This window comes from Phalaenopsis equestris, unplaced genomic scaffold (assembly GCF_001263595.1).
Source record: "Phalaenopsis equestris unplaced genomic scaffold, ASM126359v1 Scaffold199584, whole genome shotgun sequence".
NCBI lineage: Eukaryota > Viridiplantae > Streptophyta > Magnoliopsida > Asparagales > Orchidaceae > Phalaenopsis > Phalaenopsis equestris.
Window position 1 is genome coordinate 181,949 of NW_018219449.1, and position 54,460 is coordinate 236,408.

The following is a 54,460-nucleotide window of genomic DNA, read 5'->3' on the forward strand; positions in this document are numbered from 1 at the left end:
TATATATATTTGAAAAATTATTTTTTTTATTTCAAAAAATAAAATTAAAAGAACTTATTCATTTTAATAGCTTAAGTAACTGAGCACAACACTACAAGCAATGCACCAATCCCGAAAAATTGGAACATTACTTGACAGCAGGCTCGATTAAAAAAACTAAATAATTTATGACATATGTTTTGTTTGCAGATCTTTTTTGTGTGATCAACAAGTTCCCCTATCTAATATAAAGATTAAATAGGATTTATATTACATGGGTTCCAAGTTCCCTATAAGGGAAAGCCCCTATAGTTAATTATATCCTAAATGATCGAAATCACTTAAGAAAACTCCCGATGATGATCAGAGGTCTTTGTCTTAATGAATTTAATGTTTGGGTTTTCAAGTTTAGACATGATAAAGTTAAACGAAAGTGGCTCGAGTAGGAATAATTATTTTTATGAGTCAAAGGAGAGAAAGATAACGGATGTCACTAATCTGAGGAAAACCTAAATGACTTCCTAAACTAACCTATTATTTGGATGCACATTTAAAGATGATATTATTTGATGTTTCAATCCTAACAATTATATTATTTAAGGCTTACACTTGCATGATACCCAATCATGCAAATATCATATAAATCTAAGAGGATTTACGTTGTACCGAATGACAACCTTAGCACCTAAAGAAAGTTAGGGCTTATGCTGCACAACATGGTTATCTAAGAGCCTAAAGACAGAGTGTGATGATTTAAGTCATGTTAGATGAACAACCTTAAAATTCTATGGGTTATGTTATTTTAAATTAAGGAAATTTTAGTTGAAGTAGATCTTGTTTCATGTCAGGTCTTGATTCATCGGTGGAAGTCCTTTGCCGTCACTTGCATCCTCATCGTGTTACCTAAAAGCTTGCTTCAAGCTCCATATCGTAGCAATTATGGGTTTAAAGTATATGTGAACATGCACATTGTTGAGTCATGGCCTACTACAGAGTATCACCTAGCATATGTTCTATTGTTCTCTACCCTAGGGGCTTCACAAGTGTTATAAATAAATGCAGAGATAAAAAAAAGGAGTAAAAAGGTGCAGTAAAAATGCAGTAAAGTGTGGTAAATATAAAATACACATGCATATCTGAGATTTCTGCCTCTATCACTGCTGCAAGTTTAGTACAACATAATATAGTAATGTTTAAAAAATTTAAACAAATCTTAATAATATCTATGGAAAACTTAAACAAGTCATAAGAAAACTCGAGCAAATAAAACAAAATGTGATATCACATATAGATTATCGAGGTTGGGTGTAAGAATTTATGTTATAAGGGAGCTCAGAACCAAAACCGAAGCCCTAGAAATTCTTTTTGTAGGAACTTTTTAAGCAACTTGTAAGTATCATGTATTTGAGACTCAACACAGGGTAAAAGGCTACTGACCAAGCACTCATAGGAGAACATTTCTTAACCCGATGTGTATGACTGACACAAAAATTTGTCTAAAATAACATGTTAAAAGTTGAATTTTAATTTATCATGCAAAAGTAATTTAAATTTTGTACAAATTTAACAAATAAAATATAATTTTTCATTCAAAAAGTACGTTTTTATTTTATTTTTGAAAAATCAAACATTTATGAGTCAGTCACACCGACGAACTAGGACTACCAATCACCCATGAGAAAGAAGGGTAACTCCTTACTAAATGTTAGGGGGTAGCAATGCTAATCCCTAGCCCACTCACGAGTTTATGTGATACATTACTCCTCACATACCTAGATATCATTCTCATCATCTCTCTTACTACTAAGACCGCCAATTTACATCAACCCAATGATCAATATGTGGCATTTAAAAATATCCCCAGTTGCTAGGAGGATCTGAGTGTAATGTTCAAGCTTAGATTCTAGAGTATTGGGTTTCATTGTATGCTAATTTAGAATGAGGATTTTCGTTAGTTGATTTAATTAAAAGAGTCTCAAATCATGTCTTGGCGGGTTCTATAAGATTTCATTTTGTTTAACTTGTCTTTTAAGGATCATTTTCCCCCCTAAAAAATTGTAATAAGTTGAAATGTAATCTTAAATATCCAAAACCTTACAAGGATGTCTGGAGAATGACTCTGGACTACCTGGAATTTCCTGGACTATCTCAAGTTCATTAGGTCTTATCACATGCTTAGGTCAATTACCCCATATTGAATTAAGATTGCATTTGTTATGTTTGGGGTTGTGCTCTATGCTTTAACTAACCCATGGATTGAGGATAAATGATTAATTTCAACATCCAATTGAAAGTTGAGTGGGCAAACTCATCTGGGGTGTGCTTGTGCTTGAAATATTTACACTCTAACTTGGGCTTGAAAATTTTTATGGTGTTTTATTTTCAATTGAGTGTTTTCCAACTAATCCTTAAGTGTCTTTAGGTTAAACCTAACTCAATATCAAGCTCTTGACTTAGGGGCAAATTTGTAATTTTTACAAAAAATTTATGAAGTGTGCTTTAATCTTAATTAAAAGAATTGGACTTTAATTTAATTGATGATTAGTGGTCCAAATTGATAGTCTACTGTTCTTTCAATTCATGCCCCTTACTCTTCAATCATCTAAGTGCTTATTTTCTTCCCATTCTCAATAATTCCCACAATTGCAATTTTACCCTTTTGTAGGAATTATTGCAAATTAGTTACTACCCAATTTCTCTTTAACTTGCAATCATTTCAGTGGACTAATTATCATTTTTTTAGTTCCCTCCCCTTTGATTAATTTTAAAAATTAGGGTTTAAGTGTAAAATTCTAAAATTACAATTCTACCACGATGGTTTACACCTCTTAACTTTCAATTCTTAAGTTAAATAAACAAGAGACTTCGTTTACCTCCTATTCACGGATTAATTAAGTCAATAGAGAAAAATTACTTTTCTTAATATTTATTTATTTATTATTTATACTCAAAAATAGTGAATTTTACAAAATAATTAAATAAACTAATCAAAATAGGTTATCTGTCCTTCAAAAAATGTTATAAATGTTGCTCATAGTCAAGGAATTAATCAAAGCCAATTTTGTGATTTTTCAAAATATAATTTTATTTTTATAATTATTAGATGATTTTTCTAAAAGAAAATAAAATAGAAATTACATTTTCATTTTTTTAAAAAAAATTATTTTTCTCTGACTCTCTGACCACAAAAAACTCACCAAATTTAGTTTTGTAATTATGTGATTAATAGCTTATTTTTAATAATTATTTTTTACAAAAATAGAAACATTCCATTAAAAAAAGTAGGGTTTCAAAGTTAGGGGCATTCTCTGACTTTCAAAAATTCAGGGAACACTCCTAATATCATGATGAACATACCCTCAAAATTTTAAGTCGAAGTGATTAATAGTTGATTTTTATTACTAAAATAAGTTTTGGAAGAATTAATTAGTTTATAGAGAAATATTAAGTAAATATTTTAAATTTTTAAATCAGTAATTTCTCCTCTATTCACTGAGGACCAGGATATTTTTAATTTATTTTTATGATTTTTCTACACCAAGATAAGATTTTTTAAAAGTTTAAATCAATTTATGGAATTAGTTAAATAAAAAATCCCATTTTTAACTTTACTTTAGGAAAACTAAAATAAAACCACAATGTAATACTACGCAAATAAAACGGCATAGTAGTGCAAATAACACATGAATTCTACTAAAAATACAAAGCAAATAAAATGACAAATAAAATGGTGAAATAATGCAAATAACACCAGAACACTACTAAATTACAACACAAATAACATGGATATTGTTCATCATCCCAAATGCACCATAACACATGAACTGTCCAACTTCAAACCTTAAGGTCTCTCTCGATTCGCAATGAAATTAAGTGTGGTTCATTCTTACATTTCATCTAAGTGTGTAGACCATATTCATACAGCTACTTTATCATGAAATACAAATTTTCTTCACCAAAGTCCAAACGAGGCGAAAAAAATGGAGCTTTGATCCAATACTTTGATACAAGAGGTGAGACCTCAATTAGATGGTTGTAGAAGCTTCACTTGGGTTCCAAGAACTTGCTCCAAGTGTTGGTTTCCTCCAATAACACTTAGATGGAACTCAACCAAAAGATAACACGATTTTTGTCTAGGGATGGTTTGAAGGGCTCACGAAGGATGGTTTTTGATGTAGGAATATTTTTTAATGTCTGATGAAGTTTTTGAGATGGTTGAATTGAAGTTTTGGTGGGGTTTATGAAGAGGCTGAAAAAAACTCCTGATTTTATATTTCAAAATCGAAGCTTGATAGTGAGGATGAGTGGTTGAGGTTGTAAGGCATGGGTTTCTAAGGCTTACAAGAGGTTCTGGGAGAATTTCGGCAAGGCTTCACCAAGGTGTTGATCAAGTGCCTTCCTCGGCCATGGATGGGGTCCCCTTTTATAGGCAAAACTAAGGGGGAGGAGGCACAATAATCCCTACTAAAGCACACAAGTCAACAGGGACTAAATTGGTCTAAATGATTAGTGAAAATTTAAAGAAAATGAAGAGCATTTTTATCCATTAAATGCTTTGGCCAAGCAAGCTATAAATATGGGTTTTGCCCAATGTGGGAAGTCCACTCTTGATGTCCCAAGGAATGGAGCGGACGGGGCTTCAGAAAGGAGAAGCTTTGGACAGAGAGTGAGGAACAAGGTCAACTTGTCCTTTATCGTGTGCGTATGAGTTAAGTTAAGCAAAGAAATTATTTGTCTTGGTGCTATTCAGGTTGTAATTTAGATTTATTGGCGTTCTAGTGCGGTTCCACAGGTTAGTGGTTATTATGAGTGTAATGAGGTATTACTACGGTTCTGCTCAAAGGGTGTTATCCCCGGGGTTAGTTAAGTTTTACCGCAGTGTTATTGCCACAAAATTGATGAAATGTGGGTGTATTGTCGTGTTTTCCTCGGCGATCTAGTTTTATGCAGTGGTTTACCATGGAGGCTGGGGAATGGTGTTATTTGTGAAGGTATTTTGGTGTTATTTGTGGTTTTGGCTCACTTCGGAGCTAGTATTGTGGCGTATTGAGCGGTGAGGCAGTTTTGCAGAGATTATGATTGTATTGTGGTATTATTTGGAGTTTTGGTGGTGTTATTTGCTTGGGTTTCACCCAAATCAAAGACAAACATGACCTAAACTCATTTGCTACTTTAATTTAACTTGCATTCACACGATAAAGGACAATTGGTGAGTTGGTGAACTTTCAGGGATTTTCAATTTGGCTAAGTTGGATTTAAACTTGGGATTTAATGAAATTATATTGGGTTCAAGATGGATTTGGGTTTGAATATGAAAACTTTGGATTTGTACTTGAAATTGGATAAGATTGGGCTTGAATTTGGATTTTTTGTGGGATTGAGGAGATTTTGGTCATTTCAATCAATTTTGGGTGTAATTTGATGGTTTTATCAAAAACTGTGGTAAATGGATATAGTTGAGTTAAATTTTGAATTTGGGTGGGTTCATTGTAGATTTGAGGTGGACTTGGATAACTTTGGTGGAAATGGGGATAATTTGATAGTTTTTCGAGAATTTTGGGTAGTTTGGGTGAAGCATTGATATGAAATTGATGTGTCTTTGAATTTTGGATTCATGGGGCCAGGTTAGGTCTGATTTGGTGATTTTGGGGAATTTTGCATAGGTTTAAGTTTGTAAAGGTGGTGAGGATGAATGAAGTGTGAACAAGGCCACCTTAAGGCTTAATGGTCCTATGGGGACTCTTATTGAGTTCCCTTATGTTGGCCTCAACTTCTTAAGTGTTGGAGGTCGAAAACCACTCATGTGAAACTCTAAAAGTGTTGGGAAGTGGTTTGAATTTCTAAATGAGGTGGGTCCCATCACTAAAGTTCTAAGATAGTAACCCGACCTATAATTACGTAGATTTTTAAGCTCTGAAAGATGTCCAAAAACTTGACCCAATTTATATTTAAGCGGCTAATGTGCAAAATAATGTTTAATAAAATTTAGAATTTGATTTATATTTCACACACTAGGGGCTCTACGCAAGTATATGTATCATTTCAAGTAAAATAGGGTTTTCTTTTAACACCCCAAATATCGATCCCACAGATAAGTGAGGTAAGAAATCCCTTAGACTAATTCTAGTATACTACTATCAAGCCTTAGTTTAGAATATCGATTAAAGTGGTTTTTCTAATAACTTTTCCTAAATGAAAATATAAATCTAAAGATAAATTTTCTAGATATAAAGATAACTTTTCTGGATAAATTGGTTCGGAGAACTTTGAGATATTAAGGACTACCTTTCGCGTGAAATGACATAGATAATATTTAGAAATGAAATACTAAAAATATAATATTGTCAGTGACAAATAGGAGCATACCTTATTTGTTACCCCTTTCCAGTGCTAGCATAGAACATTAGCTAACTTAAGACAATTCCTTAACATCTCAATTTCACATCAGTGTTATGTACCCTCTCACCTCTAGATGCCCCGAGCCTATGCCACCATGATTGCTGAACCCCAGCGTTAAGCCAAATTGGTAAGAATATAGTCTGTCACTATAGATATAACCAACTTTATGCCCATCAAAACTTATCTCCATACTTATTTGCACTCCCACTTAGGTGATGGCAATGGCTCTGCCTACAATGAAGTGTGGTATCCACTAGTTGGGTGAAATCATAGCCCTCCCGGGTCATTATATTTCTCAATGGATTTTAACTTCACAACTGATCAATTTGCAAAGTCAATTAAGAGTCGGTGAAAATACCATCACATTAATAAAATAAGAGAATATCTAGGCAAATCTAAATTCCTGAACATGCATCTATTTCATTGCAAAAGAAAAATAAAATTAAGATGATGAAAAAAGTAGTAAAAGGATTGATAGAATTAAGTAATAAATTATGTGCCAATAAGGAACATATGTCTACCTACCCTCTTTTGAGAATATACGTATGTTTAGTATTCTATTAGTCTTATGCAACCATCTGTCACCTAGAAGTATCTAATAAATCATTAAATAATATTTTCTTAAAAGTTACATTGCCGCTTAAACTATTTTACTAACCAACCGAACAATGTGAGTGCACTCAAGTTGTGAGATCACCGCTCTCCTGAGTCTTAGTTTCACTTACAATAAATTTTAACATAACTTATTAACACTTAAGTTATGTCAATAAAGCAAAGGAGATATTACTCATCACATGAAAATAAAAAGAATTCTATCATAAAACAAATTTTCCTACATAAGTCATTACTTCATATTAAAAGAAAAGAGAAAAGAAAACTACTTACGAACATGGATAAAACACAATAGAAAACCTCATTTAAATCAAAGAAAATCCACTAAAATGTGTTTACAGCAATTACAAGGAATTGAAGAACATAATACTTAAATTTTTCCCTCTAAAAGAAAGAAGAAAAATCTCTCCAACAAAGTCTCTTGTCGATTATTGCGCGGCTCATACTTCCTTACTCATATCTCTCAAAATCCCTCACCAATCTCTCAAAAAAATGGAAAAAACTAAATCTCCATAAACTCAAGCCAAACTCCTCTTAAAACACTTCATAATTTCTTCTTTAGACTCCTCTAATTACTTCTTAATTACCCTTTTATGAGAGGCACCAGCCCCCTATTTAAAAAGAAATAAAAACCCCTCCTTTCTACAAGAGACACTTCTCTTCATCCAAGAGACGCATCCTTTCATTCAAAGAGACACTTCTCTACATCAAAGAGCCTTTCTAAGTGTCTAGATTCATTGAATCACACCATTGGGCATGCAAGTTGTCCAAAAGCTTCCATAACATCCCGTAATGGCCCAGAATCGCCCAAAAGTCATCCAATAACCATCCTGAGTGTTATAGCACCATCCTTCCCGTAGCTACACCATTTTGTCCCGTTTCACTCAATTTTAGCTCCATTTTGTCCCTCTTTAGCTCTGTTGTGCTTCAAATAGGTATGCCTACAAGATAGACATGCAAATAACCTTCATTTAAAGAGTAATTTCATTCAAAAATATGGAATAAATATGAAGGATATTAAGCATGAAAAGTCATATTGAAATGTGCTAGATCAGAATTTTCTTCTTTGCTCCATTTGGCTTCAAATTGCACCATTTTTGCTTCATTTTCACTAAAAGTTCATTTCTTTTACCTGAAGACAAAAATAAGCAAAATATCTTCCTTTAAAGTGTAATATCATTAAAAATGTACATAATATGAGCATGAAATGGACACTAAAAATAAGTAATTTTAGGTGGATCAATTACCCCAAACTTAAACGTTAATTGTCCTCAAGTAACACCTATAAATTTAAAGACCCAATTTGTTGATTCGAGGTAGTGGGTTTTAGTAGAGTTTTCTATAATTTATTCTCTTAAATGTTATAGTGTAACTTAAGAGAAATTATAGTAAATCAACTTTAGACTAGGGTGTAAGAATGTCTCATATTCAACTTAAAAATCCTGATTTTCTATTTACTTAAAGTTATTGATTTTTTCAAACTAAAGATTCAAAGAAACTATAAAAACAGAATTTAAGCACCTTATCTTTATCAATTTAACCAATACATTTTTAAAATCAGAATAAGCTTAGGATTATTTCTAAGTCTTTTCATTTAAAAAGATTCAAGTGAAACCAAATTTTCATTTTACTTCTCCTCAAGCTTCTCCTCACTTTTTTTTTTATTTTTACTTTTCTTTTCTTTTCTTTTCTTTTTTTTATTTCATGATTTTCTTAATCCCTGCTTCTTTTTATGTGAGGATTACTATATCTGGATAGGGCTTTAATAGTTTTAAATTTCACTATCCTCTTTCTAAAATTGAAATCTCAAAACTTTCGCTCACCTTTTAAAAGTGTAAGTATTAGTTTGAAAAAGGTTTCAATAAAAGCTCAGTTCTCATTAAGTATAAATCTAAGAATCTTAGCTTTTCAAAAATTCAACTCCTTTCTACCATAAATAGCAAAATCATTTTCTTAATGTTTCCTACAAAATATCTTAACTTTAGAAAAGTTTCATCACATAGGATCCCAACTAAGTTTTGTTTCTAACATTCCTAAAATCAAAGTTATAGTAACCTAAAGTTAACACCACATACCACAAGTCATTTTAAAAGTGATATCAAAATAAATAAAGGTTATTGAGGACAAATAAAGTTAAGTTTGAAAGATTTTTCTTCCTCCCCCCAAACTTGAATTTTTAAATATTTTGCAATTAATTCCATAAAATGTGGAAAGAAGAAAAATTAAAAGCCAAATCTACCATCTACTACAACATCCTATCAAATTCATATACATGAAAAATCAGGATAGAATAAATATGGGAGAAAGAAAATTTAGCCGGAAACATGCTTGTAATAATATTAAACTAAAAAGGAAGTATAATACTTTAAAATTTATTTTTCTTCCTACCCTCAAACTTGATTTTTAACATGTATAACATCCAGTATAGAAAATATAAGCAGGAAGAAAAATAGTTCACAAATTTTATCTACCACAAATTTCTTTCAGAAACATATACAAGTATTCATCAAGATAGAACAATATGCAATAGAAAATAAATATAAACTAAACATGCTAGATTAAAATTGAAATAAAGAAAGGTTCAACAAGTAGGACAAGTATCGACATAGGAATATAGGTCAATTCTTCTTTTAACTCAACACGTCTCACTACATTACTTCCAATTTATAACAAAATCAATACACTTATATATTGGGTACTTATAAATGATTTTATAAAGTCTAATCCCATGGACACGATTATTCCAGATACATTGGCTCTCGAGCACCAACCCAAGACATCATTATATCACATTAATTAAGCACCTCTAATAGTTATAACGATAGTGTAAAATCATCCACATGTTACTCACCAAATATATTCGCGACCCTAACAAATGAGAACAAGGTCAGAGAAAGAAAGTAAAAAAAATTGAGATGGATTTGTCACTGTTGAAATTCAAGATGTCTCTTGTAAAAATCAAATCCGATTGAGACCTAAGTCATAGTGGACTCGTCAATCCAACCACTACAAGAAAACATATGCAAGTCTAGTCATAAGAAAATAAGGAATCACCTCCCTCATGACACACAAAGATCAACTCAAACCTCAAACAATCCAAACATCCACAAATATCAATCAAACTAATAAATCCACAATGACCCATATAGATCAAATCAATTCACTAGCAATCCAAACATCCACCAACATTAATCAAATTGATTAATCCACACTAAAACAAACATATCAAACCTTGAACATTTACATCTCACAAACACACTGAAAAAAGATAACCATGGGTTGCCTCCCATGAAGCGCTAGGTTTAACGCCGCCAGCCCAACGAAGGGTTCCTCCTGGATCAAAATTTCATTTAAATAATCCTTGGTCAATCGCCCAATCTTTTGCAAATCCTGGGATTTCTACAAAATCCTCGAATTTTAATTTTTCATTCAGCTTTTCCTTTTCATATTGATTCATATCATTGTCCCTCAAGTTTCTTTTTAGATCCAATTTCTTCCAATGATTTTCTTAATTTTCATATTAATATCATCCTTAAAATTTATAAGAAATTGATCTCTATAAAAAACTCAAGATCTCCTAAATTTTGGATCTGATTCTTTTATATGATTCATATTTTGGATCAAATTCTACTAAATTACTCTTCTATCTCATGTGATCTTCTAATTCTTGCCCTTGGGATACTACTATAGAATATATCATTGGCTCAATTACCTCGTTCATAAAGCTAGATAATGTATGATCCTTAAACTTCCTTTTTTCATCAAGAACATCCTCCTTAAACTTCACATAACTGGGCATTTGTTTTAATGCTTCAGCAAATGGAATATTTATAGTTAATTTCCTGAATTATTCAATAAATTTGTAGCATTGTTGGTCTAATATTTGTATCAATATTCTCTGACGAAATAGTGGTGGTGAACTCTCTATATTTTTCGTGGTTAACAAAATAGGTTTTTCTAATTCCATAGAAATTTCTTTCATTGGTCTTTCAATCTCTTTTTCCTCTTTTCTCAACTTAACATTATTTGAACCATATCCTCCAATTCTCTTTCACCTCTTAATTGGGTAGCTTTATCTTGTTCACCATTCTTCTCCTCATGTTTTATCTCAGGGGTGGGGTTTAACAGTTAATTGAATTAATAATCTGCCCCTATTAGTTTTCTATATTTCTCATTGCATCCCCTTGACATTCTAACTGACTAACTTGGGTTGTGACTTCTTATTACAACCTCTTCCAACTGAATCGCCATTATAATAATCACAACCTCTTCTAATAAGAATGGCCAACTTTCTATATTCCCCGGTGCTAGCATAGAACATTTACTAACTTAAGGCAGATTCCTTAACATCTCAATTCCACATCAGTGTTATCTAGCCTCTCACCTCTAGATGCCTCTAGCCTATGCCACCATGATGGCTGAATACCAGCGTCAGGGTACTAAACATTAAGCCAAATTGGTGAGAATATATTTTGTCACTCTAGATCAAACCAACTCCGCGCCCATCAAAACCTATCTCCTAATTTATTTACACTCCCCCTTAAATGATCCCAATGGCTCTTCCTAGAATGAAGTGTGGTATCCACCAGTTAGGTTAAATCATAGCCCTCCAGGGTTTCTCAATAGATTTTAACTTCATAAGTGATCAGTTTGCAAAGTCAATTAAGAGCCGGGGAAAATATCATCACATTAATAACATAAGAAAATATCTAAGCAAATCCAAATTCATGAACATGATCTTTTTCATTGCAAAAGAAAACTAAAATGAAGATAATGGCGAAAGCAGTAAAAAGATTGATAGAATTAAGTAATAAATTATGCGCCAACAAAGAACATCATATGTCTACCTACCCTCTTTCGAGTGAATAGGTATGCTTAGTATACTTTTAGTCTTATACAACTATTTGTCACCTAGAAGCATCTAATAAATCATTAAATTATATTTTCTTAAAAGTTGCATTGCCGCCTAAATTATTTTACTATCCAATCAGAAAATGTGAGTGCACTCAAGTTGCAAGATCACTGCTCTCTCGAGTCTTAGTTTCACTTACAACAAATTTAAACATAACTTATTGTCACTTAAGTTATGTCAATGAATTAAAGGAATTTTTACTCATCACATGAAAATAAAAAGAATTCTATCACAAAACAAATTTTCCTACACAAGCCAGTACTTCATATTAAAAGAAAATAGTAAAGAAAACTACTTACAAATCATAGATAAAACACAATAGGAAACCTCTAAAAAGTGTTTACAAGTAAATGAAGAACACAATATTTAGTTTTTTCCCTCTAAAAGAAAGAAGAAAAATCTCTCCAATAAAGTTTTCTGCTGATCCATGTGCCGCTCATACTTCCTCACTCATATCTCTCAAAATCCCTCACCAAAATCTCCAAAAAATGGAGAAATCTACAGCGCCATAAACTCACACCAAAATCCTCCTAAAACACTTCCTAATTTCCTCTCTATACTCCTCTAATTACTTCCTAATTACCCTTTTATGAGAGGTGACAGCCCCCATTTAAAAAGAAATAAAAACCCCTCATTTCTCCAAGAAACACATCTCTTCATCTAAGAGACACATCCTTTCATTCCAAGAGACACTTCTCTTCATCAAAGAGCTATTTCAAGTGTAAAGATTCATCGAATCACTCCATGAGGCATGCAAGTTGTCCAGAAGCTTCCAGAACATCTTGGAATGGCACAAAATCACCCAAAAGTCATCCAATAACCAACCTGGGTGCTATAGCATCAGTCTGGGGAGAAATAGCGCATGTGTCTGGCACTGTGGCACCATTCTGGGCGTTATAGTGCCACCCTATGAGCAGCTCCACCGGTTTGTCCTATTTTCCTCCGTTTCAGTTCCGTTTCACCCCGTTTCAGCTCCATTGCGCTCTAGATTAGTATACCTACAAGATAGATATGAAAACAACATTTCTTTAAAGTGAAATTTCATTCAAAAATATGGAATTAATGTGAATTAAATTAACAAGAAAATTCATATCAAAATGCACCATATCAAAATTTTTTTCTTTACTCAATTTGGCTCCAAATTGCACCATTTTTTCTTCATTTTCACCAAAAATCCATTTCTTGTACATGAAGACAAAAATATGCAAAATAGATTCCTTAAAAGTGTAATATCATTAAATATATTCATAAATTGAGCATGAAATATACACTAAAAATAAGTAATTTTTAGGTGAATCAGATAATCAATAGAAAAGTCCTATGGCTAAATCTTAAATACAAAGAAGAATACTATACCTCATCAAAAATGAGGTCAACACTTGTCAACATTCATTAAGATGTACAATGAACATTTGTAATCAGTTTTTCCAAAATCTAGATCTTCATTTTTTAATGTGACCTTTGAGTATACCTTTAACTAACAAACCTTGTCCGAGGAAGTGCCAACTAATTGAGGCAAGTAGATCTCAAGATCTAGTATGATTTTTTACTTATAACTCTCTCATCTTCTTTGAAATGATCAGGGCATTATAAATTCTTAATATAGGTAGTTTTTTAAGCTGGGTTAGAACATTATTGTTCATTTCATTATACAATTCCTTATGTTCTTCCTGAACTGGTGCTTCTTCCATGGGTAGAATTGGCTCTTCATGTATGATCACTTATTTTTCTATATCTTATAGGACTATCCTCATAGGTACAAATCTTCCGCTCTGCATTACTTCAATTTTTTTCTTCTATTTCTTGAATTGGACCCAAAGCTTCTTTTGAAGAGACACTAATAAGTCCTTCCAAAGGCTTCTGAATCTGAAGACTCTCACTTTATTATCAGTAGTGACTCTTCAAGCTTGATGATGACAATATCATCATCTCGATCATTGAATTCGTATTCATTATCACTGTTGTTATTGTTATCATACCCATCAGGATCAAGCTTGATTTGAGAATTATCATTAGGGTTGAAATCATATTTATTGTTTTCGAGAACATCGTCGTTAGAAAGAAATAAAACATAGCTAAACTCATGACTCCAAGTATTATATGACCACACAGGGATGATGAAGAAATCATACATAGTCGGTGGAGTGTGGGATTTCTCCCCAATTTTGAGATAAAAAATCTTGATTGAAAACTAGAACTAGCAGCTCCTACTCTACTTAAGTTTTTGTTGTGCTTAGTGGGGTTTTGATACCTTAGTTAGCCCATGAGTAAAGCAACTGATTGTTGACTTAATGTCATATTTAGAGTTGTACAAGTAAGCACCCGCTAGGGGTATGTTGGACTATTAGGGAGTTTTACACTTTTTCCCCTCAAATGGGTTTGAGCTTGTAGTGAGTCAATGTTTTTTTTATTATTATTTGCTCATATTCACTTCTTTAACTATTCCTCAAATGATATTAGATTGAACCTAACTCGCTGATAAGCTCTTGGGGCTTTAAGGGTAAAATTGTAATTTTTTTTTGAAAAATTATTATAAAGTGTGCTTAATTATTATTGAATGGACTGGACCTTGTCTAAAAACCAATAAAGGAGTTCAAATTAATTGCTTAATAATCTTCCAATTCATACCCTTTACTTTGAATCATTCAAATTTCCATTTCTTCTTATTCACAATAATTCAAGTAATTATAATTTTATCCTTTATAGAAAGTACCAGAATGAGTTGATACCCTAATTAACCTTTTCATTTCAATCACTTCAGTGGGTTAATCATCATAATTTGATACCATCCCCTCTAGTTTAATCCTAAAAATTAGGGTTAAAGTGTAAAATTCCAAAATTAAAATTATAACCGTAGGGTTTATACATAGCTTTTTCATTTTAATTCATATGACCAAGAATCTTTGTTGACCTCTTACTCATGGATTAATTAAGACATCAGAGGATAAATTATATATATACCAATAATATGGAAAAATAGATTTAAATACTCAAAATTCATTTTTATATCTTTAAAAATTATAGAAGCACTCTAAATTTGCTATCCTTGACTAAGGAATATTTTGTGACATTTTTTAATATATTTATATTCTTACAATATTTTTATTATTTTAATTATAAAAAATACTTAAAAATACTAGTTTTATTTTAACTTCAATTTTATTTATTTCAAGTGCCTTTGTTTTTAAGGAGTTTACCTAACTTGATTTCACATTTTTCTAATTTATATTTTATTTTTTACAATTATTTTAAGCATAAATCACCATTTTCTTAGAAAATACATTTTTGTATCAAAGTAGGATTTCTGACAATGAAATTTTAATGGGACATTTCTAAAGTAATTATCTTGAATTAGAGGTTATTTTATGGCATTTTAACTTTTTTCTGTATTTTCATATTTTTCTTAATTATTTAAATAAATAAATATTAGGAAAAATATAGTTTTACTAAAATAATGCCTTTTTATTTTTCATTTATGCCTCTAACTTTAGTAAACTCAACAAACTTAATTTTATAATTTTCTAATGTATATTTTATTTTAATAATTTTTAATTAAAATAAAGATGATTATTCTAAATAATTAAAGCTTTTAGGTTTAGAGGTGTTCTCTAGTTTTAGAAAAGTCAGAAGATCTCCCTAATCATATAAGGAACAAGCCAACAAAATTTGATGTCATGGTGAGCAATATTTTATTTTTTTTATAATTTAATTAAGTTATGGGGTATTTAATTAAATAATAACTAAATATTAAATAAATATTTTTAAATTTTGGTCCATAATATTCTCCTTGGTTCACTAAGCACAAGGGTATTTTTATTATTTTTCTATTTTAAGATATGATTTTTTAAATTTATAGGTATTTAATCAAATCAAAAAATACCCTAATTTCGTAATTAACCACGTCGATGTTGCGTCAACCTTAACATCCTCGAAGCCCCATGCATTCTCCCGTGATTCGTCATGCTTTCCATCTAGATGTTGACTCAGCCCGCGGTTACAACTCCATCTCTTCATCTGACCCGATCCGAGCCGCTCGTTCTAAATACACGCAAATGCACGTCATCCTTTTATCATTCTAAATGAGCCCTAACATGAGAACCGTTCAAACTTTAATCTTAAGTTCTCTCTCAATATTTAACCAAATTGCATGGGGTTTGTTTACATAGCTTCATCAAAGTGAGGCAAACATATCTACACAACTAGGTGGACATAAATTGTTCATTCTCTTCATAAGAGACCAAACTGAAGCCAAAAATAGGAGTTTTTGAGCTATACCTTTGTTCAGTCCATTCAATGGGTTGAGAAGTTTCACATTAAGTCCACAAACCTCCTCCAAGCTTCACTTTGCACTGAGGCTGAACCCAAATGGTGAGTCGGGTTTGGTCTAAGATTATGGTAGAGGCCTCAGGAGAGAGGGGTTTAGATTGAGGAAATGATTTTAGGCTATGGGTAAGCTTTTGAAAGAGTCAATTTGGGGTTTTGTTGAGCTTGGTGAAATGGCCAAAAAGTTCCTGATTTTGAGCTTTAAATTTAGGGTTTCTCAATGGGGAAGAATGGCTAAAAAAGAATGGGATGAGCTTTCTATGAGTGCAATGAAAGTTTGGAATGATTTTGCCAGAGTTTCCCCAAGGTTGATGTGATTCTTCTCATTGGCTGTGAGAGGGTGGTGTATTTATAGGGCCAGCCATGGTGGCTAATTGGACAAGTCAAGGGATTCAAGGTGGCGCTTAGGTGGAGAGAAGACTGGGGCAAGTGTTTAAATTGAGTGAGCCACATTGGATGGGTGAAATTTAAAATTTTTTTACCATGGTGGTCTCCTTGGCGTTGGGTTTTCCAGTGGCTAAGGTGGCCAACCAGACCATGGGAGGTCACCATCTTGTTGAAAGAACTCAATAGTGAGGGAAGGTGAAGTGAATTGGTTTGTGTCATGTGTACATAGGTTGAATTTAAGTGGAATGGCTTTGAGCTACTTTTGGTCAACCCATGGGTTTGGTTCATGGGAGTGGGTTTGGGTCACTTCCAAGGTGACTTGGGCTGATGAGGATTAGCTTGATTAGTGTGATTAAGTCCCCATCATGTGGATTTAGATTAACTTTCAGTTTAAGTGTGTCATAGGTATGGTTAATCATTATTTAGGGTATCTTAAAAGCGGCTCCTCATTTTTCCATTTACGACACGGTGGCTCACATGTGGCTTGTACATGGCTTCCATGGCTTCCATGTGGCTTGGATGAAGCCACATGGCTTGTCCATGGCTCATGTATAACCTACATGGCTTACATCAAAGAATGAGGGGGGAATTCCAAGTGTAGAGCCAAATTTCATGAATTTCATATGGAGTTGATTATTCATGAAGTGTTTGGACTATGTAATGATTAAATTGATATGGGGGCTGAATTTTGTCATGTGGATTTGAGTTAGAGAAGATTTGGATATGGGCTTGGATTATGGGCATTTAAAATTATGCATGAAGGGGTTAATTTTGGACTTGAAGTTGGGCTTTAGAATTGTAGATGGGTTTGATGTAGTTTTTGGATTGATTAAGAGTTTAGAGAAATTTCAAATTTTTCATGGTGGGATATGGGACTTAAGCTTGATGAAATTAAATTTGGCATGTAGGTTCAATTTTGGTGAAGATTGGATTTAGGGTTAACTTGGGATGAATTTAGACAATTTTGAATTTGGGCATTGAATTGAGTGGGATTGGATTTAATTATGGCTTTTGGTAAATTTGAGGTGGATCTAGGAAATTCTGGTAGAAATTAGGGCATTTGGGTAATTTTGGTGGAAATTGGGTAATTTTGGTATTTTGGGTAATATTGGGGATTTTTGTCAATCTTGGAAAATTTTGGGGAAAATGGGTAATTTAGAGGGGTGGTGGAAAATTGGGTATTTGGACAATTTTAGACTTTTTTTTTAGAATTTAGGAGTATTTTGACTGGTTTTGGCAAATTTTGAAATTAGGGTAGATTTGGGGTTGACTTTGGGTGGATTTAGGTATATTAGGGTTATGGTGCGTGAATGGGGTGTAAAGTGGTGAGAAAGAGCATCCTTAAGTTTTGGTGGAGTGAAGTGATGGATGTAGTGAACATGTAGAGTAGCGTATGTGAATTGTGTATAGGTTGTGCATGTGAATGTGTTTGTGGTGAGAGGTGAAAGCCCAAGCCATAAAGGGTTTCCTTAAGGCCTTATGATCTTATGAGAACTCATTTTTGAGTCTCCGTATGTTGGTTCTAGTCATCACAACTAAGAGCTGGGGACTTGGGACCACCCATCTAAGGCTTCAAAAAGAGTTATGAAGTATCTAAAATTTTTAGGTGGGTGGGTATCCTCACTAGTTTTCTAGGATAGCCAACAGGAAAGTCCTATGCTAGATCTAAGTTCTAGGAGAAATAACTTAGACCTCACCAAAAATGAGGTCAACAAAGGCTTATAAGGAGAGGAAGCTAGAGGATTTTGAAAAAAAGAAAGAAGAAGTCGACCGACTAGAGGAAGCAGACCATCGAGCATTGATGGGGTAGAAAGAGGAAAGGAATGGGAGGAGTGTCAAAGCATGTGTGAGGGGAGAATAGAGGAGGCATATATTAAGTGGAGAGGTTAATGGACAAAGAGACATGTCCGCTGGCCAACCAAAAATGAGTAGGATTCTCATGGACTGCCAGCAACATAGGTGCTCCTCGTAGTGGCAGGGGCTCCTCCAGAAAGAAGGGAGTGTGGGGTGCCTAGGTGTTGTTTGGGTGGTGCCAAGGTCCTATCTAAAGCTTCGGCACTACTTTGAGTGGTGTCAAGTTGCCACCTTAGGTGGCACCAAAGTACAAACAACACCTTCTCTCTTGTCTGATTGGGGGGAGAGCTTCTCTCTTGTCTGATTGGGGGGAGAGCTTAGAGCTTGCATTGACTTAATGTTTGGTTCATTTAGATCAGCAAGCTTAGGAGAACACAATGACAAGATTGATATTAGACAAATTAGGCCACATATCAAAAAATTGAGGTCAAAGTGTGTGCCTAGGAGAAAGAAAATTGAGATTTTTTATGAAACTTCAAATAAGCTTCAAACTAGTCAATTTTAATGTTTAAATCTCAATTTGACTATATTCTGAGTTTAGATTTAATTTGAGTTCATTTTGAGGGCAGAATTGTAATTTTCATACAAATAATCCTAATTATCATTGTCTGATAAGCCACAAAAATGATTCCAATCTAGGAACAAAAGAACTCATTTGGAATGTTTCAACAATCTAGAAGGATTCACTAAGTTCATTCTTTAAAGCACTTTAATAAAAAAAAAATATGTGAGACCAACTTTCGTGTATTTTCATTCATGAAAACTCGTCACACAAAATTTCGCGTATGTTTGATAGAGATCAATACTTAGCACATGTTATTCATAAAGTAACAATGAACCAAATGTAGCTCATAAGAGATTATTATGGACAACTAGTGAGGGCGGAGATGAAGTTTTCCGGGATTCTTTCTTGGAGACATCTTATTTGATTTTTTAGATTCTTTCTATTTATTCCTCTCTCGTCATTGATTGCTCTTTATTATGATGGGAGATTTCCTTAATCAACCATCTTTTAAAGAGGCCTTGGGGGTTAATATTTCCTCCACTCCATTGGTTGCTAATATTTGTTTGTTTCTTGTGGAATTTAAGGATAAACTGGTCAAAGGGGTGAATAATGGATTTATCGAGAAAGCAGCGAGGAAAATCGGGAAACCATCCTTATTCTATTGTGAAGAAGAAACTATGGCTCTTGTAGATCCTCTGAAATATACATTAGTCGGAAATTCACCTTTGCCAATCCAAGATTAAGGGTAATCCGGAAATTTTTTGCTGATCTAAAATTTATTGGTAGTTGGAGTGTAGGGCTGATAAATGGGAGGCATCTGATGATTTGATTGGAGAGAGAACTTTATTATACAATACTATTGGAGAGGAAAGTCTTACAAATGAAAAAGTTAACATGAAGATCCTTAAAATGTCTACTGATTTTAATCCAAATGAAGAACCTCCTATTGTTCCCTTTTGATTCAGATTTCCGGGTTTGAAACTTCTCCTCTTTAATATAGAAGTTCTTTACTCTTTAAGTGCTATCTTTGGTTATCCCATGAAAATAGACCAAGCAACTATTAATTGTTTGAGGCCCTCGGTTGCTACAATTGTGGTGGAAAGGGATGTTACTCTCCCTTTATGTGGAAAGGGATGTTACTCTCCCTTTTTTTATTTTTATAATAGATTAGATTTTAATGTGGGTGAATGATAAATGTAGAAACTAACTAAGCATAAAAATAAGAAAAGTAAATATTTAGTTCAAGTAAACTATATTAAGGATGAAAATAAAAAAAACATTTTTCATAGATAAAGATATTCAACAAAAGTGGGTAAAATATTTTGATAAACTTTTAAATAAAAATTTTGAAAACATAACCGACTTTAGTGAACTTAATATCATAAATAATAACAATTTTTTTTTATTTCTGTCATCACATTAGTAAAACAAAAGTTGAGGTGGTTTTAAAGAAAATATAGTGTAAAAAAGGAATAAAATATGATAATATTCCAATAGAAGTGTCAAAATATTTATGAGATCTGAGAATTTCTTAGCTAGCTAAACTTTTAAATATTACTTTGAAAACTAAAAAGATTTCTCATAAGTGGAGACTTAGTATATTAATTCTATTTTTAAAAATAAAGATGATGCACTAGATTGTGCAATAAGATATTATGTTATTGTGTCGTCCATTAAAATTATGGGAGAGGGTAATTGAATATATTTTGCGATGTGATAGAAAAATCATCAAAGTCAATTTGGATTCATTCCATTCAAGTTTGTTATGGATGTTCTTGCTAGACATTTACAGAAGAATGTGCCTTGAAATATATTTTTCACTTATTATTTTCTTCTTGTGGATATGACAAGAAAGAATTCATGAGAGACTTGAATTATACGGGTCAATTTTAGAGTCTAAAGGCTTTTGTTTGAGTAAATCTAAAATTGAATATACGGGCTATAATTTAAATAGTAGGAGATCTAATAGCGTGGTTGTCACTATGGGGGATAAAGTCATTAAAAGGAGTAAACATTTTAGATGTTTTGGGTCTATTGTTCAAAGTGATGATGATGATGATGTGGATGTGGATGTTATTACTAGAATTTAAGTTGGATGGTTGAAGTGCAAGAATCCATCTTACCTATTTTGTGATAGAAAAGTATTGCTTAGAATTTAAAGGAAAATTATGTAAGATGGTGTTGAGTGCAATGTTTTATGACCTAGAATGTTGGTTTGCAAAAGAGAAGCATAAAATTAAGTTAAGTATTGCTGAGATGAGAATGCTCGGGTGGATAAATGCTTCTTCACTTTGAGACAAAATGTGATACAAAAATATCCATGAAAGGGATGGAGTTGCTACAGTGGTAGACATGATTGAGAGTTGCCTTAGATGATTGGTCATCATAAATGTGGACTATCTGATGACCCACTTAAAAGAGTAGGTGTTTTAGATTTGATTTATGTTAAGAAAGGTAAAAGGTACACCTAGAAAGAATTGGGCATGTTGTATAAATAACAATCTTAATTTATTTAAATTAAATGAATATTTGACACTCTATAGGTGATAATGAAAAAAAAAAAAAAAAAAAAGTGATCCCATTTAGTAGGATAAAGGCATGTTGCCGTTGTTGTTGTTGTTGTATTATTGCTTGTCTTGTTTATTTATTGTAGTTATTATATTTTTTGAACTTGATAGGTGTTAATGAACTACTTGATTTTTACTTATTTTGCTTCAAGCAAATTTTTTAGACAACATAAGATTAAGAAATTACTTAATTTCTGAATGGTTAGCAGCTTTCAATTATTCCATCTGTAATCATTCTAAATTCCTCTAAACTGTAGGTTCATTTAAAGTTACAAGTTGTTATAGTATTATAACTAGATTCAAACTGTATTTTACTTGAAGAAAAAAAAAATTCAGGGTATTTATAAAATGGCAGGAACTATTTAAAACTGTGAAGATTTAATATAGCTTTCCCTTGTCAGAAAGATATATTTTATAAATCCCATAACAAAGCACATGTATGCTTCTCATTTTCTCTACACTAAAATCAAACTTTATAGCAAATAAGCATGCTAGATGTACAGATCATACAATTAGAGCAACAGATCAACAGAATGCAGCACAACACCACTAGCATTAGCAACAGTATCATCATCAAATAATTTTTGTTCAAAAATTTGAACAGGTTGATAAATGTAATACTATTCAAACATTTCGAAGTCAAAGTTTGGATTAGCTCACCATTTAGTCTTCAAAAAATTTATATCTAGACTTTTAATCAAAGACATTAAACTTAAAAAACATAATGAAAGCTACATTTTATGATAATTGGGATAGCAACACCACAGGTTATGGAACGAGTCTTGAGCTGAGTTTTCAGTTGTGGAAAATTCCTAGTATTTTTTATTGTTTTCAGCAATGCTTATCACCGCTAGATTCATATGGATGCCATAAGAAGCCATAATCATTAATATAGTTATAGTGTGTTGAAGGATTATGACACGAAGTACATGACAAGTGTTGATATGAATCATTATAGGCAACTCATACAGGTTATTTCACTCCAAATGTCATTATGTTTGATTATTTTAGGGCTTCATTTATATTTATTTTAATTATATCATCTGTATTTATTTATAAATAATTTAAAATTTCAATTCCGGATGATCAAAAATGCAAATATAAATTTTAATTGTAGGTGAAAATTTGGATTCACTTTCAGATTTTGAAAGTGATTATGATGAGGAATTTGAGCCAGCAATTGTTCTATACGTGTTGATGATTACAACAAATGTTATTTGATCAAAGAACTATGTAAAACTTCAAGTTATCAAAATCAAGAGCAGTTGAGATACTTCAAGGTCATCCAACTCCTTGTTATGAAAACTACAAAATGGAACTTCAAGTTTTTCAAAAATGTGCATTTGATGAAAAGTAAAGATCTTATGGGACTCGAAAATTATTTGGAGACAATCTCACGTCATTTTTTAACATCATTGAAGACAATTTATCATGCACTTAGAAACTGACATAATTATTCCTTCATAATTTAAGATTAATTTTCCTCAGATCGAAAGTATAATTCAAAATATTATCTTTTTTAATATATATTGAATTTTATATATTTTTTCATCTGGTGATCTGAAGTATTGAAGTCTAAAGGCCTTCATTTAAGTAGAACTAAAACTGAATACATGGAATGTAATTTTAGTAGTAGTAACTCTAGTGACAGAAGTGTAACTTTGGATGATCAAATTATTAAAAGGTGTGAACAATTTAGATATCTCGGGTTTGTTGTTCAATGCGATGGTGGTATAGATGGGGATGTTAAAAGTAGAATTCAAGTTGGTTGGTTGAAATGGAGGAATGCTTCGGGCCTTTTGTGTGATGGAAAAGTACCGCTTAGACTGAAAGGAAAATTTTATAAGACGATGGTGGGACCTGCAATGCTCTATGGCGTTGAATGTTGGCCTTTAAAAGAGAAGCACAATACTAAGTTAAGTGTTGCCAAGATGAGAACAATTAGGTGGATGAGTGGCTTTACACTAGGGGCAAAATGTAAAATGATTATGTCCGTGATAGGGTTGGTGTAGCTCCCGTGACGGAAAAAATTTGAGAAAGTCGCCTTAGATGGATTGGTCACATTAAGCGTCGACCATCTGATGATTTGATTAGGAGAGTAGATGTTTTAGATTCAACTTATGTTAAGAAAGGCAGAGGTAGACCTTGGAAGACTTGGGCTTATTGTATAAAAAAATGATCTTAATTTATTAGAATTAAATGAAAATATGACACTAAATAGGACACAATAGAGAAAAAGGATTCATGTAGCCGACCCCACATAGTAGGATTAAGGCTTTGTTGTTGCTGTTGTTGCTGTTGTTGTTGTTGTTGTTGTAGATTTCAAGTATGATTCTTTACTCATAAGTTATATGAATAGGATTGTGTTTGTACAATTGATTGAACGCATATAATTACATTTATATCTATGAAAGAGTAAAGTATACATCGAACAATACATAAGAAGCTAATTCAAAATATAATATGTGCATATGCATTTGATATGATATTTACTTAGGTATCATCTTGTTGGGAAGAACAATAAATAATACTAAAACATTTTTAGAATGTGAATTAAATTTCTTATGTCATAATACTAATTTTATTTTTATCAAGCAATTTTTAAATCACAGAATGAAAAGTTTGATTTTAGTAAGCTATATATATATATTCAGATGGTGAGAATAAAACAAAAATTACCTAGTTAATTCAAGATATGCCAACATGCCAGCTTTCTTATCACCATACAAAGGATTAAAATATCACCTACATAATTATCAATAGGGCACTCAACCTCAAATGGAAGAAGTCTTCAACTATATTCATTCTTTTTCAATAAACATTATTGACCGATGTTTTGAAATTCTCAAAGCAAGATTTTTAATTATTCACAAGGACATATTATAATTGTTTTTTTTTTACTCTATATAATTTTATAAGATCATATACTATAGAAAATAGATTATTTAAAATATATGAAAATGAGAATTTTATAATTGCTAAAGAAAGAACATCTACATCAACTCGTATATCACACAGTATCGTTAAGATTAAAGTTAATCTCGATTGTAGTAGATGGCTCTCACTCCTGATCAGGTTGCAAGAGCTTTTTGGAGTCACCCATATCATTGAGCTTACTCATTAACTGTCATTCATCAATTGTTTGGAGGATTAGATTTTCCAAGCATTATAACCATGCAAATGTTGGATTCTTATCATATTGATTGTGTAAAAACACATCTTTTTTATTCTTTATCTTATATTTCTATAAGAGCATAATTATTTTTGTTTAGATGCTTCAAATTATTTGTTATATTTTTTAAAATCATGCGTAAGACATCTTTAATGAAATATTAGAGTAGTTGAATTACAACATTTGAAAATTGAAGAAAGAAAATTGTTTTATAATTAATAATATACTTTTAAAAATATGGACAAATATTTATAAACGAATCCATAATATATATATATTTTTGTTTCTGCCTTCTGAAAATAAAAAATTAAAATGAATACCAAATATGTTTTCATTTAACGTTTAAAAAAACAAAAAAAAATTCCTAAAACAAAATAAAAACTAAAAAACAGAAAGTGACCTTTGAATATTTTTAAAAACAAGTTACTTTATTTTTTAAAATAAAAAATAAAACATGTGAAAATTATATTAAGCAAAATAAACAAAGATTTAAAAATCAAAGATAAAATATAAAATATAAATTAAAAAAAAAAAGAAAGAAAGTGATCGCAAATAGGGTCTAAGCAAATATCAAACCGTGAAAAGCTAACTTAAATTTCTTTACCTATATGCAGCCAACAAATGCTACCAGTGAGTTCCGTCGTTATCCCCTCCCAGCACATTCCCATTTATACAGAGAAAAATGATTATGCTCATCTAATCAAACGTTTTAACTGATTCAAGATACATAAAGAACAAGGTTAAACTAAATACCACTTATTATAAAGCATACTCCTCAATAATATTGTACATTTTAGAAAAAAAAAAAATTCCCCAATAATATTGTACATTATAGAAAACAAAAAAAAAACTACATTTTTTAAGTGAAAACAGCATTCTTGCTTATGCATGCTAAACATAGATATCAATGCCTACCGCAGGCGAGAGTACGTACTTCTACAAATGCAAGAACAAAGATGCGTACCTGAATCACTTCCCAATCTCATACTGGCTCAGAATCTCTGCTGAATACACTATATTCAGGAGTACAACTCAGTTGAGAAGCTGAATAATAGATCTGACATTAAACAACAAGTTCAAATGATTGCAAACTCAAGCTAAACTTATTGCTTATCTTACACTTCCGATGTTTTAAAAGTTCCAAAAAGTTGCTTTTGTACAGTACAGCACTACAGACTGCAAATATCAACCCTGCTCTTGTGTAGTTGAAATGCGGGAGTAATCCAACTGCCGCAGCTGCACTGAATACCTGACCAATTGAAATATCCCAAGCGTGCTTCACAGTGTATGCATGATAATTTTCCTTCCAGAGCACCCTCTTCAACTGCAGACCACAAATAAAAACCAGTATGATAAGACTTTGATTTAGTTCAGGGTAAATCTTCCATTGAATAAGGGGCATTTATATATATACCACCTAATTCCTATCTATTTACATATATGTCACTCCTAAACTTTCATTTTTTTTCATTAATGTCACCCAAATCTTTCATATTACTTCAAAAATACCACTTTTGAGTTTTAAAAAGTGAAATACACCTTTTCATGCATAGTTAAGGTGGCATATAAGTAAAAATTGAAGTTTAGGTGTTAGATATGTAATTACATAGGAATTGAGTGGTATGCACCTAAATCTTCCAAAGAATAAATAATAATATACCTGTTGTCATCCACCTCAAGGGCTCAATAAAAATAGAGGAGCACTCAACCTCATCAAACCTCTTAAATGGGTTTCCACCTTTCCTCTTATGCCATTCAAAACATGTCTCACCTTCTCCTGGCGTGTGACTAACAACATTTTCATGTAATGCAACAATTCTTCTGCACTTTTTACAACGATAAATAGTTTTTCGCTGATTTTCTTTAGCAGACTCGGAAGTAGAGCTAGAACTGGATTCTGGCAGTGATCCTGGATCTTCTTCAAATATGGAGCTGTCTACCTTCTCTCCAAGCTTATAAGAATGGCCTGACCAAAATTCAACTTAATTAAGGCGCAATTGGAATGAAAGACTTTAGAGCTTATTGGATTATTTTAGATGCAATTATGTCACGGCCATGCAATTGGTGAAGTAACCAGAAAATAAAAATGATGGAAAATGATAGAATAACAAAGTTTTATATTGACATTTTCAGTTAGGTTTTATGACATGGGACTTCATATCATTGCATTAAAATACTTTTTAGCTGATTATAATTATGATTACCAAATTTGAACTGCCGCAATTAGTGACTTTAATAACTCTAATAGTCTAATGAGCGTTATCCACAATTAATTCATCTTGAAGGTATCATCGTTCCTATGTAACTATTAGTGTATTTTGTCATTGTGAAAACTAATCCAATTTTAAGATTTAGGAAAACATAATCGTAAACTAAATGTATGATAAAGTCATCACTACTTCCATGAATCGTTACTTTTCTAAGATTATATTACCTGATTGTTTAAGGTGAGTTCTATAATGCATAACAAACAAGAAGATAAGGAAGTTCAGTCCAAGAAGATAAGGAAGCTCAGTCCATGCTAAGTTTCAACATAACACCACTCGCTGAAGGAGATAGAATAACTCTCTAAGCTGCGAATATAGTGCCGCCCCATCCCACCAACACCACCCACTATCCAAACTACTCATATGACTTTTATGGTTTTTTGAGCTATATCAAGGGCAGGAGACAGAATAAAACAATATTGACTCTATGATATGTCACAAATCAAGATAAGCAGGGCTCCACATGAGAACATTCACAGGCCTAATCAAACGCAGCTTGCCGATAGCAAGATATGAGCTTAACTAAGATGGCTTCCACATATACTTATCCACAGACCTAATCGAATGCAGCTTGTCAATAACAAAGACATGAACTTCCAAGTTAAGCCATTCATCAGAGTAAAATAAGAGACTACAGAACGCCAAGATTTCTCAATGAAGTTGCTTATTTGGCAATGACGAAGCGAAAAAAAGCATTGGAGTCGATCATTTATCCAAAAAAGCTCGGGTCATTTTAATTTTTAGCCATTCTTATTAGGTGATGCATTAGGTGTTAACTTTTTTTCACAACAAAAAATATATATATTTTTCTGTGTGATTGATCAGCCTAGTACACTTCTCATAAGCTCCAATTTAAATTGTGACAAACCTAAGTCAATGTATAGTTAACAAGGACAAAAAAGAGCAGATTTTTGGACAAAGCACGTGAAATGCACCCAAGAACATGTAAAAATAAGAAAATGTAACAAAATAAACACAGAAATAAATCAGCTTATTTGGTTGTGTAGAAAGGAGTGCTCATTAAGAAATAGGATAAAATAATAAGGTTAAGATACAACAAGGTAGAGCAAGACATCTCCTCTCACAATACAAAATACAAACCCAAAATCTATGGTGTTCAGAATGACCTATAATTTTGTATTCATATATTTATCAACCAATTCCATATTAGGCTCATGCATGTGACCATGTCACACTCACCTGAAAGGTTGATAGGGCCATATAGCCTTTGGTTGATTTGACAGAAAAACAAGATGGAATTATGTGATATTTTGATTTAAAATGTGGTCCGGTTGTAATAAATGTTTGGCCATGCGGAACAAATTCTCATCCCATTAATAAGGTGCTACTAAATCACATGTACCCAATCAATGAGCATCGCATTGTGCACTCAATTAAAAGAGGTATTTAACAAAACATTTGTTCTTTTTTAAAGTACAATAAGTGAAAAAAATATTCTATGAAATTACAAGATATGATAGAAAATTCAAAATATCAACAAGAATATCAAAAAATTTAAAATTTTAGGTAGACGCAATAAATAAGTTCAATATAATATATTCAAGTGACCTCAATTCTCAATCTATTTAGAACCATTTAGTCCCAACTTACTCATGCAAAATAAAGCATGCATACACTATAACTGATGGAAAATCTATAAAAAAATGGGTGTGTGTAACGATGAAGCACGATTTATTTGCATTATACGAGCTTGCCTGCCGAAGGAAAAGTTGACACAAACCATGGCCCAAAAACAATTCAAAGCAAGAAAATCAAACCTCCCCAAAAACTGGTCGATCTAGCTATTATACGAGAAACGGTACCACAACATTTGATTATAGTCGATCAAGTGATGGAGGTATAGCAAGGTGGTTATGTTCAATCATTCAAGAGGTACCATATATGATCTAAATCAAACAAAAAAAAAACTTACAAAAAAACAGATAAATGATTTTGATGGTTGAATCGATGTAGTGAATTTGTTACCTCAATTGGCATGCCAGCATAATAATTTCACTAGGATCACAAGAAATGAGGTGATATAGATCTTGAGTTTTAATCTTATAAATAAAAGCACAACCCAAACATTATGAGCTAGAATTTATGAATTAAACAAACACAAATCCTATCTTGACTTCCAACTTTAATCCCACATCAATGCTCTCACTCTGCAACACCCGATGAAATCTGAAAGTAATCTGGAACTTCTAAATATGAATTGTATAGAAATCACCAAAATGATGGACACAATTAACAGAAATCATAATAAAGGTCGCAGTCCACACTTCCACAAAAGACAAAGAAATGTTTTCCAATTCAAAGATACTGCTCCCAGGCTCCAGCACTAAATGATAGTAGTTATCAAAAAATAGAAGTCAAAGAGGCCAATAATGTCTTCTCCGTCCAAAAATTAAAAGGAGGATACTCTACAAGGATCAACTCCCCCAATGATCACATTTATTAAAAGTCAAGTCCATTTGAATAAAAATTTGGACCAAAATTAAAAATAAAAATACTCTTCAGGGCTTACTGACCCCAAAGATCAATAAAATTATTGAAATCTATAGCCGAATGATTCATCAAAATCATTTATACAACCACTCCCCCAATAAATTCAAATGAATAATATACAAAAATGAACACCCTCACTCTCAGATCAGATTATAAATCCTCAAAAGCTCAATTCATGATGATGGGGGTGGGTAAAGATCAATCTCAATTAGATTAACCAACATTACAGTCTCTACATCCCTTATGAAGAAGACAACACTAAATTCCAAACTCAAATATGAGTTCTCATTATCATACGAGGCTCTCAAGTTTCAATCACTTGTTGGGATGATAGAAAACTCCCTATACTTCTACTAGGACTTCAATCCAATTAGAATAAAAAAAAATCGTGGAATAGGATCACACTGATTTGAAGAATTCGGAACAAATTATTTGAACAAAAAGACAACAAAACAATTGCGAAGAAAGCACACCAAAATTTAACGTGAAAAAATCAGAGAAATGAAAAAAACCATGGAGCCACACCAAAAATTTCCACTATGAAGAAAAAGAAATGCACAGAACACTCCCTCAGATCTCCATTCTACAATGAACTGATTTGCAGTACTTTGCTCCAGACCTTCCTCTTGATCTCAAAAGAAAAAATGCAGGTCGAAATCCTCCTCTTTGACACTTTTTTTCTTCACAGGAAACTTGTCAAGAGAAACACACATGAGAGTCTTTCTTTCATCTCTCAAAATTGTGAATTTAAATCAAAAGAAAGAGGAACCGTACTGCAGGCACAGTTGCACTATCCAAGTGCTGGTGCGCCACGTCAGAAATTATTTTCTGCTACAATGTGCGGCTAACTGTCATGGGTGGTTGGGGGTGGGCGCCACAAAATAACATCTCTAGCTTGTCAAAAGATTCAATCATTAAGCAATGAGGACTTACAAGTTCACAAAACCCTAGTAAATTGAGAACACTGATGCGCAAAAATTCTTGTTCACATGGACAAATGGTGAACATTCTTAGGATGGACTCAAGATTCTATATGAACGGTTTTATCCCTAACAACCATCTTGTTCAATAAGTCATAAGACAGTCATCCAAGAAACACCCATTAAACAAACTAAATAGCACTTCTCCAATTTGACGAGCTCCAGTAGAGCATGCTTAAGATTAAAAAAAAGACTCCCCAACAATATAAGAAGCTTATTCTAAGATAAAAAAAAAATCAATTGAACAAAGGACTTCCACAAAGTACCAAAATTATCAAAAATAAAAAGATATGGCTTTGCACGAAACTAGGTAAAATAATTTGAGTTTCCAAACTTGAGGGACCAATCTTTATTGAAGCTTCTCAAATCCAACAAAAAACTTGGAGACTTTGGTCTAAAAGGCCCGACAAATTCCCAAAAAGCTAATGAGAAATCTCAACTCTAAGAATCAATCACACTAAATCTTCACCGGTCTCACATATAAGTAGGTATATACGTACGTGTGTGTGTGTGTACATATATATGTATATGTATATGTACATATACATACCTACACGAACGGTACATATATATGTATATGTACATATACATACCTACACGAACATATATATATGTAATGTGTGTGTGTGTGTGTGTGTATTAATAAATTTATAACAGTAGTTCCCACTCATTATTACTTATCATTAATTTTATTTCCTCATATATATTTCCTGCTTGTTTTATTCTCTCTTATTTCTTTCATATTCATTTTATTATGTTTTTATTTCTTTCCTTAATTGTGTCAATCGTAATTGGGTTTAAATACCCCTCCTGCTATCAATAATATCATCCTACTCTATTCCCAAATCTCTCATGGCATCAGAGACAGGTTCTAACCCTAGTCGTCGACTACTCCTGCAAATTTCACTGCAGTCGGTTCCTTCTCCTGTCTTTGTTCCTTCTCCCAATCGCTCCCGTGAAAACTCTTCTGTAAGACTCCCGCTCTCCCAACTATCCTAGCCCGTAAGACTCCTGCTCCTGTAAGACTCTCCCATGTAGCTGTCTCCCTTAAGCAGTAACCCGCATAGCTGTCACTTGTGAAGATTTCCTGCAATTTTCACTGAAGCAGTCTCCCATGAGGATTATTCAATGTGGTTGTCTCCTCCAGAAGTCTGTCGTGAGGGCTATCCAGCATCGCTGCAAAAAAAAATATTTTCCTGCAAAGTTTTGTCATGTTTTTTCCCTGCCACCGAGATTTTGTCTCGACAACCCACCATCTCCTATAGCTCTGTCAGAATCAAAACGAACTCCACTACCGAGCCTCCTTCTGAAGGTATACTTGAGTCCACTAGAGAATCGACACCGATCCCAATCACTCCACAGACAGGAGGACTGGAAAACCACATGAACTTCTTAATCACTACCTATAAACTGAAATCTAATTCTTCAATGGTCCCAAGAAGTGTCTCTATTCGTCAAGTGACGCAGGAAATTCAGTTATCTCACAGGAATGAATCGTGAACCTCTTAGAACTGATCTGGCGTATAAACAATGAGAAGTGGAGAACTTCATGGTCATGTCGTGGATGATTAACTCCATGGACATGCAGTTGGTTGTCCGCATATGTTTCTTCCTTCTATCAGTGGCCTCTGGACTACAGTTCGAGGCACATACTCAAATGTAGGGAATTCCAACAAGTTTTATGACGTTTCCAATAAGATCCGTGAAGCAAAACAAGGATCGAGGACAATGACCCAGAACTACAATGATTTGGTGTCCTTATAGATGGAATGAGATCTCTATTATAACTACACGTCCAAAAGTATGTAGAAAATGATTGTATTTTTCAATTAATGTTTGGCCTTAACAAAGACCTTGACAATGTCTGGGGTCGTATTCTTGGTCGGGACCCTCTTCCGTCCCTTCGCATTGCTTTCACCGAGATTTGCCAAGAAGAGAGTCGGATACTCGTCATGCTCGGCACTTCTACTCCTTCAGCTAAATCATCCGTCTTGATCTCAAATAGTACTCAACCATAGTCCATGCCAACTCAGACCTGTCACCGCATTTGTGATTACTGTAACAAAGACCTTGACAATGTCCGGGGCCGTATTCTTGGTCGGGACCCTCTTCCATCCCTTCGCACTGCTTTCACCGAGATTTGCCAAGAAGAGAGTCGGAGACTTGTCATGCTCGGCACTTCTACTCCAGCTAAATCATCCGTCTTGATCTCAAACAGTACTCACCATTGTCCATGCCAACTCAGACCCGTCACCGCACTTGTGATTACTGTCACAAACCCAACCACACCGGACAAATGTTGGAAACTTCACGGTAAACCGGCATGCAAACTTTTAATGAAATCCTCTGCTACAAAGGGTCTCACAGCGACGTCCGACTATATAATGACTCATACTCGGAACATCCCGGAATCCTCTGAATCTCTGAAAAACCAGATGGAGTAATCAATCAAGCTTTTTGGAGCCAATCAATTTTTTGCGGGACTGTCGACCTCCCACATCTGAGAAGGTACTTTTCCAATGGCTCTCACAGTGTATTCCTCCTCTAGTCCGTGGATTATAAATTCAAGTATCACGAATCACATGACTGGATGCTCGCAATTTTTCTTGAATTATTATCTGCGCTGTGGAAAAGATACTACAGAATTGTCGATGACTCATTTAGTTTCACTGTTGGTAAGGGTTGATTGTACTAACGACCGGTCTAACTCTGGAGTCAATCTTACATATTTTACTATTGCAATGTAAATTATTATCTGTCAACAAGTTGATGAATGGTATTGATTGTGTTGCTAATTTCTCTTCTGATGATTGTGTTTTTCTGTATTGTCATTCATGGAGGATAATTAGAACTGCTAAGAGGGTAACTGAACTCTACTACTTCTAAAAGAAGCGTAAGGAGTAAGAACACGCCACTCAGATGTTATAATTTATCTTAAGTCATTGAATGACTCATTATGTTATTGCATTATTGTTTGTGTTATCTTAGTTTCCAATATTAAAAAAATTTATATCCTCCTATGTTTTCTTATAAAAATTTTTCAAACCTCAATTGTGAGACGGTCAGTTAGCCAAGCATCATCGGGTCTATTACACAATCCCACACTTACACATCTTTCGTTCCTTTCACACATTCACAGTGAAATATTGGGACCTCTCGCACTCCCATCTACAATAAATGATGGTTCTGAACTTTAATAGATAACCGCACTCGAATGACGTGGGTCTACATTTAAAAGACAAATCGGAAGTTATTATCACTTTTCAAAATTTCTACACCTTCATTTTAACTAAATTCAAAACTCCAATTCGGGTCTTTCAGACCGACAATAATCGTGAGTTTTTCAACTTTATTTTGGGTGAACTCTTGATGAGCAAGGGCATCCTCCACCATAGTTCGTGTAAGGAAACTCAACAAAATGGGATAGTCGAGAGAGAAAACTGTCATCTCCTTGACGCTGCTCACTCCATTACGTTTCAATCCAATATCCCCAAATGGTTTTCGAACGATGCAATTCCGACTGCCATCTAAAGCCCCTCCAAAATTCACGAGTTCTAAATCCCCTTAGTTGTCTTCCCCACCAATCAGGTCTTCTCCACATTAACTCACAAGAGAAAACTGTCATCTCCTTGACGTTGCTCGCTCCATTACGTTTCAATCCAATATCCCGAAATGGTTTTCAAACGATGTAATTCTGACTGACACATATCTCATAAATAGAGTCCCCTCCAAAATTTACAAACTCTGAATCCCCTTAGTTGTCCTGATGTCATGCTTCTCTGTCAATCGAGTCTTCTCCACATTAGCTCACAAGATTTTTGGGTTGCCCCCATTAGGAATAAACTTGATGTCAAATTCATAAAATATATCTTCTTAGAATACTCTGCAAGTCAAAAGGGGTATCAATGTCTTGATCATACCACAAACAAAATATATGTAAGTGTTATTGTCTTCCTAATTCAACGCCAAGTGAGGGGGAGCTTGAGTTTTTAGACACGGTCCCTTATCATACTCCTATGGATGTTTCCCCCATTGTTCCCAACATTGAGTTCTCTGTTCCGTTGAGTGCACCACCTCCTCCTCCCATTGTTCGTGTCAACACTCAGTGCACCTGTCCCATTGCTCCTACTTTGGAGCCTGTTACCTCCTTACAGAACCTAAACTCCACTCCAGGCGACATCCTCAGCACGATCCCTCCTCCAAATGAGGAGGTGAGTTTTCCGAGTAAGGTACTCAATCTAGCATGCTCCCTTTAGTCTAGGCAAACTATGTCACTTTCTGCAGTTTATCACCGACCCACAGAGCATTTGCTACTGCCCTGACAGACCATTAGATCTAAGCTATTACTGAGGTTGCTCTTGTTGAACTAGCCTGAACAACAACAGTAATGGAGGAGATAAATGCCCTTCGATGGAACGTCGTTGATCTCTAGGGGTAAGAAAGTTGTGGGCTGTCAATAGATTTTTAGCACCAAATTCAACTCTGATTGATCCTTTGAATACATTAATGCACGATTGGTCACCAAATGGTACTCACATACCTATGAAGTTAATTATGAGAAGACATTTGCTCTAACTGATATGTTAAACATTATTCGAATCTTGTTGTCTCATGCGGTGAAACTGGATTGGTCTTTATTCCAGCCAGATGTCAAAAATATGTTCTTAAATGGAAAGCTTACAAAATAGGTGTACATGTCTCTCCCTCCTAGCTTTTGACTCCACTGCCCCAAGAAAGCAAGTGTGCATGCTGCAAAAGTCCCTCTATGGGCTAAAGCAGTCCCCAAGGGCCTAGTCCGACAAGTTCACAAAGGTCGTCGTGGACCATGGCTTTACTCAGGCTCAATCAGATCACTGATTCTTCTTCTGAAAATCCTCCAGTGGTCAGGTAGCAATCCTTATTGTCCATGTTGACAATATTGTTCTTATAGGTAACAATGTACCAGCATTGGAATCCTTGAAAGATGTTCTTGCTAAGTCCTTTGAAATGAAGGACTTGGGATCTCTCTGACACTTCTTAAGCATGAAAGTAGATTGGTCGTCTCAGGGAATCTGTCTGTCTCAGCGCAAATATATGATTGATTTATTGACGGAGAACAACCTTCCTTTGTGAAAACCAATGGTTGTCCCTATAGATCCGAATGGAAAATTATTTTACATTCCCAATGTTGTGCATATCAACAAGACTCATCACCAGCGTCTTGTGAAGAAAGTCATCTACCTCGCCCCCACAATATATGTCACGTCACGCAGTTGATATAATAAGTCAATTCATACATGCCCCCTATGCGCACTATCTCCAAGTTATACATCGGATTCTCCATTATTTAAAAGATACACTGAGCTCAGGTTTGTTTTTCTCTTATCACATCTCTCGATCTATTGATGTTTATATAGATGATGATTGATTAAGGTTAGTTCATGATCGACGTTCCACCTCAGGGTATTGCTCATTTCATGGGGCAATCTTGTTACGTGGAAAAACAAAAAACAATTTTTGGTTGTCCGGTGCAGTTCTAAAGTTGAATTCCAATCCATGTAATTGGGAATATGAGAAGCTCTAGTTACACATCATACTCCGCAAATTTTGTATGTCAACCTTCGTTCCGCTGTAGCTATTCGATAGTAAAACCGACAACAACATTGCTCACAATTCAATCTAGCATGAGTGTACCAAACATGTGGAGATTGACTAATATTTCATTAAAAAAGCAATTGAGTCCAGAGAAACTTGTGTTCCTTTTGTACCCTTAAGTGGTCAACTAACAGATTCAACTTAAGGGAGAGTATTTGATTTATAAAAACAATCCTTAGATGTGTCTGTGTGTGTGTATGTAATAATAAAACCGACAACAACATTGCTCACAAATGAGTGTACCAAGCATGTGGAGATTGACTAATATTTCATTAAAAAAACAATTGAGTCCAGGAAACTTGTGTTCCTTTTGTACCCTTAAGTGGTCAACTAACAGATTCAACTTAAGGGAGAGTATTAGATTTATAAAAACAATCCTTAGATGTGTCTGTGTGTGTGTATGTATGTCTGTGTGTGTGTGTGTCTGTCTGTCTATCTGTGTGTATGTATGTTTGTGTGTGTGTGTGTCTGTGTGTGTGTGTCTGTCTATATGTGTGTCTGTGTGTGTGTGTGTGTGTTTGTCTGTATGTCTGTGCGTCTGTTTGTATGTATGTGTGTGTGTGTATGTGTGTGTGTCTGTATGTATGTGTGTGTGTGATGTCTGTATGTCTGTCTGTCTGTCTGTCTGTCTGTCTGTCAGTATGTCTATATGTCAGTATGTCTGTCTATCTGTCAGTGTGTCTGTGTGTCTGTGTGTATGTGTGTGTGTGTGTCATGTATGTCTGTCTGTCTGTCTGTATATATGTATGTCAGTATGTCTATATGTCAGTATGTTTGTCTATCTGTCTGTGTGTCTGTGTGTATGTGTGTGTGTGTGTCTGTTTGTATGTCCGTATGTCTGTATGTATGTATGTCTGTGTGTGTGTCTGTGAGTCTGTCTGTCAGTATGTCAGTATGTCAGTATGTCAGTATGTCTGTGTCTGTGCGTCTGTGTGTGTGTCTGTGCGTCTGTGCGTCTGTGTGTGTGTGTCTGTGCGTCTGTGTATGTGTGTATGTACGTAGGTAGGTACGTACGCATATATATATACGCATATATGTGTGTGTGTGTGTGTGTGTGTTTTTTTTATTGTGTGTGTGTCTGTGCGTCTGCGTGTGTGTATGTATGTAAGTATGTGTATGTATGTATGTACGTAGGTAGGTAGGTACGCATATATATATACGCATATATATATGTGTGTGTGTGTGTGTGTGTGTGTGTTTCTTTTAATGTTCAAAAAGCAACAACAATTGCTATGTGCTCATAGCAGCAACTCATGTGCTTTAGGCCTGAAACTTGTCAGAGGTGACAAAGTTCAAAGACAACCAAGAGCTTAAAAAGAATCTAATGTCAAATCAATGTAGCCATATGATCACACGTAAAAGTCTAATGTCAAAAAGAATGTGGCAAGTCCCTTCGAGTTACATGGTCATCCCAAAAATATTTTCTTAGTTGGAGAATGAGGCAAAAGGTTGGATATCACCCATGGCCAAGTCCATAAGACGTGAGCCATGTGATGCACTTAATAGAACACAACCTTTATTCGCTAACTTTTGTTATACAATTGACACACTTGAAAAAATTTTCTATCCCTAATCTATGAAATACCCTTGGATGAAGTAACTAATGACCGAGGATAATAATACTTCGGTCATGATGGGTTAGCTACCATCTCTAATTAAATGAACGAAGGTCCATACCAAATCAAAATGAAAGAAACATGTGACTTTGTTAAAAAATTTCATGATTCCTCCCACTTCAACTTTGTACGCAACATCTCTCCACACCGTCGCAATAAATTGGACCATGCAGAAAGCAATCACAACTAATACAGTTTGAAAATTAACTTAACTAATAATTATCTTTTGTGATCAACAAGACTAATAGATTATGGTGTTTAGCATAAACCTCAATTCAAAATTATAGAGTCCTCAAAAACATGTCACTATGAAATACTCTTTATACAGTACACTTCTTGGAAGTATTATATTCAAGTTCATAAACACTAGAAGCATTCAAAGTTAACATTGGTTTACCCTTCTCACTCGTTAACCCTCTATCAATAATTTATCTCCCCAACATCTTCATTCATTTTCCACCCTTCATTGTCCATCCAAATTATCTAGGTATATTCTCCATTAATTTATCTTCAATAGATGATACTCCAATGTTTCCTCTGATCCAATCATTCATTATAGTTCTCAATACATTCTAACCATAATTTGTAGTTTACAAGACAAAAACTATAATTTTATTACATAGCCTTTAAATCTATATTATAGTAAATTATCGCATGCAAAATAACTTTTCCATTTTAACCATCAAGATTTAAATATAAAAGCTATATTTCAATTATTTTTATAAGGTAGAACCAAGATGCTTAAACTCAACTACACATCATTTTATCCTCTGAAATACATAGTGATAGTTATTGATAAAACAGGCACTAAAATTACAATATTATACATTTAGTTTTCTGCTCTGCTAATACAAAGCATTCTATCTTTATTCAACCTAAATATGAAGATTGTGACAATGTAAAGTTCAAATTGAGATATATCAAATTAGGCCTCATGAATCCCAAGAAGCTAGCGTAACGTGATTATTATAACAGTTTTGATTTCTAAGGTGGCAAGTGGTAATAATATCCTTAACTTTTTGTGGTGGCAGTAAGATGATAGTATTATCATAAAGATAGGCTCTGTTTGGAGCAGCTGCAACTTATAAATAAGCTGTTGCTGTTTAGCTGCCCCAGAAAGCTACTGCGGGGAAGCTGCAGCGGGAAAACTAGCTGGTTGTTTGTTTTCTACAGTTTGAAAACAACTGTGCGGAGGTTGTTTCTGGACAAAAGATCGTTTTGCCCCTATGTAGTAATTTTGTTTATAACAAAACTGTAACAACCATATATTTGATACTTCATAAGTAAAAATTCAGTTCATAATAGTACAAAAAACTAGATATATACCTCACTTAACAATGAGTATCAAGATTGCTGAAAAAACGAAAAAACACTTTCAAAAATTACATTTAATAATATTCAAACAACAGAACCTTCGACTACTTCATCTCTGATCGTTGTTCTTTTCAAACTCAAATTATGACATCTTATATGCAACTTTTCGTAGAAATGCTACCATACATCTAAATTATCACACATAATAACTACTTATAATAGAAATCTACACTGTTTATTATTGTTGCATTAGTATTATTAAGGAGACTGTCATTTTTATTTTTATTTTTTTCCACTCTTGCTTATATAGGCAGATATATACTTAAAACTATAAAGAAGTTTTGATTAAGATACAATCCTTTTTCAGTTCTCTTATTTCTATCATCACCATTGACTTACTCCGCCGGCATTGTCTACGAGAATCATGAGCTGCATAGAAGCAAGGCATTGAAATTTTACAGGATATTAGAGATTGCAATAAACATCTATACAATTCTATAAAAATTACAGCAATTGTGAAGCCGCGAATGACGTCAAGAGAGGCGAGCCGCTGGTTTGGACCGAAGGGCTTCGCTGAATGGCTCACAGAGATGACAGGTGCAGGGGGAGGGGAGTGGTGGTGGTCGGGAAGAATCTACCCGTCCTCTGCCGAGGCAACGCCACCGCTACTACTATTGATCAGTGGCGAGAGTGAGCTGAGGAGCGGAACCCGCTCTTTCGCCATCAACAGCCGGGAATCCATTCCGAGTTCTTCGAACAGAATAATCCGTTTGGGGCACGAGAGGGGAGCGGGGAAGAAAACGCGAAGGACGAGTAAAAAAGTAACGAAGAAGCACGGGTCGCGGGGTCAAACCCACAGCACGTGTTTTCGCTAAAACGCGGAAAATTCTGCCGCGATGTTTTACTGCCATCGCAGCCCCAAATGACGCAGAATTGCGTGTACGCGTAGCGCCGCGCCTCTGCCCCAAACAGGCGCTAACTTCACTATTTGATAGTGACGACAAATTTTAGCCAAATGTATTTACTGTCAAGTTTTTCCAGGTATCTATTATTTAAAAACGGAAAAATTAATTGTGCCATGAAAACTTGAAGGTTTAATACTCTTGATGACAGTTTTAGTGAGAACTTAAGAGAGAGGTTACTACATTCAACTCATGATGACATCCATAGAAAATTATCATGCATCGAAGTTTATATAAATACATCTTAAAAAGGATGCAAGATTACAAAACCAGAGACAGTACCATATAAAAAGCTCATAAAGATATAAATCTGACAGCAATAAACTTACCCAATACCTTTAAGCGAAACCGCTTGTATAAGGGGCTAGCAGTATCTACTTTAAAACCCATTTCCTCGAATAGTTTTAACTGTAGTCACGACAAGAAATAGTCAGTCAAAATTCTGCTAAACACGGATGAGCACCTGCATCACCAATACATAAGATAAAACTGATAATACCTGTTCAAGAAAACCATCATTTGGGCAAACAAACTCACAACATTTCCGTAGAGAATCCAGTGCATCTGAAACACAACAATCCAGTACAGAAAAAACAAGGATATATGATATAGGTAAGAAACCCTGCTTTTAATTTATATGTTTACTAGAAAAAAAAAAGAATTCTCCAAACCTTCCTGAGATCTTTGTTCTGATCTCATCAGATATGCCGTGATGATAGCAGCACTGCAGGAAACACAAGAATGCAGAAAAAAATCAGTAGTGAAGATGGAGTAGATAGAAGAACAAAAAAAGCTGTCAAGAAACCTTGAAGACAGTATTCCCAATTCAAGAAAAAAAAAAACATTTGAAATTCTTCAATTTTCAGCATGTGATACAATTACAACAGCTCACTTGTGTGATGTTAACAGCAAATTCATGTTTTTACGACCACAAAAACCAACTATAGCACTACATCCAAATTTTTTTGCATCAAGCAACTCAGTCGACAAAATCAACTCTTTCAAAAATTTTGAAAAATATTTTGACAACTATCATGCTTTTAGCCAGAAATCCTCATCATCTATAACTATCGTTTATGTTGTTTTGCCCTAACAGCTTGTCTACCAACTCCTGTACATAAAGAAAGAAGCAAGAAAAATAACAAAAACCTATCAACCGTGCGCATCAGTTCAAAAACATCATATAAATCACCAAAAAATAAAACGAAGTAAAGGATATATTGAACCAATGCCACAATCAGAATAACAAAGTAAAATGTTTAATCAGAAAACCTATGAAGCACGGACATGGCGACACAGATAGGACACGGTACTATACAAAGACATGGCAAAACTATTAAAAATAAAACACAATGCAGCATAGACACGTTTTTCATATTTAATAAATTATTAATATAAATATATATTTTTAATATTTTCCATTAAAGACAGTCAAAAAATAACAAATGGAATCATTAAGAAAATTTTATAATGATAGAAATTATTTTTAAAAATATCAATATTCCATTCAAAATATCAAAAAATTACCAAAACACTTAATACCAATGTCATCCACTAGCAAAATGTCAAAATATAATAATATAATTATCACTAATTAGAGTCAATGCATTCAACAATGGTGTCATCATCACTACTAGCTCTATTGCCCTAATCATTGTCATCAATGGCACATTCACCTTCATCAACGAAAAACACCATTTCTAAGAATGGCTCATTCCAATATCATTCATTGTGGCCAAGACAACTCCACCAACATCCCAAAATTTTGTGTCCTAAGAATATTCCAGGCTCTTCCTAGATGGAAGACGGAGATTGGTATGAAGATACAGAATCTTCACCTCATTGTGGGGTGATTTTGTTACTCTTAAGTGAATTGACAAAATAACATGTACTCCAGTTTCTTTCACAACAAGAAGATAAACACGGTTGTAGAGAACTTGCTCCATAAATCATCCACCACGTCTTTCCATCCATAAAACTTAAAAATTAGGGAGTCGTGATCAGCGAAAGCACCAAAAATTAACAAACACCAAATTAACAATTGAACTTTCTTCAATATTTGGGAAAATCCTCTTTAAACATTTATTACTCTCAATTGATATCTTTATATCTTATGTAGAGCAACACAAGTTGGAGCTTCACTTAAATCTAAAAAATTAACAATTGATCTTTCTTCAATATTTGGGAAAATCCTCTTTAAACATTTATTACTCTCACTTGATATCTCTATATCTTATGTAGAGCAACACAAATTGGAGCTTCACTTAAATGAAAAAAATTAACAATCGATCTTTCTTCAATATTTAGGAAAATCCTCTTTAAACATCTATTACTCTCAATTGATATCTCTATATCTTATGTAAAGCAACACGAGTTGGAGCTTCACTTAGCCAAGCATGATTATAATAGCTAAGAATAAATGCACTTACAAAATAAAAATTAATAGAAGTTTTGATTAATAAAGAATAAATATCGAATCAAATAATACCTTCGATTGAGAGAAAGAGCTAAACAATGAAGAGGAGTGTTGTTTTTATTCCATCATTTTACTGAAATTACATGTACAATTTAATAAAAATTCAGGTCTTCATTGTCTCTCTTTCCCACGAGTCGATATATAGTACTTTTCACCTTATTCTATCATAGAATCCCACATATCATAGGTGGAGACTATTTATCTTTATTAGCCAATCTTAACATGCCATATAAAGATTCTGTAAAATCAAAAATATAATTAATTTTATCCCACCTCACATCATCTAAGATTTTTTTCCTTCGCAAATTTTGTCTTGTTTATATCTACTTAATTCTAACAAATTAAGATCATTTTTATACAATTGTCTAAAGAATTCATTTAGCCGACCCCACTTAGTGGGATAAAGATTTTGTTGTTGTTGTATCATCTTCACGATACATATTCCAATTGTCAATGATTACCATTAGTTGTAGCCCTTATTTGATTGCTTTGAATCTCCTAAACATAACTATATTTGATGCAAAACGCGTCTCTGCAATGACCAACGATTTCATCTTTACAAACTCAATGAATATTGATAATCTCATTGAATGAATCATAACAATTTTTTTATAAAAGTGATATTTTCTGTAATGTCAATTATTCAACTACATTGCTCGTAAATTACCTCATTTCCTTCTATATTTATTGAAGCAAATATATTTTTAAATACTAAGTCCAATGTATAAAAAAAACAAGAAATCCAAAAAATATAAAGATATTGAGCCTCAATCAATGCTCCTACACCTCTGCAAATAGGTGTATTATTAATGATTACTTGAACCACTTTATCTGAACCTACACCCAAAATTACTTATTTAATTTCATTGACAATGTAAAATTTATCTTTATATGCCCCTTCAGGGTGAGTAATTTTTATAAACATTAATCCAGATTTTGTAATGACAATAAAATTAATAAGAGGTCTTTTTGCGCATATGTCTAACAATCACAAGTTATGGTAACTTCTTTCTCATTCCAGGTCTCCTTTATAAGCTCAAGCATTCTTTCACCATGTGCTCTCCCCTATTGTAGCAAGATGTTCTTGACAGATTATAATCAGGAGGATATATCTAATGATTGTGTTGTTGGTTGTATATAAAAATGAACTGAAATAGTATATGGATTTCTTGTCAAATGAAATAGAATAGCTGTAAAATAAAATGTGTGAGCAATTTCTTTATGTAAATGATCTCTAGTTAGCAAATTAAATGTTAATAACGGTCATAAATTAATGAGAGGTCTTCTTTGAACATCTGTCCAACCATCAAAATTATGGTTTCCTTTCTCATTCTAATCTCTTTTATAGACTCAAACATTCTCTCAACATATACTCTCTAATTTTAAAGCAAGATAGTTCTTCTTAGATTATGACAAGGAAGAATATATCTAGTGATTGCGTTGTTAATTGCATACGAGAACACACTAAAATAATATAGATTTCTTGTCAAATGAAATGAAAGAGCTACAAAATAAAACTTGTGAGCAATTTCTTCATGTAAATTTTCTCTAGCTTGTAAATTAAATGCTCTTTCAACAGCACTATTGTCCGACATTTTTCTTTTTTTTATGATTATAATTATAACCTTATTGTTCTAAATAAATGCACATTTGACTGAGAGCTATACATCTGATTAGAAACACTTTGTCTGGAAGAAAAAAAAATGAAACCTTCTTAAATGCGACAATCTTCTTTTTCTGATCTCCATCAGCATCCAAATTTTGAAATTCTTGAAACTGTGTCGAATTTATTTTAGAGCATGCTCAAAGATCAACTTCAGATTGTTGAAGCAAGTGTGCTCTAACCCTAGAATATATTCACTTGAACTTTTATTGACAAAAATAACATTAAAATTCTACATTGCCTCTTATTCTGATTAATTTCAATTTCTCTAATTTGGTGACATATGCCAATAAAAGCTTTGTTTCATCCTCTATAAGATTGTTAGAGACACTTATAGCAGCCATTATCCTAATAATCCAATTGCAAAAATTACAAACATTTAATATATATATATATATATATATATAGATATATATATATATATATATATATATATATATAGTAAAGGGATAATGGAGCATTTACATGCATTACCCATAGCATACAATTCTATTTACATATCTCACACACTAATCTACTGAATGCATAGGAACTCGATGGTATGTATGTAAATACCCCATTTAAAAATAAATAGGGCAAACCACGAAGGTCTAACCCCTTAATCCACACACGTGGAATGTCCCCTAGCTCGCGTTGATGCTCTGGATCGTCCCCTAGCTCACGTTGAAGCTCTGAATCCCGAGGGAGATCGCGTGGAAGTTACATTGGATCGTGCCTAGCTGAAGTTGAAGCTTTGGATCGTCCCTTAGCTCAAATCGAAACTCTGGATCACGTCAAAGATTGCATGGAAGCCATGTACCGAACTCTGGATCGTGCCCTTGCTCGAGTTGAAACTCCAGATGGCGTCGAAAACTCCCTTGCTTCGATTAGGGGTGCTTGATGATTCTTTTCAATCAAGGCTGCTCGACAACTACCGTACTTCGATCAGTGACGCTCGACAACAGCTTCCTCGCCACTTGCTTCGATCGAGGTTGTTGATAAAGATTGTGAGGCACAGTAATTTTAAAAAATAAATAAATAACTTAAAATACAATATAAAAATCAATCCTACAGTTCACTATAGATAGAAACACAAAATTCTAGCTCAAGCACGAACTCAAGAAGATCAAGTCGTCATGCTATGAAAAAAGGAAAATAAAGGAAGATTTCCACGCATAACAGTTAATTCCGGTGTATTTACATTTCTAACATCTAAGCAACAATTTTTACATATAGGACATCTTACCCATGCATGAAAAAGTGCATTTCACTTTTGATAAGTTAAAATATTGGCATTTTTTAAGTGATATGAAAGATTTGGGTGGTATTCATATAAAAAGTAAATTTTAGGTATTAGCTATGTAAATACATAGGAATTGGGTGAAATGCATGTAAAGGCCCCAAAAAAAGTTAGGGCGCAACAGTAGAAGGAATTAAAGCATACTATGAACGCTATCAACATTTAAATATAAGATTAAAATAAACATAAGCTCAAAAGTTCCACTTGACTATATTTAGAAGATTAAGAAGCAATATAACGAAAATTAAAAAATATTTCCGAAATTCATCATGCTCCATACCTTCTTGAAACTCCCGCGAAGCAATGCACCAAGACAGCCCCATCTTTCCGCCCCTGGTCTATAAAGTCAAGACAAATGTCCAAATAATCCAGTAAGTTCTCATCTTCCGTGTCCCGTAGCGGCACCGCCATTCTCAAGAGCTTGAGACCCGGGCCAGCGTGCTCTAGCACATATAGGAGCTTCTCCGGCGACAGGGAATTCTTGGCCAAACCTTGGCCGGCCTCTCCTGCGAACACCTTCCGCACCTCCTGGGTGCGAATCGAAACATCTGCACGCCAGTCAGAGAAGAAGGAGATAGAAGCGGAGCTCAGCAAGGAGAGAACGTGAGTGATCTCGGCGCTGCCGCTCTGAAGAACCTTGGCGGCAGCACTGATGTTACCGAAGTAGAGGCGGTCGCGGACCGAGTACATCGTCGTAGCCTCGACGGAGTCCTCCCAAACGCTTTGAGTGTGGAAGGAATATAGATAACGAAACTAGGGCTTCGCTCAACGAAAAGGATGGAGGAGACGGAGTGTGGAATGGGTGATGGCGATGAAAAATGAAATGAGCAGTTTCCGAAGGCTACCCACCCCGAACAAAGCCGGCGCCGGTCAACTTATCTGCTACGCGAGAGCGAAGCCGCGAATGCGCACCGCCGATTAGGGCTCATTTTAAAATGTAAAGAATAACGAAACTCCCTATACATTAGCATCATTATATTCCGTATTTTTTATTGAAGTATTCGTCGATTTATAAATTTTTTAGGTATATTATATTTTTATTGAAGTGTTGGCATCAATTTTTTATGTCACATATATTTGATATAATTTCGATATTATGGGAGTGTGTAACATGCTTAAGAACCCTCTCATAGCTTAATGAGTCTGTAGAGCCATCAACGGGCACTTTATGCACCAGATTGAAGGTTCATCTCATCTTGGTCGTGCTCAGAAGCGCTTACCGTCGATCGTCATCAGTTCCTCGATTTAGGGTGAACTTTACGACCATTCTAATGTTTGCAAGCTCCAATCCAGCCATTTAGGGCTTTTTTGCAGCTCAAATTGGTCATAAAAACCCCCCACAATGTATTTCTGGAGGACAAAAGGGCTTAAGGATCCAGCATGACCATGGCTAAAATGAGTGTGGCCACATTTAACTCTTAGTGTACCACGCTCCACAATGTATTTCTGGAGGACAAAAGGGCCTAAGGATCCAGTGTGGCCACATTTAACTCTTAGTGTACCACGCTCAAAATGGGGGTAGCCATGTTCTAAGCCACGCCAATCATGGCAACCTCCTCCCTTAAGATGACCACGCCCGAGAGCGGCATGACCACGCTGAGCAAACTGAGATTTTGGCTAATTATGCCCCTTTCAGGCATGCCACACCCAATTCTCCACAGGTTGCAACACAGCCTATAGTGGCATGACCATGCCGGCCTAACAAACCGCCCAACATAATTACGTCGAGACGCAGGCATGACCATGTCGGGAACCCTTCTGCGATACTTTCAATAAGGGTGTGCCACGCCCGATCTCAAACATGGTTACGTTGATCCGACTTGCTCCGCATGTTTAAGTTCTGATCCCTGGATTTCCGTCGATGACGCCATCGTGACCACTGGATAGTTCTTTTTGACTAGTTTTTTACCCAAAAATGGTATATTTGGATACTTGGGCCTATATCAAATGAGGCAAGAGGCCAAATCAAGTTTTTGAATCAAGGGTTATCTCTCTCAATAGAAAGAAGCAAGGGGAGAGTGTCATTTGTGCCATCAGTTCGGAAGGGACTTTAGAGGAGCTCCAAGGAAAAAAGGGTCTTCTTCTTCACATATCTTGATCTTCTTCTGTGCCTCTTCTTAGTCTTTTTTCTTCTTTTTCAATAAAACTATTGAGGGAACAGTGAGGGAAGAACTTGGAGGAACTTTATTTAAAGAAAGGCTTTAGCACCATTTGGGGAGGCATTCGGGGCGCAGCGCGGCTTCGTGTCGCAGTTTCAAGTCATTTGGGGCAGCGGTTTGGGCACATCGAGGAGTATTTTAAGCAAAACGCGGCCTGCAGGTTCGACCTCGCAGCCCACGTTTCTTATGGTATCTATTACCGTGGATGCCCCTCTATGATTGCTTGCTTCATCGTCTGCCCTAATCAAATGTGTGATCTTTCGTTCTTTGTTTGCCCTAACATCTCGTTTTGGACTCTGGTATCTCATTTTCTATCATTTTTCGCATACGTCATTTTGGTTTATCGTTTCTATTGGATGTTGATGTCTCTTTTGGAACTTTTTTATGACTGTGTTGGTCTTTGATGGTGGTGATGGAGGCGATGGTGTTAGTTTTTCTCCTTCTGTTTGTTGTGATGGAGGTGGTGGTGTTATTATTTTGATGGTGGTGAATTTGTGGTGTTGGTGATTCCCCTTCCGTTTGTTGTGATTGAGGCTGTGGTGTTATTGTTGTGATGGCACCATTGTATCCTGATGAGATTAATTTTGGATAGCAGAAAAGGGGATCAATTTATGCAATCCTGATGAGATCAATTTTGGATAGCAGAAAAGGGGATCAATTTATGCAGTGTGAAGAGCATTTCACTTCAATGTGTTTTTATAATTTTTTGTTGCCACAAAGTTTGGTGTTTTCAAAAAATGATTGATGGATTGCTTCATCATGCTCATGCCAACACAATTTAAAAGATTATGGTAAAAGGAAATTCTTTTCACATACAAAAACTTCATGGAGTGAAGCATGACATCACAAAGCATCATGAAACTTCTTAGAGAAAATATTATGCATTGGTAGCCCTTGTGTTTACTTTCAAAAGTTTATAAGAAATGTCTCAAAAAGTACACTTCCATTGATCATCATTGTCATGATCAATATCACCGCTGCTAGAAGACAAATAGATGGATTGTTTCATCATGCTCATGCAAACCAAATTTCAAAGATTATGGTAAAAAGAAACTTTTTCGCCCGTATAAACTTCATGGAGTGAAACATTACATCATAGAGCATCATAAAATTTTTCTGAGAGAACATTATGCAAATATGGGCCTTAGATTTTACTTCAAAAAATTCTATAAGAAATGCCTCAAAAGTACATTTTCATTGATCATCATTGACATGATCTCTATCATCACTGCTAGGAGACAAATACATGGATTGCTTCATCTTGCTTATGCAAACCCAATTTCAAATATTATGGTAAAAAAAAAAATTTCACTCACATACACTTCTTGGAGTGAAGCATTACATGACAGAGCATCATGAAATTTTTTTGAGAGAATATTATGCATTGACAGGCCTTGGGTTTACTTTGAAAAACTCTATAAGAAATGCCTCAAAAGTACATTTTAACTCATCCTCATTGTCCTGATCACTATCACTACTGCTATGAGACAAATACATGGATTGTGTCATTATGCTAATGCTAACTGACAAGAATCACAATTATGCAAAGTCCTGAAAGATGGTCAAAAGCTTGACCTAATTTGTATTAAGCGGCTAGTGTACAAAATTAAATATTATGTAAAGTTGATAGAATTGTTCACACACTAGGGGTACTGTGCAACTATACGTATGTTTCAAGTAATATAAAGCTCTAATAGAGTCCTAAGTATTGATCTCACAGGGATAGGAAAAACTCTTGTAGTTTGACTTTAGTTGAATCCTCCTTAAACTGTAGTTAACTTATTTAAGAAATGATAAAAAAATTTTATGTATTAACTAATCCTACAAAATTTAAAAGAATGTTAAGTTTGCTAAACAAATACATAATACAAATGTAAGGCAATCTAAAAAACCAAATGTAAAGTTACCACGAAGTAATTCTAAAGTAACGATGTATAGAAGAGTTCAAATTGTATAAAATATCATTCCCCTTACAATGAGTTTATAATCAATGTAGGAATCAAATAAGTTTAAATATAATTAATGTATTGTGCCAAATAGGAGCTTACATGTTCTTTACCCTCTCTTGAGTGCATAAAAAATATTGGCTAATCCAGAGTTAAGTGTCTAAATATGTAGTTAAGCTGGGAAGATACTAGCTGTCACTCTAGAGTTCTCACTTACCCTTCACCTAAAGGCTAACATCTCGCTTTATGTTCCAAACATTTGGATCAAATTGGAAATTTTATCATAGCCCGTCACTCTAAAATCTCAAATTTATGCCCATCAAAACTTCTTTCCTTATTTATTTGCACTTAACCCCATGGACTACATTCTCATCCATGAGACTAAATGTGACCCTTACTATGTTGATGAAAGCATAGTCCTTTCGGGTCATTATGCTTCACAACATATTTTAACAAATCAATTAACCGGAGCGATAACTAAATTAAGCATAGAGTTTAAATCATGACAATTTATAGTATTAAAAGTACTTCTACTGAAACCTTATTCCTAAACATAATTATTCCTCATTGCAAAGAGAAAGACAAAAGAAACTACTTATATCTCATGGGGAAGACAACAACACATGGATTTATAGATAAATATAAGTTTACAAAAATAAATTAAGTAAAATAAACAAAATACACAACTTGTCTTAAACTCCTTCCCAAGCAATCCTTCTAGTTCCTTTGAATCACTCTCTCTCTCTCTCTCTCTCCTTACAATTCCACTCCAATCTCACTTAGAATTGCAGTGAAGAAGATATCTCTCACTTCTCCTCTTCTCCTTCAAATCTAAGAAAGCCACTAAGGAAATCCTTCAAGCCTGTAAGAATTTCCAAGCCCTTCTCTCTCCCTCTCCAAAAAGCTCTTCCTTAAAATACTCTCCCTTCAAAAGGCTCTCCCTCCAAAAGGCTCTCCTTGGACTCTCCAGAAGTCTATTTAAATGGAGCTCTCAAAATCCCCAAAAGTCACTTCAGTACCCCCCTAAAATTCGTTTACATTCATTGAACCATCTAGAAAACTGTTTTTAGTGCCTATGTGTCAGTCTCTCTGTTGTCTGATGACTAAGCGCTAGATCCTGTCGTCAAGGCGTCAGGTCAACTTTGGCCTTTTTGCTTCTTATGGCTCCAGATTGCTCTCTTTTCATTCCATTTGCTCCACTTGCTCCATTTAGTGTACCTGTAATCAAAAACATCAAAAATAGCTTACATTAAAACACAATATCATTAAAAATAGGCATTAAATGTGCAAATAAAAGTAACATATTTTAGACATGTCACTAACTCATTTTAAAATATTATGATAAAAAGAAATTCTTTTCACTCACATAAACTTCATGGAGTGAAGCATTACATCACAGAGCATCACAAAATTTTTTTGAGAGAATATTATAAATTGATAAGTGTTGCCCTCACTTTTGGTTGAGGTTTAGTCTCTAGCCATAGGATTTTTTTATTAGTTATTCCTAAAAAACTAGTAAAGGAACCCTAGCCATTAGAAATTATAAATCTCTTATTTGTTCATCTTGAAGTTCCACGTGTTGGTTCTAATATCTAGCACTTAGTAGGTGGAGCCAATATGGGGGAGCTCAAGAAGAGTCTCCATAGGACTGTTCGGCGTTAGGGTTAACCCTGAGTGGTGTCTCTTGGTCAGTGTTTCACACACAAACTTGATACCCCTCACCTTCACTCACAAGCTAAACCCTTAACCAAATATGCTTAGCTTGATCCCTTACTCTTTTGAAAACTCATGTGGATGGTCCTCTAAACTATTAGCCCTGGGCTTGGGTTTGGCTAAGACCGGCATATGGAGGATCCATAATGGGAGCTCTCTTGGTTTCATGGCTCAAAAAAGGGTAATTTTATTATTAGCATTCTCAACTGATTTCATCCTACCCAAATACTCAATTTAACCTTTTGCCCCCTAACTTTCCCAAAATTACCAAAATGCCCTTGGTGGCCCAAATTTTCCCAAAGCCTCCCAAATCATTTCAAACACTCCTAAAACCAATTTTGACCACTCATGAAGTCCAATTTGACCAATTATGACAAAAATCCCAATTTTGCCCTTTAAGGCCCAATTACCCCAAATCACCCCCAATTTCCACCAATTTGACTTCAATCTTCCCCAATTTCAATTCCAAATCAAAATTCATCATGTCCAATCCAAATTAAAACTAAATTGAAGCCCATTTGAACCTAATTCAAGCCTAAATTCCAAGCTCACTTAAAATTCCCAATTTTGACCATATACTCAAATTCCCCCAAATTAAACCCCATAACCAAACCAATTTCCCCAATTCTGAGTTCCAAACTCCTCATAATATTCCCCTTGATCAATTTGAGTCTTCAATTGGTCTTAACCTGAACTCAAACCTCACTCAAATCCCACCTAAATCTAAATCCTCAATTTTGCCTTACATCCTAAATGTCACCAAATTGAACCTCATAACTCCATAATTTCATCCCAATTGATATCCAGAACCCTTTATCACAATCCCTTGAACCAAATTTAACCAAACACAAACCCTAGACAAACCAAACCCTAGACAAATCCAAACTCTAGTCTAACCCAAATGCCCCAAAATTGACCATGAGCCACAAACCCTAGACAAATCCAAACTCAAGTCTAACCCAAATGCCCCAAAATTGACCATGAGCCAAATTCCACTAATTTGAACCTCCCAATCATTTCAAAATCACCAAATTTCTTTTCAAAACTTCTCATGATAATCATCTACATCATGATCAATAAATTGAACCAAGACTTAGCCCAAACCCAGCCTAGACCCAAATTCAAACCAAAAGCCCAAGTTTGAACCCAAACCCCAAATTTGACCAATTTCATTGAAATTGACCAAGCCATGGTCACCATAGCTAATATTTGAGCCCTAGGAACCAAGTTAGACCCACCTAGCCCAACCTAGTTGAGCCATGGATCAAGGGTCTCTTGTATTAGGGGATCTCTTTCCATAAGTAGCTAAACCAAGTGGATATTTTCCACCAGCAATCAAACTCAAGCTAGGTCAGTCGAGGTCAATGACCAGGGACCGTCCGATCGCGCGTGTATCGAACGGACAACATTGATGCAGTCGAATGAGGAAATGGAACATAAAGCGCGGGTCGAGTCAGCGCTGAGTTAGATGGCATCATCCAATAGCGCAACGACGCATGGAAAATTCAGAGCGCCATAAGTTGACATGGATAAGTAGGAAAATATGTTATTCTTGATTTATTTTAATTTAGAAACTTAGAAAATACATAACTTGGTGTAGAAAAATTAGAAAAATAAAATAAAAATACCTTCTTGCTCAGTGAATAGAGGAGAATAATTTTGAATAAAAAAAATTTATAATTAAAAAAAATTATTTTGCATGTCTGTAATTTTTAATTAATTAAATACCCTTTGGACTATTTTAATTCTAATTAAGTAAACGTTAATCACCATGGCTTGAAACTTTAGAAACTTTAGGGGTTGATTTAGGGGTTGATTCCTCATGTTAATAGGGATATTCTTTAATTTTTCCAGGATCATAGAGCATCTCTAGCCTTAAAATCCTAAATTTCAAGCCTAGTTGTCTATTCTTTTGCCTAAAATTAAATAAATTAATTAAAATCTAAATTATAAAAATATGGGACTTATTTTAGTAGGTTTTCTGTGGTCAGAGGGCTCTGGTAAAAATATTAAATGCATTTTAATGTTTTTACATAATGTTCTAGCTAATTAAGTCATTTTAATTCATAAAAAATTAAATAAATATAATATAATTCAATAATTGCAAAAAATGATTTCACACTGTATATAATAGCTATTTTAACTCTCTGTAAAAATTTGAAACTCATTTGAATTGATTTGATAATTAAAGTCTATTTTCTAAGTAAAATGACATTTTTTGCATTAAAATAATTAAATAAATGCAATAACTTAAGAGCGACACATATGAGTTCAGAGCTGGTGAGCGTGAGATAGTGGCTAACTGATCAGGTTCACTTAGAAAAAATAAAAATTATTTTAAAATAAATAGTTCATTTTTGAACTACTTTTCAAATTAAAAATAAATAAATAATGCAAAAAATATGAAAATTCCCAAAAGTATTCCTAATTATTCCCTAATCACTTGAGACCCTTAAAAATATTTTTCCTAATTTTTCTAATTTAATTATGTATTTTTAAATGATAAAAATGTATTTCTTCTTAATTTTCCATTAAAATAATTATGATAAAGAAAATAAAATTCACAAAATGAAAAGTTTGTTTCTTTGAGTTCTCTGAACTCAGAGAGATCTAAGAAAAATATAAAAAGTGATTTTTGAAATTAAATTATATTTATATTTTATATTTTATTAATCACTAAAATCAATAAACAATTAAAATAATTAAAATATAATTTTAAAATTATGGAATTTTGTTCAAGTGGTCATTTGATCTATGTGAACCTCCAATAATTTTCCCATGAACAAAAAAAAATTACTTTGATTAACTAAATAAATTAACATTGAAAATCCTACTTTTGAGTTAAAATAATTATATAAATTAAATAAAAATTAAAAAAAATCACATTTTATCATCTGATATTTTAATTGACCCATGAACGGGGTAGAATAAAAATTTCAAAGTCATTTGAGTTAAATTTAAAGAATTATGAAGTGATAAGGCGATAAAAGGCAAAATGGTAATTATGGAATTTGAGCTCTAATTAATGTTTAGGCTAAATTAAACCGTAAGTGGGCAATGTATGATCATAATTGACTTTTCTGGATGATTAAAACACAAGAGATTAAAAGGTAGAAACCAATTCCTCACTCTTCCACAACAAGGCTATAATTGTAATTATAATTGTAATTTCCCCTAATTGTTATATCTAGAAGTTAATAATATTGGATGAGTGTCGGCACTATTTTTGG

General features: G+C 34.0%; 1 protein-coding gene across 3 annotated transcripts; it reads right to left on the bottom strand.

The window, feature by feature from the left end:
* Positions 1-25,526: 25,526 nt before the first annotated feature.
* LOC110035747 (dual specificity protein phosphatase 12) lies at positions 25,527-46,375 on the bottom strand. 3 transcript variants are annotated; one of them, XR_002295170.1, is made up of 7 exons: positions 45,693-46,375; positions 40,666-40,718; positions 40,494-40,558; positions 40,324-40,402; positions 26,371-26,676; positions 25,830-26,034; positions 25,527-25,723 (listed from the first exon to the last, which is right to left on the bottom strand). XR_002295170.1 is itself a non-coding variant. In XM_020740031.1 (6 exons), exons 1-6 carry the CDS (start codon positions 46,100-46,102, stop codon positions 25,880-25,882), a joined length of 1,068 nt encoding a protein of 355 aa, XP_020595690.1. In that variant the 5' UTR covers positions 46,103-46,375; the 3' UTR covers positions 25,689-25,879. The 3 variants fall into 3 exon arrangements, 1 of the variants encoding a protein (XP_020595690.1); XR_002295169.1 differs by having other exon boundaries at positions 25,527-25,754; XM_020740031.1 differs by having other exon boundaries at positions 25,689-26,034.
* Positions 46,376-54,460: the final 8,085 nt, after the last annotated feature.

What these genes read in the sequence shown, in the direction of transcription:
- LOC110035747 (XM_020740031.1), bottom strand. Translation starts at nt 46,102, where the DNA reads ATGTACTCGGTCCGCGACCGCCTCTACTTCGGTAACATCAGTGCTGCC. An exon ending in AGAACAAAGATCTCAGGAAG is followed by an intron (nt 40,559 to 40,665) that starts GTTTGGAGAATT and finishes GTTGTGTTTCAG; the next exon opens with ATGCACTGGATTCTCTACGG. An exon ending in ATGATGGTTTTCTTGAACAG is followed by an intron (nt 40,403 to 40,493) that starts GTATTATCAGTT and finishes TCGTGACTACAG; the next exon opens with TTAAAACTATTCGAGGAAAT.